Source organism: Biomphalaria glabrata, chromosome 7, assembly GCF_947242115.1.
Source record: "Biomphalaria glabrata chromosome 7, xgBioGlab47.1, whole genome shotgun sequence".
Classification (NCBI taxonomy): domain Eukaryota; kingdom Metazoa; phylum Mollusca; class Gastropoda; family Planorbidae; genus Biomphalaria; species Biomphalaria glabrata.
The window spans coordinates 26,100,304-26,172,392 of record NC_074717.1 but is presented as its reverse complement, the minus strand read 5'-3'; the positions used below and the strand labels follow the sequence as shown (position 1 = coordinate 26,172,392).

The 72,089-nt window shown below is 36.9% G+C and overlaps 1 protein-coding gene and 1 non-coding gene across 4 annotated transcripts; both read right to left on the bottom strand.

The window, feature by feature from the left end:
• Positions 1 to 15,285: 15,285 nt before the first annotated feature.
• LOC106068693 (iroquois-class homeodomain protein irx-2-like) lies at positions 15,286 to 67,609 on the bottom strand. Of its 3 annotated transcripts, none has more exons than XM_056036213.1 (7): positions 67,317 to 67,609; positions 28,395 to 28,893; positions 24,553 to 24,834; positions 23,071 to 23,183; positions 21,932 to 22,091; positions 21,207 to 21,357; positions 15,287 to 19,701 (listed from the first exon to the last, which is right to left on the bottom strand). In XM_056036213.1, the coding sequence occupies exons 2-7, from the start codon at positions 28,467 to 28,469 to the stop codon at positions 18,614 to 18,616; spliced, it is 1,869 nt and encodes a 622-aa protein (XP_055892188.1). In that variant the 5' UTR covers positions 28,470 to 28,893; positions 67,317 to 67,609; the 3' UTR covers positions 15,287 to 18,613. The 3 variants fall into 3 exon arrangements, with proteins under 3 accessions (XP_055892190.1, XP_055892188.1, XP_055892189.1); XM_056036214.1 differs by lacking the exon at positions 67,317 to 67,609 and adding an exon at positions 29,319 to 29,364; XM_056036215.1 differs by lacking the exon at positions 28,395 to 28,893 and having other exon boundaries at positions 15,286 to 19,701.
• Positions 67,610 to 72,004: 4,395 nt separating this feature from the next.
• Trnaa-ugc (transfer RNA alanine (anticodon UGC)) lies at positions 72,005 to 72,076 on the bottom strand. Its single transcript has one exon. It is a non-coding gene; the product is annotated as a tRNA-Ala (tRNA).
• Positions 72,077 to 72,089: the final 13 nt, after the last annotated feature.

The window sequence follows — 72,089 nt, the reverse complement described above, 5'->3', positions numbered from 1 at the left end:
ACTGTTCGAGGTCTGTACCTGGAATTTCGCTGGACATCTAGGATTAGAAAGTACTACTATTTGTATATAAATATTTTTTTTTCTGACCTACTTTAACATTTGACTGAACAAAGTTCAGGCGAGCTTGACAATCTTCCTTTATACTTTACAATAAATTTACTTACTCATAAAATTGAATTCTTCAGTGTAACGAGAAATGATTTGTTTCAAGCCATCTACAAAAAAAACGAGTTACTCCAACCATTTATTGTTCATCTCCATCTCTCTCTCTCTCTCTCTCTCTCTGAGGTGACAAGGTGCAGAGACAAGCCACTGATTAACTATAGGACCTTTTTTTTTCGAACGACTAAAGCTTCCCCTTGTCTTGTCAAACTGTGTGCCCCTAATCTTAGCATTAATCAACGTCTGTGTCTTTACGCCAGGTTATCTTATTGTCATCAGCACTAATAATTCAAACGCACACAACTCACACACACACACACATATATACCCATACACACAAGCAGAGGTTGTCAATCCATTTATCTCATAATCTCTCAATCACATATTTAAAATCACTCACTCTTCCTCTCTCTCTCTCTTTCTCTCTCTCCTCTCTCTTCTCTCTTCCCCCCCCCCTTTTAAAATAGATCTTGCTGAAGTATTAATCTAATGAAGCTGATCTTATTTTCCGGTTAGATATTGCTCTCCCCTCCCACTTTACCCCTGCCCACTAGTCTCCACCTCATCTGCCTGGTAGCACAGTACTCCATTGGTCATTGGCGACTATTTCCTTTGATTGTTAATGGATTCGATGGACTGTGATAGTACATACAATTGTATCGGTGACATTTTGATCCCAGGAATAACAGAAAAAGAACATAATACCAATAACAATCTTCATCCTCGTCTTTTGGTTTCACATTTTATGTTCAACGAATTGAGTTGTCTCTCAACGAGTTTTTCTCTCTTGATAGATCTGTCACATGGTGTACGGGGCTAGTTCTGCAGTCGTAAATTACACTATGATAATTCTGAATGGACTGATCCAGCGATAAACATATGGACTAAGTTTAGAACATATTGTTACGTATTTCTGCATCTTCTGGCTAGATGTATTAGTTGGCACTCAAATAAAAACACATCAAAGAACTTGACGACTAAACTTTCAGTTTCATATAACTTTAATGACTATTAACTCTAATAATTCGTCACTGTAACATGTAGCGTAGAAGACTGTACAATATCTGTCAGTTTACAGTTAGCTATACTTCGTTGCAATTCATCTCTTCACTTCGTTGCAATTCATCTCTTCTCAACTTGCATCGAGCCGTATTCCACAGAACTCACCAACGACACACTTCCCAGTGTCGCTCCAGGTCACCTAAAGCTGAACCAAGTCGCACTCAAGTCTACCGAATCAGAGCCGCACACGTCTTACATCGACTGTATCGACTGTAACGGCTCAAGTCCAATGTAGTTCGCTGTATAGACTTTAACGACAGTAGTCCACTCCAGTTAACTCTACCCTAGTTAACTTGCATCGAGTCGTACATATTTCTCTTCCACAGAGCCGCACACGTCTTACATCGTCTGTATCGACTGTAACGGCTCACTCACGACTCCATACGACTCCTTTAACATTAACTCTCTGGCTTATATAGAGTCCCTAATCGCTTGTCCAAAGTTGCACAAACACGGCTAGTATCCTCTGAAATAACACGTGAGGAAACGTCACATCCTGTCTTTGTTTATACATGTAGATTCCAGAAAACATCGGCTGCAGTGTCATCAAGTTGGGGTCACACGTAGTGACCTCTATCTGTCACTGTTCATTAGTAACTGTCCCCCTACTTAGATCTGTTCGTCCCCAGGAACAACACGTGTGGACACGTCACATCCTGTCTTTGTTTGTACATGTAGATTCCAGGGAACACTAGCTGCTGTGTCATCTCGCCGGGGTCATACGTTGACCTCTACCTATCACTGTTCATTTGTAACACTGCCCCCTTCTTAGATCTGTTCGTCCCGAACAGATTCTACTTCATCACGATACTGATGAAATCGATCGACGATCAAGTAGGAAGCTTTGGTGGTTGCCCCCTTCTCAGAGATGTTCTTTCAATCTGGCAGTTGTCCATCTTCTTTCCATAGAAGAATGGGAGCCAAATCCTCATTTTTCAGCAGTTCCTCACAAATGTTTTCATCAATCTTGATATGGAAACATCGACCTTCAGATGACTACATTGGGCACTCTTGTCGAGAAAATTCATCAGCATTCTAACGAGTTCGTGCTTCACTGGCTGAGTTTTACATTCTCCAGCATCTTTTTACAGAGCTTCTTCAGAGATACACAGGTTCATAACAGTACAGCAATATTCACATGTTCTTCTTACAACAGCAACTGACTTTGGGTTTGTACAATGCCTGTTGGATTGATCTTCTCGTACAGTTTTATTAGTACAGTTCTATCTCAGATGATTACTCACTTCACAGTTCTGGCATCTTACACTAGTTCTGTCCTTCTTGCTTCTGACTTGATTATCGTTCTTCTAAAACCTCTGTTATACTTCATCAAACCTATTCTGATGAGGAATGTTCTTAGATTATTCATTAGTGGCTTCACACTTTCAACTGATTCGTAAGGCTTTCTTCTTTGGTCTGTGGTCCCGGACAGAATCTTTCTAAAAACATGGGCTGTGGAGTTTCATTAGTGCAGGTGGGGGTTTATCAGTGGGAGAAGTGGTGGGCTTGTTTTCTAACAACATGGGCTATGGAGTTTCATAAATGCAGGTGGGGGTCTATCAGTGGGAGAAGGGGTGGGTTTGTATCTTGATCTTGTTGGAGCCATCCACGTTGCACTCTGCATGTGTCGCTTTCTCCGCCTCCTCAATTTGATATTTCTTTGGTTGCGTTGATGTCGTTGTCGTTGTCTTGCTTTCTTGTCGATCAATGCTGATGGCAGCGACTTAGCACATAGGAAGGTATGGCATTTCATAGCTGTAGTCATCAAGACTGTTGATCTAACAAGTTGCTTCAGCATTATTCTTCGATGGGTGCTTTGCGAATGAGCTGCAAGTCCACTTGAAGGCAAGGTGTCAAACACGTCATCACCTTCATCCGAGTCTGGAGGACTCGACTGTGGGGCAGGTTGATAACATTCAACGTGCAAAGGTCCATCAACTTCAGCATCAGATTCTATTGTGTTTCCTTGACTTTGACCAGGGCTTCTCGCGCTGATCTTGACAGCTGGACAAGCTTCTGTTAAGTCCAGACCTTGCTGGTGTATTTCTTGGCATTCACAGTCTTCTTCTAAAGCTACGTACGTACAGTTCTTGTCAAACACATAGTTGCAGTAATCAAGCTTCGAGTTCCTCTCGTAGACACTGGCAGATAGAAGACAGAAGTCTTTAAGGCCCACAGCAACAGGCTTGGACGCAGACCCAACGTTGTCTTGATCTGTTTGGCTGGTTGAGGTACTCATATCAGGTTTATCTGTAGCTAAAGCTTCGGTCAAACTATAGGTCTCTTCTATTGTTTCTTCAGCGGTCTCATTCTGCTTTTCGTTGAAACAGAAACAGCTACCGTCTCTTTTCATTTCTTGTTGGCCACATTCGTTTGGTTTGCTATCACAGTCACAGACAGCACAACCATCACCAGCATCTTTATCGTAATTGTCTGTATCGCCACATTCTTGGTTGGACAATTGTTCGCTGTTCATCAATGGTGTAGCTCTTTCATCTGTCGACTCAATCTGATTATGTTGGGTGTTCAGCAGCTCGTTAATCATGATTCTAGTTTGATCTTTTATCGTATTTGTTTGTTCTTCTGTCTTGTTGGGCGTGGTAGCTATTTGTTCATTCTCATTCATGGCTTTGATCAACTGGTTAAATGAAGAAAATCTAGTGTTGATTTCTGATTCTATCTTCTTAATGCTTTCTTTCACCGAGTTCATTTTGTATTGCAAAGTTCTCAGGAGCTCCGTCATATTAGGTTTGATTTCAAATTGACAAGTGTCCGGATTCTCATCTTCCTCCAAGAGGGCTTGTCTGAGACGTGCTGTTAGCGTTTCCTTATTTCCGTTAAGCTGTAGACCTCTTTCTCGAAGCTCTTGTCTAAGTTCTTTCATGTCAAGTTTAATAAGAAGTTTGATGGAACACATTCTAGCCAGAAATATCCCACTTCTGACACCAATTGTTACGTATTTCTGCATCTTCTGGCTAGATGTATTAGTTGGCACTCAAATAAAAACACATCAAAGAACTTGACGACTAAACTTTCAGTTTCATATAACTTTAATGACTATTAACTCTAATAATTCGTCACTGTAACATGTAGCGTAGAAGACTGTACAATATCTGTCAGTTTACAGTTAGTTATACTTCGTTGCAATTCATCTCTTCACTTCGTTGCAATTCATCTCTTCTCAACTTGCATCGAGCCGTATTCCACAGAACAGACCAACGACACACTTCCCAGTGTCGCTCCAGGTCACCTAAAGCTGAACCAAGTCGCACTCAAGTTTACCGAATCAGAGCCGCACACGTCTTACATCGACTGTATCGACTGTAACGGCTCAAGTCCAATGTAGTTCGCTGTATAGACTTTAACGACAGTAGTCCACTCCAGTTAACTCTACCCTAGTTAACTTGCATCGAGTCGTACATATTTCTCTTCCACAGAGCCGCACACGTCTTACATCGTCTGTATCGACTGTAACGGCTCACTCACGACTCCATACGACTCCTTTAACATTAACTCTCTGGCTTATATAGAGTCCCTAATCGCTTGTCCAAAGTTGCACAAACACGGCTAGTATCCTCTGAAATAACACGTGAGGAAACGTCACATCCTGTCTTTGTTTATACATGTAGATTCCAGAAAACATCGGCTGCAGTGTCATCAAGTTGGGGTCACACGTAGTGACCTCTATCTGTCACTGTTCATTAGTAACTGTCCCCCTACTTAGATCTGTTCGTCCCCTGGAACAACACGTGTGGACACGTCACATCCTGTCTTTGTTTGTACATGTAGATTCCAGGGAACACTAGCTGCTGTGTCATCTCGCCGGGGTCATACGTTGACCTCTACCTATCACTGTTCATTTGTAACACTATCTAGAGGCAATGTAGACGTGCAGGTGGGTAGCGACATCTAGATCTATCATCAATGTTCTTTTGAAAATCTGGGAGATCTGATTTTGTGTATAATTCTTTTGAGGGCTAATTGATTTTAAAAAAGTAACGAAAAACGTTTTTTGAGATAATTATGGCCCCTTACAGTCGTAAAGCGACTATTGATCATGTCAAGGAAATGAGATGAATGCCTGGGCATTAGCTGTAGTCGGAATAATGTCGCCCGCATATCAGTCCCCCCCCCCTCTCCTCACCGCTGATGTATCCAAAGGAACGGCAAGTGCCAATACAGTTTGGGGTCATCTGCGTTGCAGGTTCTGCCAGGATGTAGCACTTAGTGCTGCAAACAGCCTAAGGGTCGCAGGCTAATGATTTTTTTTAGAGTTGACTCCCAAAGCCATGATTGGGTATAGCTGCAAGGCAGCAGAAGTTTGAATTCTAAGTTTTCCTTCACTTTTTGGTAGCCAGCAATGGTTAACGAGCCTCTCCTGCCCGAAGCTTACTGGTTTAGGCGCCAGTTACTCGCCTTTGCCCCTTCTCTTGTTAGTGAAAACAGTTCCGCCGGATTCAATATCTGAGCCAGACGAGAAGGCCAGAAGTTGGACGGGTTGTCAGAGGCTATTTAAGACCATGCCATTCTGAAGCATTTTATATATTGGAGTGCCTATAGCCATTACTACTTCGGGATTGACAACCTTGAATTCACATAGACAGACGTGAACTAGCAAGAGGGATTAGTATTATTAATTTTGAATTTCGTTTTGTTTTGCTCTATTCCTATTTACAAACTCGATGGTCCCGAGTTTGAAGCCTGTCCGCTATCATCCCCTGCCGTTTGGAGATGTGGGCAAGGTCCTGATACACTTCAGTTCTGAAGGAAGGTCTATGACTTGCAAGTGGTATCCAGGAAATATGGATGAGCTCCTTGACACAGACAAAACAAAGTCTACGTGGTCTGCTCACATGTACACAGTCTGATAGATCCAGAACAAATCCAGGAAGTACTTTGTAGGCTGAAATTAACATTCAGACCAGGCTAATTAAATCGACTGTCTAGGGCAGTCTAGGCATTACAAATCTAAATCGATTTAGTCAAAAATGTATCGACACCCAACTGTGTTTGAAAGTAAAGTGAAATGAGTGGCTAGGTAGAGAAACAGAATGGGGGAGAGTGCGGTGGTAAATATGTGTGAGAGAGAGAGAGAGAAAGAGAGAGAGAGAGAGAGAGAGAGGGAAAAAACAGAGATAAGTAGAGAGAAGGAGAAAGAGAAAAAAAAAAAGGGAAAAAAAAGATATAGAGAGAGAAATAAGAGAGAGAGAGAGAGAAAGAGAGAATAAGGCTGATAGTTAGAAGGAAGTTTTTTTTAGAATAAGATTTAAAAATGTAAAAAAAAAAAAAAACAAAAAAAAAAAAAAACACGTTTAGCCCTAGGGAGACATCAATGACAATCATGTTTAAGTTCTCTTCTCACGGTGTCAACTTTGTTAATAAATGTCGTTTTGTTATAGTCTAGATATTTATCAAGACAAGAACAGAAAAGGAAGAACAAATTAAAACATTAACCTCACTATTTATGTAAAGGGTGTCTGTTCTAATGCATTTATTTTGTGTTTGTTCAATAGTGAACATATCAACTTTGGTGAGGTATAACAGGAATGGCACTAATGTATAAATATGATGATAATTTTAGATCAGTTGTCCATACAGTTTATTTATTTATTTTAATTAATTTATTTCAATTTGTTTCGTCTACTCGTGTTGTGTTTTCAAATGTCGTCGTTGTTTGCTGTTGAGGTCACAAAGAAACTAGTACATGGCCGGGGGGGGGGGGTCTTGGGGTTACAATAATGATCCGTTCCTCCGTGGCGTGGTAAACTATTTCTGGTTCAGTCCGAACTTACTCAACTTACGTACATACTGTACATAAATACTGTAAGCACTTATCCTATCCTAACACTTATCGTAACACTTATCCTAAAAACTATCCTAACAACTATCCTAAAACAGTATATGTATATATGTATATGGTTGACGTAACCTGAATGCCTGTATTCAGGTTTTCTTCCACCTGAAAATTATCATGTTTTCAACTAGATAAAATTTCATGTATGAAATTATATGAACGCCCGTACGTTATACAATCTTGAAACCTGTAGGCTAATCAATAAATAGTAGAGCAAGTGTTTTGGAGTATCCGGTGTACAGGGTGTTTTATGTTTTTTAGTGGCCTCTGAAAGGAGAAAAGTCGCTATTATGTCTGTCTGTCCGCCCGGCCGGCCGTTCAGTTTAAATCGCAAAAAAACTAGAAAAGATATTGAAAATTCAATCTGTGTATATAATTCTCTACATCACCCAACCATGCCGGACACCACGCACGCACGCCGACTCTCTAACACTATGATTGGACAGGCTACGTGAGGCTCTATATAGAGGATATTAAATATACTAACATACAATAATTAATAAGCTTCTTGAGCCTTTGAATTCACTCTCATAATAGTATATCTACATCTATTGTAATAGTATTTAGACTCTAGATCTAGATCTAAATAAATGTAGACCTACAAGCCAATGTTTTTATTAAAAAAATAAACTTAGGTCGTTTAGCTATTTTGATAGTTCCATTCAAACTATTTTTACATTCACACATTCACTTTCTTATAGCATGATTATTTCGCTTACTTGTTTCCAAAACACACTCAGTGACTATATCGAAAGTGATACGCAAATTAAGACCCGCGGGTCGTGGGTAATATATGGCTAGTATCATAATATTTTAGATTCTGCAAAGTTCTGATGCAACTGCTTCTTTTTGTTTTCTGAAAGCCAACCATTTAAGTTTTTAAAATTAAATATGCAATATTTACCCTTAACAAAGCCATCAATAAGATAATTATTCAATAACATCAATAAGACATGCCCACACTTCTTAACAATCATTCTTATCTTATCTTATATAATACAGACGTTACTTCAAAAAAGAAGATGATTACGTCCTACGCGTCATGCATTTAGTCATGCATATTAACCAATGACTTAAATTCTGCCAAGTCACTGGTTTTCCTGGCTGGCTCAGGCAACCCATTCCATGCTCTAATAGCACTAGGGAGGAAGGAGTATTTGTACAAATTTGTCCTAGCATATGGGACGAGGAATGTGCCTTTATCTTTGTGTCTTTCAGAGTATTTTATTAAATTTTGTTTTTGTATTTGAAGATTATGTTCAGTGTTTTATATATAATTGCTACTTTACTTTTGAGCCTTCTGTCCTGAAGGCTTTCTAAATTTAGTGATTTTACTAAAGGTGTTACTCTAGTCAAATGTGAATATTCGTTTGTTATGAATCGCACTGCTCTATTTTGTGTCCTAGTTTCTTAATGTTTTCTTGAGTTGAGGGGTCCTAAACGGAGGATGAATATTCTATTATTGGCCTAACCAAGGTTAAATAACATTTTAGTTTTATGTTCTTATTTGATTTATAGAAATTTCTTTTAATAAATCCTAATGCTTTGTTTGATTTTTTTGTAGTTTCATCAATATGTGGATTCCATGACAGTTTTTCATTTATTATAACACCTAGGTATTTTGCGTTTTTAGTCTGTGTTACTGGTTTGCCATGAATAAGATAAGTGGAATTAATTTGTTTTAGTTTTTTTGTTACTCTTAACAACTGACATTTTTCTGGGTGGAAAGACATGCTCCAATTTGATTCCCATTTCTGTAATTCATCTAATTCTCTTTGTAAAATATCTGTGTCTTGTGTTGTTTTTATTGTTCTATATATTATGCAATCGTCTGCAAATAATCTGACTTTTGTTCCTGAAGTAATGCAATTTGGTAAATCATTTATGTAAATTAAAAATAGTAGTGGACTCAAGACTGTTCCTTGAGGTACACCTGAGTTTATTGTTATCGGTGTTGCTTTAGAGCCATTTGTTATTACAGTTTGTTCCCTCCCTATCAGAAAATCTTTAATCCACTGATGCAGTGGACCATTAATGCCGAAATATTTTAATTTTTTAAGCAAACTATGGTGGTGAACTTTGTCAAAAGCCTTAGAAAAATCTAGTAAGATAGCATCTATTTGTTCACTATTATCTAAACCTTTTGAAAAATCATCAATTAGTCCTATTAGTTGTGTTTCACATGATCTATATTTCCTAAAGCCATGTTGGTATGGTGTGAGGACATTATGTTTGTCTAAGTGGTTTATGATGTTGCTACATATTATGTGTTCTAGGATTTTACATGTGATGCTGGTAAGTGATACTGGTCTGTAGTTTCCTGGGTCAGATTTTTTTTTTTTTAAATAGGGGGGTGACATTAGTTTCTTTCCAGTCCTTTGGTACTCTGCCCTGGTTAAGTGAAGCCTGAAAGAGTATTTTGAACACTGGGGCTAGCTCATTGCTTAGTTCTTTGAGTAATCTAGCTGGAATACCATCAGGTCCAGAAGCTTTATTTGGTTTGGTGTTGGCTAATAGTTTTTGAATTTCATTTTCTTGTACTACTATATCTTCTATGTTGTCTACTTGGTTCAAAATTCAGTAATATGTCTTTGTCTCCTGGGGCTGAGAATGCTGATGCAAAGTATTTATTTAGGATGTTTGCTTTAGTTTCATTATCATTATGTATTATGTTATGTTCATCTTTTAATGGCGCTATGCCTGTTGTTTCCATTTTCTTAGACTTAATGTATGACCATAGGTTTTTGTTGTTATCTTTAGATATTACATTGTTTATGTATTCACTCTGCAGCTGTCTGCTTACTTTTTGGGTTAAGTGTTTAATTTTTATATACTTTTTGTAAGCTCTTTCATTTCAGTGAATACATATGAATATTAACAATGTGATAATTGTCACGGATCAATAGAGTAGTGACCTTATTCTAGATATATTTGGTCAACGGAAAATCACACTCTAATCACGTCTTAATTAATAGTGAGTCAATCAGATATTGAGATCAAGCCGAAGGTCGCTGACGTCAACTCTAGAAATCGGTAGAGAAAGAGACGGGTCTGGAAAAAAAAAACGGATGGAAAAAGTAACAATAGAGGAAGGTTGGCTTAGTCGAGAAAATTGGAGATTCGAAGTACTAGTAAAATGTGAAGTTTACATTGATAAAGTGAGTTCAGTGGCGTACAGGGTGGGCGGAGGGGGGGGGGTCGAAATTCGAAAGTCCCATCGGGCCCCCATTTGAGTGGTCACCCAAATGTGTGTCCGAAATTTTTTCTTACTATCTTTACTATCTTAACTGTGAATAGACCTTGTTTTTAATGACTTAACTATATAAAATTTAGCTCTTGTGGTATGAATGGAGAGTAACCCTTGAGGGATTACGGGCACGATATGGCCTAAAGTACATTATCTCATGCCATGACGTCACAATAATAATAACATTAATATATCTCCGTCCCCTGTGGTATCAGGTCAGCAGTCGGCCTAAGAATACAATAATATCGGCAACACATTTGATTCGTTCACGTCTCTTCTTTTTGTATGGACGGAGACAGGGTTGTGGTAGTGGTCAGTTCTTAATTCACAGCTACTGATATTCTTGCTGAAAATATTGAAACCTGCCTTTTTACCTGCCCGAGTAGATCACTTTGGGGGCCTATTCTGAGTTTGTGTTTCCACACAAACTATCTTTTAACCTTGTTTTTTTTTAAGTTAAATAATAATTCTTGTACGATTTCTAGAACTGTAGATTTTTTTTAAGGTCTTTCCATTGTAGCTTTTATTTAGTTGGTGACACTTGAGCTCAATTTAGCGTCCTTGACATTTAGTTTAGTTAATAGTCAATTAAGTATTTTTATTCTAAAACGTTAATCACAGGAATCTGCTCCCGTTATCGTAAAGTAATTAAGTACAGTAAGAGCAACAAGAAGAGAAAGAGATTTGAAGAAATGTGGTGGCGAGAGAGAGAGAGCATAAGAAAAAAGTTTAAGAAAATAAATAGAGGAACATTGGCAGAGATTTTAAAACAGAGAAACACAATAAACAAAACTGCATATCAAAAGATCACTGTTACCAATAAAATAATACACATTTATTTGTGCTCGAAGCTAAAAGCTTAGAAATATTGGATTCTATAATGCTGAAAAAAATGTATTACAAGTTTACATTCGTTTTTTTATTTCTCGTTTCTCTCTATTATATAATAGGATTTATGTAAATACTTCGCTAATCAAAACTTGCATATTCCGTACACCAAGTACACCGAAATGGTTGCTATTTTCGGATTTGCCTTCATGCATGAAAATCTCTAATGTATTTGATCTATTTTTACTGTGCTCATCTTTTAGATATATCGATATACGCAATCACTTTACGCACTGTAAATCAAAAGGCATAGAATGCCTACTGTTACAACATAGAACAATTAAAAGATGGTTACTGACGATAATTGGTCAAGTCGTCTGCTGAGTTTTAGACACAGACCTATAAATATTATATCTAGACTGGACATGGAGATCTTTGAACACTACAAAAAATGTCGTGAAAAACTTTTTAAAAAGATAAAACAAGGCGTTGTTTTGTAAAGTAAGTACTTTTTTTATTTTTCAACCCTAACCTATGTAACATATAATTTAATGTTTAGGTCTTGATCTAGTAATTAAACATCGAAAATAAGAACATTCTCGTCTCATACTAATTATTTTGCTATTTTTAGATGCATAAAAACAAAATCAATCTATTTACATGTACACAAGATGACTAAAATCAATATATATCTACGTGAACTATTTCGATCTAGAATTTTTAAACATTATCTTAATGGAAACTAACAGGAAATGGCTTTATTTCATGAATATGAGTTAATATATAGTTCTATGATTAATACAAAACCATCTATATATATATATATATAGGTCTGTGAGTTGATCAGTAGCGGATAAGAATTTTTCCCGTTTTTCAGTCTAGAAATAATATAGATCTATATAGGTCTGTGGTTTTAGGGTTATGTCGTCAGAGGTTTGTATTTTTATCAGTCCCACATGATACACTTTAGCGACGCACTAAAAACATAGGGCCTACATTTATCTTATCTTATATAATACAGACGTTACTTCAAAAAAAAAAAGAAGATGATTACAAACTCCGTCATGCATTTAGTCATGCATATCAACCAATGACCCAAACTCTTCCAAGTCACTGATTTTCCTGACTAGCCCAGGCAACCCATTCCATGCTCTAATAGCACTAGGGAAGTCTAACAAAGGTAGCCTTGTGTGAAATTTGATATAAAAATATCGGTCAAGTTCTCTTTTCGTGACCTGATGGTCACTTAGATAAAGTAATCCATTCATTATTTTTTTTTTATGTTAAATACAGACATTGACGATTTTTTTTAAAAGCCATTACTAAAGTATTTAGTTTGAAATCCAATTAATATAGGCAAGTGACTCAATTGATAAAGATTAAAAACTTGAATCAGGAAACATGAAGAAGCATGGTAATGCTTTCCCATAGCTGTCCTATTTTGAAGGGGAGGGGAGGAAGAGGTAGAAGAAGGAAGTTGGGCAGCAAATGGGAAATAATAATGAGGAGATCGTCTGATGGAGTGTCGTCTGTAAATGTGTGCGCACATTTTTGTACATGTTTTTTTTTTTAAATATTAAAATAGAAAATTTAAGATAATGTATTGAGAGAAACATTTTGTATGTATTTTAGATGGTTTTGTTTTTGTCGTTGCTTTCGCTTGGTGTTTGTTATTAGACGGTCAATCTGAAGAAGTCATTAGACGGTCAATCTGAAGAGGTCATTAGACAGTCAATCTGAAGAGGTCATTAGACAGTCAATCTGAAGAGGTCATTAGACAGTCAATCTGAAGAGGTCATTAGACAGTCAATCTGAAGAGGTCATTAGACAGTCAATCTGAAGAGGTCATTAGACGGTCAATCTGAAGAGGTCATTAGACGGTCAATCTGAAGAGGTCATTAGATAGTCAATCTGAAGAAGTCATTAGACGGTCAATCTGAAGAGGTCATTAGACAGTCAATCTGAAGAGGTCATTAGACAGTCAATCTGAAGAGGTCATTAGACAGTCAATCTGAAGAGGTCATTAGACAGTCAATCTGAAGAGGTCATTAGACAGTCAATCTGAAGAGGTCATTAGACAGTCAATCTGAAGAGGTCATTAGACGGCCAATCTGATGAGGTCATTATTAAGGGTAAAAACTCTTGTCTTCAAGATTGCTACTATGCATGGCATTGTATTCTTATTTATTTAAAAAACCTTCCTACACTCTATACTTGCTGCGGTAAAACCCAACCAACATCTATACAATAGATATACCATATCTATACCATACTTGACAATACCTCATATATACAGATATTTGATGGTTACAGTAGGTGCCTATTATTTTTTACACAGCCCACTGTCTTATCACTGTTTGAAAAGGGTAGGTAACTGTGAGGAACACAGACCTAGTTGTAATTACATAGATTGAACTACCCTGTAAAAAACAATCTTTTATCAAAATAAGTTCCACCTTGAAGATACATTTCCAGAGGTTGCAATAGAATCAACTATTTTTTAAAGCTAATATCGAATAAAGAACTGAAAAAAAAAAGAAGAAAGAATCGTGTTGTATTTACACTTCAATGACCACTTTTTCTACCAACAATTTTAATGTATAGAAAAAAAAATTACATGGAGGATGCAGCGCATCTGTAGCCAACAATAGCCCTCAAAAGTTTTATTTTTAAATTGATTTTATATATACATAACGAAGATATTTTCTTTAAATATGATATATATATATATATATATATATATATATATATATACAGGGCCTTTGTGACGTTACATACCTTTTTGAAAAAATTATTACTTTTCTTGTATTTTAGCGTATATTATTAATTTTTAACTACCGAGTACCGGCACCTAATCACTGAGTACCGGTACACATTTTTTTTTCTTTGACAAAAAAAGCACTATATATATTTTTTATTATTATTATTATTATTATTATTATATATATATATATATATATATATATATATATATATATATATATATATATATATATATATATACACACATATATATACGGTTATGGTTATAGCTTTTAATCTCTCCTGTACTTCTTGTTTATAGCTTCAAGGTCAATTAAGTGTGATTTTTGCTCTAAAACAAACAAACAAAAGGAACGAAACAATACGACCCACCATAGTCCTCTACTTGCACACAACACTGGGCCTTATTCCCAGACAACCAAAATGGCCATTCAACAATAGCGGGGGCCGCATGTGTTCCATTTACACCTTATAGAGTTTCAAGTGCCTTTACATTTCGTTGATAAGCGGTGCTTGCCAGAGGCATAACCCTCTGAAGGGAGGCGCTGAGAGAGGGGTGGGTGTCCTGACCCACCAGCACCCGAGAAAGTGATCTTCGTCAAATGGCCTACGTGTAGAGGATAGTGCAAAACATAAAGTATTGTAAGCATAGCTAAATGTTCCCACTTATAAATAGTTGGTTTCGCCCCTGATTGTAGTTTTGTAGCTCTTTGTTTTTTAGTTGTTTTTAATAACCTGTGATAGCTAATGCATAGTTGGCTTGAACGTGGTGGCGTGCATTCACAGCATTGCTCTCCCCTGCTTTAAATGAAAGAGAAAGAATGAGTTATGTGCCTTGCTCTGCTGAAATATCCGCTAGTCTCAAAGAAAGGCAGAGGCGTAGCTAGGGTGGGGGGGGGGGGGGGGAGGGAGGGGAAGAATTTGAAAATCCCTCGGGTCCCCACTTGAGAGGGGACCCCAAATGAGTGTTTGTTTTACATTAAATACAAAATATTACGCAAAATGCAGGGGGGGGGAGCCCAAAGAGGCCCCCACATGATGGCAAATTCCTAGATACGCCACAAGAGCTATGTGCCTACAAGTAATGAATGCTTGCTATGCCAAAATATCCGTTATTCTCAAAGAGAAAGACTGAGCTAGATGACAAGTTATGACTACTTTATGAGTCCGCAGGATTTGTCAGACACGTAAGATTCAATTCAAATGCTGTATTTCTTAAATTTCTTTAAGTAATAGAACGGCATGGTCAAGCAGCTGAGCATTTGCTAGCCGACCCAAGTATGAATAGAAATTCAGGTCCTCTCTGACTCCCTGTTCAATGCTTTGTTCGAGATACTTTCTAGCACCGGTAGTACTCAGTATTTTGAACCTGATCTAGATCTGGACGTTTCATTACAACGCCATGCTGCTATTTCTGTGAAACAACGCAAAGTAAAAGACAAAGATAAGAAAAATAGAAATGATTGCTAATGATAACATTGTAGATATTGAAGGGATGAGTCGACCTAGGTTTTTAGGGTGATGAGTTGTTTTAGGTTTTTTAGGGTGATGAGTTGTTTTAGGTTTTTAGATTGATGAGTCGATCTAGGTTTTTAGGGTGATGAGTTGTTTTAGGTTTTTAGATTGATGAGTTGATCTAGGTTTTTAGGGTGATAAGTTGATCTAGGTTTTTTAGGGTGATGAGTTGTTTTAGGTTTTTAGATTGATGAGTCGATCTAGGTTTTTAGGGTGATGAGTTGTTTTAGGTTTTTAGATTGATGAGTTGATCTAGGTTTTTAGGGTGATGAGTTGATCTAAGTTTTTAGGGTGATGAGTTGATCTAAGTTTTTAGGGTGATCAGTTGATCTAAGTTTTTATGGTGATCAAGTTCATCTATGTATTAAAGGCGATGAGTGAGTTAATTTAAGGCCATAAGTTGTTATTTATATTAAGGGCAATATGTTGATCTAGCATTATGAGCAATAAATTGACCTAGGCAACAAGGGCGATGAGTTGATGAAAACATTAAATGCATTGATTTCATTTAGGCATTAAAGGCAATGTGTTGTTGATCAAGGCATAAAAGGAGATGATTTCAGCAAAGTATTTAAGGCAATAAGTTGGACTAGGAATTAAAGACAAGGAGTTGATCTAGCTCTTAAGGGAGATGAGCTGATGTAGCTTTTAAGATAGAGTTGAGTTAATCTAAGCACTGATTAATGGTTTACTGAAAAAAAAAAAACAACTTTTCATTAGATTAGAAACAATTGTACAAATCTGCTAAGGTAAACAAGAAAACAAAACTTCTTGGTTAAGTCTTCATGAAACATTTAATTGTCCCACTTGACAAATATGTGGCTTGTTCTTGACATCACTGAAGTTCACCCTCTTCCTGACATCAGTACATTTACTAGTCTCGTGCTGCATGTGAGACACACTAGTACATACAACAAGCCGCGTTATTTACATACGTATGTCTATCTTCACAATAACATGTCATTACAATGACACACACACACACACACACAATCACTCATACAGAATGTAGCAATGTTTAGACACACACACAAGTACTCATACAGAATGTAGTAATGTTTAGACACACACACACAAGTACTCATACAGAATGTAGCAATGTTTAGACACACATTTTATTATCCCATTTTACAAACCAAAATTGACCCTGAAGGGGAGAGTGATATTGAGAGTATAAAATGATTAGGGTTAATGGTACATTACATTATAGGCTTATAAAACAATAGAGGGCTGGGGGGGGGGGGGGCAGAAAATGCTACAGAAGTACAATGATGCAAAAAATTGTTTCTTTTTTATGCGTTTCCTAAAAATTGTTTTTTTTTTCCTCAAAAAGCTAACTGACATTCCTGATTCTTTGAGATTAGAAAGTAAAACTTATTTTAAATTTGTATTGGCCACACTATCACTTATGTAACAGGCTGAATGAGCTGCCCCAGTAAATTTACACAATCACAGATTTGGGGTTTTAAAAAATTGTTTCAATCAATTCAAAACATATTAACAAAGCTTCTGATTGGATCTTTTATTTTAGGTATTACGTAGGTCTCTTCAAGAAAGAAAGAAGCTGATTGGGCCTATTATTATACGTATTACGTAGGTCTCTTCAAGAAAGAAGCTGATTGGACCTATTATTATACGTATTACGTAGGTCTCTTCAAGAAAGAAGCTGATTGGACCTATTATTATACGTATTACGTAGGTCTCTTTAAGAAAGAAGCTGATTGGACCTATTATTATATGTGTTACGTAGGTCTCTTCAAGAAAGAAGCTGATTGGATCTGTTATTTTAGGTATTACAGACGTAACCTACAGAAAGAAGCTGACGATGTCCAGTGTATACATTTCGGAGTTGCAAACTTTCAATTTAACAGTCAATACTTTTACTTGCTGATTCAAGCAACCCGCTTCTTTTTTAAATGGCACTTTTTTTTTTTAATTCTTATACATGAAAAATATAGAACTAAAAATGTTGGCCTTAATCTTTTGTTCCATTAAAAAAAAATGCGCCCCCAAGAAATATCATACAATAGAGCTGCTTATCACTGAGATTCTAAACCATTACTTTTTTTAATGATCACAAAACAGACAATACTAAGATGGTGCATTAAGTAGTACCAGACTTATTTTATTTTTAAATTTTTAAACATCGTTTAATCGAATTGATAAATTAAATACTACTTGACAATGGATTGGATAACTAGTAGTCATTTTCATTTGATTTTTTTTTAAGCTCCCAAAACAGTTTATAAATAATACAATCAAGTTACTGTTCAAAACTTGAACCAAATCTCAATGTTCTAGCCTTCAGCTTTTTTCTACGATTCAAAACAAAAGCTAAACCTAAAATCATAGAACAACACAGACGTTCCTCCTTCGTGGTTGGATTTAACAAGAACAGATGTGTAGAGAGAAAAACTAAGTGATAACAGAATGTATATTTTGTCTTAGGTAGGACCATCAAGGTAGACCATCAAGGTAGACCATCAAGTGATGGGAGACCATCAAGGTAGACCATCAAGGTAGACCATCAAGGTAGACCATCAAGTGATGGGAGACCATCAAGGTAGACCATCAAGGTAGACCATCAAGGTAGACCATCAAGGTAGACCATCAAGTGATGGGAGACCATCAAGGTAGACCATTAAGGTAGACCATCAAGGTAGACCATCAAGGTAGACCATCAAGGTAGACGAAGGAACTTAAAAAAATAATGTTATATCTTTTGTGTCTTGCATTCAGAATGGACCACCAAATGAATGGACGTTCAGCAAATGAGCCTTTTTGTTCAATTTTTAAATATATTTTCAGTGACTTTGTCTAATTACTTATCGCATCCCTAAACTCATTCTCAACAGTAATGGACCAAAGTGAACCGCATAACTTTGGGTAGAATAGCTCAGAGTTCAAAGTTCATCCTCGCTGTGTTTACTACCTTTTAATGCAAGACAGAAAGCAACTGTTTGGAAACAGACTTCGTCTCTTGTCACACAATCCTATGGCATCATTTTGTTCGACTGTCGATGCCCATATATTTTGTAGTTCACTGACCTAGATCGAAAGATCTGCATTGAGCTTCAACGTTTGTCGCTTTCTTGTGGACGTAACTTCGAGATTCTGAATTGTCCAATCACACCTTTTCAGTCTGGGCGGGTAGTAGAGTGAGAGTTTTAAACTAGGTTAGGCTAGTTGTCTAAAGCTTTATGGAGATTTAATGCTAGGTCTCCGTGACCCGGTCTTTCAGAATAAAGAGCTGTCTCTTTTTGAGCAGACGTGACTATCCTATTTGCGACACTAGTGACGTCTTTCCTGTCTGTGGTCACGTGAAGGGAAGTCCTAGTAGAGTTCAGATTGGATGTGTGCGGCGGAGAGTGGTGTGCAATCATTTTGTTTCGAGTTGAATGGCAATGTGGAGAAAGTCTTTCAGAGTTACCAGCTCTTGATAAGTAATTTCCCGCCAAATCTTTACTCTTAGCGTTGTCTTCAAGCTTCACTTCTGACGCCTCGTGAGATTCCGAGTTATCACCCTTGACTGTTTTGGAATGTTCATGCCCGCGAGTTGTGTCTGAAGTATCTTTATCGGGGCTTGGGGTCATGCTGTTGTTTGCAGGCGATCGCGAGCCTGCTGGTGATATGTTGTTGTAGTGACGATGATGTTTGTAATGTTCTGCCGCAGAAGAGGAGGAGGAAGATGGAGCCGATGAGAGCGGATCGTGCATCGGGAGGAACAAACCGGGCATTGTGGTTAGCTGATGATGAAAGCTGTGCGATGACGTCAGTGACGACGAGAACGATGACATCATTGAGCTTGGGTTCATGTGCAAGGAAGACAAGTGCGAAGGGAGAAACGGGTTTGGGATGATTAGCTGCGGCATGAGTCTGCTGCCATGCACCGGGCCCGGAGCACTCGCCGGAGTCTCTGAGGCCGTGCCGATAATCTCGGAAATGGACCAGATTTTGGGTTTCGGCGCCGAACCGGTCTTCGATTGACTTGGGGACTCGGTTTGGGGCGTTGAACCACTGTCACTACTTCCGTTTCTCATCACCGAGTTGGAAGCAACGTCTCTTGAGATGGAGGTTTCATCCAAAGGCGACACATCTGATCCAGATGATGACCAGGAATGACCTGGACCCTGAGGGTAAAGAAAACTGGCACCGAAGCCACGAACTGAGTTTTTGTCGAGGAGGAGATCAGCGTCGTCTCCAGTGTCATCAGAGTCGTCGACATTGATATCCTCATTATCACTGTTTGCTCCGTTCATCTTGTCAGAGTCTGAGGAATATAAAGTTTAGAGATACATAGAGTCTAAGTAGATTCTCATCAGTACCTTGTCCATCTCTTAACGTATACTTTGAAATCAGTCTCAACCCATGGGTTCTAGCATGATGTAAGATAAGTAAAGTGTCCGTACATGGGTTCTAGCATGATGTAAGATAAGTAAAGTATCAGTACATGGGTTCTAGCATGATGTAAGATAAGTAAAGTGTCAGTACATGGGTTCTAGCATGATGTAAGATACGTAAAGTATCAGTACATGGGTTCTAGCATGATGTAAGATAAGTAAAGTATCAGTACATGGGTTCTAGCATGATGTAAGATAAGTAAAGTGTCAGTACATGGGTTCTAGCATGATGTAAGATAAGTAAAGTATCAGTACATGGGTTCTAGCATGATGTAAGATAAGTAAAGTATCAGTACATGGGTTCTAGCATGATTTAAGATAAGTAAAGTGTCAGTACATGGGTTCTAGCATGATGTAAGATAAGTAAAGTGTCAGTACATAGGACATGCATACGTAAAAAATTAAACAAACAAATAAAAAAATATACTTTAAAAAAAAAAACATGAAATCTTACATTAAGTGTAGTTGTATCAATTAGTTTGCATCAGTCATGTAATTAAATTTGTAATAGATCTAGACTGGACCAGTTGGAAAGAGGTGGGGGGAGAAAGAAAGGGGTATCTGGATGGTCGCTTTTTAAATGTATTTAGAAACAAAATGTAAACGGGACTAAATCAAATTATACCACCTTATCAGGTAAATTTCTTTCCCAGGTTCGAGATACCAAAAAAAAAAAAATTAATTACCAATAGTTAAAACTAATTGCTTCTTTTTTATTATTGATTCTAGTGTTGGCAGGTAAAAGAAATAATTGTGCGAAATTGCAGCTTGATCCGAGATTGGGTGTTGGAGAAATAACGTGTACAAACATTTTACCAGACAGACAGAAAGACAGTGAGTTGCTATAAGCTTTGTAAACAATTTTCCAATACCGTAAACGTTATTATTATTATTAACAGTACAGGGACAAAGTCATGACTCGAGCTAATGTTCATCCTTAAAAACTTGATCGCCTTAAAAGAAAGTACATCTAATGTCTCTTTGTCCCCTGTGCAATCCGCATCCTTCGCACTCCCCTAGCAACGCCAGCTGAATCTTCAGACGTCTTATAAAAGTATTTTTTTTTTTAGTACTGCAATGGCTGTCGAACTGAAAGCACTACATTTGAATCTAGGTTTTGTTCACTGGATTGTTATTTCGCATGCAAGGGTGTAGCTGTATATGCCTTAAAAATAACAACAAAAGGATTTAAAATCTCCTAAGCTAACATAAGCTGCTAACCCAAAGGCGCAAGGACATTGCTATTAGTGTCATAGATTGCCAAGTTAAATAAAATACATAAAAATTCTCACAAATGACAAGTTATTTTTTTAAACAATTGCAGACATGTGACAGCTTCTGTGGTCAACGTATTCACTCCTAGCTGGGACTCTACCTGATCTATGCGGCCCACTTCCATCCTTCTGACTGTCCATGTCGTCATCATCGTCGTCGTAATCATCCTCTGCTCGGCTCTCTCTGTCTCCTGGATACAGTTTGTTCTCTTTCTTCAAACGTCTGCGGGCGTTGGCGAACCAAGTGCTGACCTATGTCGTGAAAGAGAACAGAAGTGAGTAGCTGGAAGACGACATTCGTTTCATTGAGAGATAACTTCTTGACAGCGTCTAGTGTTGTTCATCTGATTTGGTCTCATATGAACTAACGTTTTCCAGGGATTTTAAACACGAAAAGTTCAACACAGTAATCTGCTCTTTGTTTGCACTTTGTTTTTTAAAATCACTATCGCATTTTTGAGCAATAAAATTATGTAAATGAAAAAAAAAAAGAAGAAAAAGCAATACGAAGAAATGTGGTGGCCATATAATTTAACCTAAAAAAACGTTAACAAATGTAAAAAAAAAAATGGGAGAAATTTGGACTTGAACAAACAATACTACATGGCTATAGATTGCTTTCAAAAAATACAACTAATTGCCCATTAAGTTGTGAAACTTTGTAGAGCGTATCTGGTATACACCTCCGCAATAACTAAAGGGGGTTCCTTATAGAGAAATAATTCTACACTAGTTCATAGTCTCTGTTACTTAAGCTGTTAAACTCCCTTTACATCGACTTTATACATTCTTTTAAAAAATATGTTAATGCGGGTAGTCTACTGACCTGCGTTAGGGTCATCCTTGTTATGATGGCCAACATAATTTTCTCCGCTTTTGTCGGGTATGGGTTTTTCTTGTGTTCGTTCAACCAAGCTTTAAGGGGTCCTGTTGTCTCCCTTGTGGCTGCTTTTCTCATTGGTCCGTTCATGTCCATTCCTGGATATCTGTTTCAAAAAACAATTCAGGGGGGATAACACAAATTTTAAAACCCAAATGGTGTATTCATCATGAGCATTCTTCTTATTAATAATTACTCTTGAAATACTCTAGTTAACTTGTAATATCTTTATACTATCTGATACTCAGAAGACACGCACATAAATTATACATATTTGTTTTATAAGATTATTTGAACAATGAAGTAGCAATATGTAGAATTGTTTCATATAAAAATACAATTGATTATTTCCCTTTCTCAATATAACTTTCACTAATGATGCGCATTGAAGTGGTTTACTTCATTATTTTTAAAATGAAAATAGTACACCTTCAGAAGACAATAAGTTTCCGTTCCATTTAATTTTATTTTTCTTTACCTTTTCTAGTTTTCGAAATCTTAACATGACAGATGGAGGGACATACAGACTACACAAAACTGAAAGCGGCTTTTCTCCTTGCGTAATGGGAATGGGGGGGGGGGGGGGGTTTGCTAAAAACATTTTCATGAGGTGTCATATATAAAACGTTAACAAGAAATGTAAGATGTCTAACATGTCCACTTCCGTTTCCACTTTTACGTACTGCAAATAAATTCTTTCTTGCAAACTTTTGAATTCTGATCTAGTTCAGTGATTGAGTTTTAACTTATATGACATTGGTACTCACATATCGGGAAGTAGGATAAAAAACACAGAGTCTAATATTGGAAGAGAAAAACAAAGTTCTTGTCCCCAAGAATAAAATGAACTAATAATCCTCTCTTCCTCAGTTACTCTCAAGAGTGTGTAAGATTAAATAGCTAAATGAAAAAAGGATGGAAGAAACAAATCTTAAAGTTCAACTCTTTGCATATCTCTTTTGACAGGAAAGCTTAACCTTTCTTCATGACACAAATATGTTGTTTGTTATTTTTGTTTTTTGTTCAGTTGCTTTAAATCTGAAACCGATTATTTCCAATTAATTTCAGATAATCTAAACACTTACAATAGTCCATACGGATGTGCAGCCAGTGCCGGGTCAAAAGCCATGGAATGACCAGGGAGGCCAGCGGTCAAATATGGTGGGATTCTCTCAGGCCTCATTGGCAGTCCACGTAGCTGCAAGGGGAAAGAAAAATGATGTATATTTATACTTTTGGATGAAGTTTTGACAAAAGTTGGATATACATATTGAACATATTTTTATCAGATGTTTAACAGATGTTTGAATGATATTTAACGCATGTATAAAAGATCTTTAAAAGATGCTATAAAACCATGTTGTGTAGCGTAATATATCTTGCCGGTATAGGCCAGACATTACACACATTACTTCTGTTGGACAAGGTTTGTTCTAAACAAACATATACAGGGAGTACTTATAAAAAAAAGACATTACCTCCCTTTATACATCTTATAGAGCGATTATTTTGCTCTTAATAACTAATGAATGTTAGATTTTTATAAAAAGATAAATTTGTTATCCCACCAGTGCGAAAATAATGTAGCTTAAGACACTTGAAGCTGTCTCAGTTTGGCATTATGCTATGTGATGAAATGACATTGTCTCAGATGTAGAGAATTAAAATATAAGCCTGAACAATGTGATAACCTCTTAATAGAGACATTGACGTCATATTTCTCTGAAGTCGAGAATTGTCAGAATTCAGAGGAATTTCTTTAAACTTTCGTGGATTCACTCATCAAGTTTTCTTATGAGGTAATGGAATAATAAGAAGAATATTTTTGTTTGAACTATTTTATACAATTATTCTGTTTTTGTCAAATGTGTGCCACATGTTGGCTATATAGAACTATCTTTTAGCATGTGCAGGCTGTCTTTTTATATAAAAGCAAAGTGCTCCTTTAGTATCTAAAGGGTAGCTGATGGTAAGGTCTTTGGCCAACTGTTACCGAGCAGGTAACAATCGACCGACCAGCTTTACTTTCCTAAAATCAGGTACTCATTAGACTTGGGTGTACTCAGGGGCGCCCTAAAAATCCCGAAATTCAAAATCCTAGTCTTCACCGTGATTCGAACCCTGGTCCCCAGGTTCGGAAGCCAATCGCTTAACGACTCAGCCAGCACGCCCATTCTTGGTTATATATATATATATATATATATATATATATATATATATATATATATAAATATATAGGATATAAAAATGTCAATAAGAATATGTGTTATAACAAACATTTCTTCTTCATAATGGTGTACAATGTTATGTTGGAGTGTTCAGTTAACTAGACCAATATATGAGATGATTAAATTATATATAATTTGCTCTATTTTTTTTACACATGGTAGTTTTTTAAAATTATTTTTTTTAACTAAAAAGCTATCTATAAAAAATATTTGTGACACAAGAGTTTCTAATTTTAAAAATATGTATATAGTCCTTATTACTGTTAGTTTATTTACTGATTGTAGCCCTTTTTATGTCAAACAAGTCACAGACATTAACAGTAACATGCAAGAACTTACTACTGGGGAGCAAAAGGCTGAAGTGTCGAATCCCATACAATGGGGGCCACCAGAAGCAGATAGAGCCCCCTGCTTGCGTGCTTCATGGCTCATGTTGACATGTGGGAAGTGGGCGTCGGCTCCGGCCCCCAAACTGCACATGCAGATCTGTCTTCCCGTCACTGGGTCTGTGACGTACGCTCGGCCGTCTTCACAGAGATGGGATCCCACGCTCAGGGGCGAACCAACGCTCAGAGGTGTTCCAACGTTTAATGGTGCTCCCACGGTCAGTGGAGAAGACTTCTGGAAAAACATAGAGATAAGATAGCGTATTTGAATCTTACTTTTCCCGAGAATTGGAAATGATAAACATATATCCCACTTAAACAGAGTTTTTATTTTGACCAGAATTCAGGAAGATTTTTTAAAATAGCATTCGCTTTAAAGGTAAGTAAAAAATATAAATGTCACAAAAATCATAGTCTTATGGCACACTACACAAGGCTGATGTGGTAGAGAGAAGAAATATGCAGGAATTTCCCCGGTGTGTTTGGCCTTCGACCTCGCCTCTAACAAAGAAACAAATCCATATGCGCGTGATACTAGGATATGCTTGGATCCCGGTGGGCAAATAAAATCATTATTTTATTATTTAATTTATAATTATTTATCTCCTTTCTAGTCCTTACAGTCATAATCTAAAATGTTTTAAGATCTTTAAACATTTTTCTGATTTTATAATCTTTGTATAGTTTTTTTTTTAAATTATTAGCCTACTATAAGATGTTTTATTAATATTAAATGTAGGTATAATATTACTTTTTAATGTAATCTAGCTGCATTTAGCCAAAATGTCCGGAAAAAAAGAGAGTTAAAAATCAGAGCTAAGTTTTGAATACTTCAGTAATTTAATGTTATTATATTTTTTATATTTAATATTGAGTCAATTTAGTATTTACATAGTATTTATCAACTATCTCCGTATGTCTGTCTGTTTGTACACGTAATTTCTCACATTGCCCATTCTCGGATTAAGCTGAAAGCATTGTCATTAACAAAACACGAATCAATAAAAAAAATTAACCAGTCAATTAATTAATTAATGGTAATTAATTATTTTGTTTGATACAGAAAAACGGAAATACATCTGACACTACTGGCTGTAAAAAAAGCAGTTCTTTCGGTATATAATCGTTTTTAAATAGTATTTTTTACAAAGCTTATATCAACCCTCTGTCTGGTAAAAAAAAGACCAGGGTAGGCGCCAACTTGCCTTAGCTGACATAGAAGAGAGCACTTGGTTGCATGCGGCCTCAGAACGAGACAGCTGGAGCTCACTCACAAAGGCCGCTGGATACACATTTGATATCAAAAGAAATCCGCTGCCGAAGACAGACGCAGACGGCGAAAACAAAATCTTACTTGACCACCGGCGGTCAATGGTTATTCTGACCTGTATGTGGCAAAATATGTAGGTCACAGCTGGGGCTTCTTAGCCACGGCCAATACTGCACTCCTCATTAATCTTCGGACTCGAAGACAAGCTGCATTATTTATTGTCACTATTATATCTGACTTGTGTACATTTCATTTTAGCCTCTGTACAGAGCACAACAGAATGGGCATATGCGTGTTACGGAGTTTGAGAACTGAAACTAGTGCAACATGTCATTATGAAATGACTGACCACTTTCTGCAAAGTTCTTTATTTTATTGAGAGACTAGAACCAGAACTCAGTTACAGAAGACAAACAAATCTTTCATTATGTAGTACTAAAAACCACTGTACAGTTACATACAAATGTTTCTCGTAACAATGCTTTTTAAAAAAAGAGTAGGATAGCATTACAATAAAAGATAAAATTAACTTAAAAAATCATGTAGGTTATTCTAAAGGCTCGTGTTTGATATTTGGTTTAATCTAGTAAAAAGTCTTAGACAGTGTTTAATTTTCTAATTCGTGTATGCAAATTATTGTGATTTCATCTGTCAGTAACATCAATGAAAGAGAAAGCAACTGAACGACTTGATTCGCCAATGAGGCCAATGTAACACTGGTGACTAGCTTGTAACACTGGTGACTAGCTTGTAACACTGGTGACTGGCTTGTAACACTGGTGACTAGCTTGTAACACTGGTGACTGGCTTGTAACACTGGTGACTGGCTTGTAACACTGGTGACTAGCTATTAAAATGTTTTTTTTTATTTATTTTTTTAAAAGATCATCGAAGCATTTGACAAGCATCACAATTAGAGAGACTTAGAGATCTGCTCACAATATATATATATATATATATATATATATATATATATATATATATATATATAGAGAGAGAGAGAGAGAGAGATAGATAGATAGATAGATAGATAGATAGATAGATAGATAGATAGATAGATAGATAGATAGATAGATAGATAGATAGATAGATAGATAGATAGATAGATAGATAGATAGAGACTATATTCAGACGTTTTGTTTCAACACTTACATATATATGAGAAATGTTTGTTTTACCTCTCAATGATTGGGTCCTCCTCTACAAGAGTACAATCACTGACACTATCAAACAGATTTGTTCTTACTTGTTGCATCTACTTTGTACATAGACTAACAGAAAGCCACGCCCACTGGTTGAGCTCAAACTCATTGAACAACTTACAAGTTTTGAAAACAGGGTTTGAAAAGAAGGAAAGGGAGGGGGGGTCTGAGGGCAGGGGTATTGTGGGAAGACTGTGTGTGTGTGTGATGTGTGAGAGAACTTTCCATTCAATAAAGTTTAGAAGAACTCCAAATATTAAAGCAAGCGAACGGGATGGAGAAAGGGGTTGTGTGTGTGTGACGGGGGGGGGGAGGCTGTACCAGATCGACCCTTCTAATCAAACCGTTCGCAAAGACCTGGGAGTAGGTTAGACGTTCCTTGTCTAGATGTGAAGATAATTTATTGACATCTTCTCTTGTCATTTTATTGAATGCTGAGAACAGATCTTTACAGGTAACGACCCCCCCCTTTTTTTTTTCCATTTACACACACACACAAACCTATATGAACACATACTTATTAGTACTATTTTCTTTTTCGTACACATTGTTGAAATTATGCTAATTTTTATTATAATGACCCCTCCCCCTCTTGAGCTATAATCAGCCCATCGTGTTCGGGTTTCCCCCGTATCTCTGAGATCAGGATTAGTCACATTGGAGTTGTCTATTGTTTCTGCGCTCTCTTTGAGTCGTCTTTACATATGTCATACATCCTGCCACAGACCATTTCCCCTCTCCCATTTCTTGGTTATCTTTACATTATAAATGGGTTTAATGAAGACATTGAAGGGCAAGTATTAATGGTATGATTAATGGTGTATTGCAGCCACCGGGGTGATAGATGTGTTGGTTACTGACTAGGGAGTTTGGGGAAAAAATCTAGGGCTCTGGGTTCGAATTACGTTCTCTCTCTTCTCTCTCTCTCTCTCTTCTCTCTCTCTCTTCTCTCTCTCTCTCTCTCTTCTCTCTCTCGTTCTCTCTCTCTCTCTCTTCTCTATCTCTCTCTCTCTTCTCTCTCTCTTCTCTCTCTCTCTCTTCTCTCTCTCTTCTCTCTCTCTCTTCTCTCTCTCTCTCTCTCTCTCTCTCTCTCTCTCTCTCTCTCTCTCTCTCTTCTCTCTCTCTCTTCTCTCTCTCTCTCTCTCTCTCTCTCGTATTTTGAAACGTCAACTCAACACTGGGACGTCAATCGCAAAGGGATTTTGTTTTCTGCATTAAAAATTCGAAAGCTAATTCTACTTGCATGACTTGACTTAGAGCTGAGCTGTTTAAGCTCTACTTGCATGACTTGACTTAGAGCTGAGCTGTTTAAGTTCTACTTACATGACTGGTCTTGGAGTTGAGCTGTACATCCATCCTACTGACCATTGACAATGACTGACCAGAGGAGTACATCATAACCACCCGCTGTGGTCATCTTGGGTCAACATTGTGAGCTCTACGAACCACTGGACAGGACTTGTGATTAGGATGTAGAGGTAGTCTTTGATGTACTCTCCAATAGAACTGGACAGTAAACAAAAAGTCTCCTTTGTGACGTTATTCAAACCAGTCGAGTTCCAATCCAACACTTCTTCCAATGTCCATCTATTTGCGTATGCTGTCTAGACAAGTTATTGAAGAATGAGTTCGAGGTGATTGTCTCTCAGCTATTGTTTCCCCTTGAAGTTTTTAAATACTCTATCATGACGTCACGAAAGCGATCACTTATGACGTCATTGTGGTATATGAAACAATGATTTTGACTATAAAGAATGACGTTTTCTGAGGACGGTTGTCTAACTTGTTTGGGCAAGGGCTGTGGCTCATCGCTCCAGTTCACCTGGAAAATAAATTCATTGGTAACTATGTGATTATAGAATCAAGCGGTTTTTATTTTGTTTTAATGTCTAACCAAACTAGGCCTCATAGGATGGACTTTATGACACCAATTCATCTTTTGGACTTAATGACTCCTTTAAGTTAATGTCAGTATCGACCTAATGATTCCAAAACATTGTATGGACCTAATGACTCCATCGCCAAGAAAATGTTTTGTTCTGTTTTCAATTACCAGAGAAATGTGAATTTGCAACAGTGTTGAGCTATTTCGAATTCGATTATTTCCCTTGCTTGATGTTTAATGAAGTGTTTGGTGCTGTTCCCTTTAGACATAACAACAACAACACAATCAGTATAAACAAACAAACAAACAAAAATGTTCTTTTTTTCCAGAATTCTCCAGTAATCTTACGGCCAACTGGTTACCTTTATTTTTTGGTGAATTTCATTATCCAAGAGTCCAAGAAGTCCAGCATTGACGGAAACAAGAACTACAGCTACAATTTCATTTGATCTTCTTTTTGATACAAAATAAAACAAGCAAAAAAACTAAAAAATACTTTTTAAAAAAAGCTTCTATTAATGCGTATCAATTAGTTAGGATCAGTCATGTCATTAAATGTGTAATAGATCTAGACTAACAATAATAAATCTGTTTCATTAGAAATGTTATTTTTTTACTAATTGATTTTGTTTAGCGCAGTTTCATGCTCTTCGTGTTTCCAGTGCGCTATGATCCTATCACTTGTCTAGACCAGTTGGAAAGGGGAAAAAAACGGGTATTTGAAGGATTGCTTTTTAAATGTATTTTTAAAAAAAAACGGGGAACGATCTGAATTTGACCTTGTGAGCTAAAGATTTCTCAGGCTTCTCAAGCCAACACGGTAACAACTCTGCTAGCGAAGAATCTAAGAACATGGACGATTTCAGAGTTATCTCTTGTTTCTATTCCATGTTTGTGTTAACTAAGCCTGAGTCGGAAGCCTAACATAAAGGGGACTAATTCAGCTTGTTTCACCACTTCAGTCAAGTACTATTTCTTTCCCTTGTTTGAGATATCAAACAAAGTAATTTATTCGCAATAGTTAATTAACTGATTGATTTTTTTAAATTGATTCTTGTGCTATCATGTAAAAGAAATAATTGTTCTAAATTTCAGCTTGATTCTAGATTGGACGTGGGAGAAATAATGTGTACAAACTTTTGGCCAGACAGACACACAGACAGACAGACAAACAGATAGAAGCTTTGTAAAAATGTGTATGTATTACCAAAATTGGGTCGGGTATACGAAAATTGGGGCATTACTTATATTTGAATTCTACAGTATGCATTAACCTAATATATTATTCCCCTGTCATATTTTTTTAATAAAACATGATCATTTCCTATTTTATGTAAAAATAAATTTTAACCTTAATGACAAAGGATAAAATAGTATACCCAATTATATTTATATATGTCATGTGATATCCTCTAGTGTCCACTCTAGCACACATGGGGATTGATCAACGAAACGCTGTTTCAAAAAAAAAAAAACAAAGTGTACAGACCATGAGAGGTTTCTTCTTTTCTGATATATTACAGACGTAACTTCAAAAAGAAAGTTGTAAGTACTACGCATGTCATGTGTAAATCTAGTCATGCATGTTAATCAATGACTTAAAGTTTTCCTGGCTGATTCAGGCTACCCATACCATTAGGCAACCCATTCCATTGAGGCTGCGACTCAAACGTTTCACCTGAGCAGCAAAGAAACGTGTCAAAAAAGTGTCTGTTTTGTTCTGCATTAGATATGAAGTTCTAGTATTGGTAAAACAGCTGAGGATGTTCACGTCAACACCGCCTTCCTTTAAGTAGTGTATTCATAACAATACATCATTGACAAGTGAGTTTATGTATTTAAATCAGAAGCTAAACAGTAAATTCGATTCTAATGATCTGCCATTACAGTAATTAACAGAATAAAAGCAGGACATTTTCACACTTTAGGGCCAATGCCTGCAGGACGTAGGACACGACCTCAAAAAAAGGACATATCCTCTTTTCACCGGACATCAATGTTATACATCTATGCTGTACAAATCTTATTATGTTATTTACATTATCACTATAATAATAGAGGTTGCATGCGGCTTCCGAACGAGACAGCTGGAGGTCATCTACAAAGGCCGCGGGGTACACAGTTGAGACCAAAAGAAAATCCGCTGCCGAGGACAAACGTAGACGGCGAAAAGAAAATCTTAATCGACCCCCGGTGGACAATGATTGTGCTTGCCCTGGATGTGGCAAAATATGTAGATCACAGCTGGGGCTGCGTATCCACGGGAAATACTCATTAATCTTCGGACTCGAAGACAAGCCTTATTATAACAGAGGTATAAAACTATTGAATGTGTTGACGAAAGATCAGTCTACTAATCCTATACCACTGTGTTCTACATCTTGGCAAGTCTATCTCACGGTGTGCTCACGCTGCGTCACTGGAGCGGCTTATTGAACAGTATTGAGATGGGCGGTCTGTTCTCGCTGATTGATTGGCTGACATGCGAAGTTCGATCAGTCAAATTGTTGGATGTGTTATCTAGTACTAAAGATGATCAGATCAAAACCACCTCCCAGGTGTGATCTACTAATAAACGTTCAAGGGAGTTCACTTCAGCCAATGGGGAAGTCACTCATGGGTTGTCTTGATGGAAAGTTGTAAAAAAAAAATAGTTAAAACTCGATGATTTATTCTTGGGGGGGGGGGGGGAAATAGACGTGAGTGTGTGTGTGTGTGTGTGGTGTGTGTGAGTGTTGGTATGAGTGTAGGGGAGACCAGTTTTTCGCCTGAATTGGTTCTGTACCATAGCTGAGCTCGTCTTTCAAAGCTTATATCAACTCACTCTGTCTGATGCAATCGTTTGATTCGTATAACTCAGTGGTGCCCAACCTTATACGGCCTGCGGGCCATTTTAATTTCCGACAATCATTAACGAAAGATAAAAAAAAAGAAATAGAATCTTAAACATTTTAAATAGTTTTATCACAATCCCATGTATGCTGTAGATCTACTTACACCCATAAGTCAATATGTAACAATAGTTTCAGGCGTCTTGTAACTGAAAGTATTTCCACTAAATTAAGTTCTTGTAAACATTGTGACCATACCCAGAAATTGTTTTCGGAAATGTGCAAGGTTTATGAGGACAACAAGGCGTAGAAATCTATTGTGTGTATTGCTCGAAATTTCTCAAGCAGGGAAGTCTGGCTTTGTAAGTCCTTCAGTTCCAGTGGGTGTCACTCCTCAGCGGCAATAGAAGTGATTTCGAAATCTGCTGCTCTTTCATTTAGTTTTGAATTTGAATTTTCACTAACATCTTTCACTCGTTTTGCAATTTTCTTGGCAGAAAAGTTGAAAGCTACAACTTGTTTTTTTTTTGGACGATTGTATTCCATCTCTGCCAGCAATCAACTTTTTATGTTTCATTTCTCTTCTTAAAATGTGAGCAACTCTGTAGCCTCTATTACAGCCGACTCATTTCTTGACTTCTTGGTAAATATTTTCGCCAATCGCAAAACTCTACTCAAATTTTGATGTAACTTTCCGATCTTTTCTTAGCTGCTCAAGACAACAATGCCTCAATATTTTTTGTAATGGTTTGTTTTAGAATGCATTTTTTGTTATTTTACTTAAAAACATTACTGTACAGATCAAACATGTTTGCTTATTATGTTCCACAAAAAAAAAAGATCTGAACACTTGTCCTGAAAGTTTCAACTTCTAATTTTCGTTTCTTCGACCATCCCATTTCAATAACGAACCAATGTTACATGGAACGGCACCAATCATGTTGGTGTCAGAAGAACATGAATCAAAATGATGCAGAAAAGATGCGCTGTGTTATACACATGAGATGTCAAGGAAACGGCTAGCTCAAGACAGCCGCGGAACTATCCAAGATTCTAAAACAACTGTTAATTCTTGTCGCCGAAAAAACAACAACTTGTGTTCTAATAGATAAAAATAATTAACGTGACTACTACAAGACGAAAAATTAGAATGAAATCCATCAAAGAAAAAGTGAGTCCTAACATAGAAAATAAATTTGTCAACCTTTTTAATTTTTTTTCTATTTCCTATATTTTGTACCGATGTTTTGGCGGGCCGATTTGAACCACGTCGCGAGCCGGATCTGGCCCGCAGGCCGTAGTTTGGGCATCACTGGTATAAGTAAATGAGAAAGTACACTTTTGTACAGTATGGTTTGTCTTCTAAAAAGTATTATATTAACAGTTTATATTCTGGATCAATAAACATACAACATAGTATGCAACATCATAACTCTAAAACACTCTTGGTATTCTTCTCTTGCATATAATAAGAATATTTGTTACAGTCTTTTTATAATAAATTATAATAATAATCAAATATATCTCTATTATCGTTGAAGTATATTGTTTCGATTACTGTCGATAAACATTAACATGTCCATGTTAACTCATACTAAAACACAGCCAACGCTTTAATTTTTCACTACGAAGATTTTTGGGCTCAATGTGTAGTGAGACATAACTAGAAATGATTTTCTATTTGCACTTTTAATATAAGTTTAGATTTAACATTTATTGTTTTCACCTTTCTTGTCATAAGCTTTTACACTCAGAAAAGAATGAGTTAATGTTTTTTATAAAATTCTGTACTGACCTATCTCCCCTTAGCTTAGTACATTTTTTTTATATAAAACAATATTAATTCACTAAGATTAATTGATTAGTTAACTGTTTGATTTTTTTAAAAATCGAATCCTATGTTGTCATTGAGCATGAGCTTGTATGTAAAGTTTGATGGTGATTGGATGTGTGGAAGTGGTCGAAAACTGGATTGCGAGACTCCCACCATAGAAACACAAGATGCTGAGTGAGTTCATGCAAGCAGTGTAACAGTTTCTGCTCTACCAGAAGTATATATTTTAGGTCTACATTGTATCTGATGTTGAAGTATTGAAACATTTAACATGTCATTTTACTCGAGTGCATGTGATACACGAACACAGGTTTAAACATATTTCCTTCCTTATACATTAATTTTATTATTTTGTCATTGCAACTGATTGCTATGATTATGATTCGTGGGGTAATATAATCCATTGCTATAGCTCTGCAAGAATGGGAGCTCACTAAAAGGTAAAACATTGTAGAGTTCCTTTAACCAGCATCCACTGAAATTGGGTGGGTTTTTTTTTTGTTTGTTTTTTTGGTTTAGAGTATGAAGAGTGTGCTGAGAGTAGGATTAAAAGATGCTAAATATAAAACAAAATCCTTTTAAAAACACAAAACAACAAAGCTTATATAAGGGAAAGAACGATTTACAAATATATCTCTATAATGTAGAATTTATGTCTTTTATTCGGCAACAAACAAAATAATAAAGTACCAATACCTAGTTTGTCATCTATCACTTTTTAAAATTGATACATGTTTTGTTATGAACAATACATAATTGTTGAAAGTTATGGGTGTGGGAAAATAACATGTTCAATTATCTAAGGGGACAAAACCCTACATAATTAGCTGTATCTGTAACTGTATCTGTAACAACTGGAGGATTAATTTCCCTTGTTGGTATCACACAAAAATATTAATGACCAGTAATTAATTGACTAATGGTCATTTTTTTATTGATTCATGTTGTGTCTACGCCAATAAATAATTGAGCGTTTATAATAAGTTTCAGCTTGATCCGAGACTGGGTGTGGGAGAAATAACGTGTACACACTTTTTACCAAACAGACAGACAAAGCGAGTTGATATAAGCTTTGTAAAAAAAAAAGGAACAGATCATACACCTTCAGTTATACAATACCTGTAATACTATATACACAAATCTGTTTAATAAGTTACACGGCTATATTTATAATTCGGTAACTGTGCAAAGTCAAATTATGATTGCCCACGTCAAGTTGCATGCAGGGAAGTAGCCAAGGCATCATGGGATTGATGAGGACAGTTTGGTGTTCCTCTTTTAACACGCCTATTACGCAATGGGGGGGGGGGGGTATTAAAACTATATGGAGAGAAGGGGCAGGAAAGAGAATGGAAGATGTGTTTGAGCAGAACAAGGGAGGTGGAAATGTGAGATGGTTACTGGGGGTGTGAGGGAGGCAGACGCGAAGACATCACCAGGCCTGGGGGGAACACATTAATGTCAGCCATGAAAGGCGTGATCAGTGAAGAATTTATTTCTATGGAAATGATACGCCTTTGATTCTATCCGAGGAGGAGTTCGTATTTAGCGTACACTGGTGACACCTATGTCTTGTTTGATGTCCTCTTCAAGTAGGCAAGCTAGATATGTGTGAAGACTGTTATGTCTCTATCTATCTATTTATCTATCTATCTATCTATCTATCTATCTATCTATCTATTTATCTATCTATCTATCTATCTATCTATCTATTTATCTATCTATCTATCTATCTATCTATCTATCTATCTATCTATCTATCTATCTATCTATCTATCTATCTATCTATCTATCTATCTATCATAATTGTTTCATGTTTTTTAGCTACACTGAATAATTGTGTCAAGTTTCCACTTGATCCCAGAAAGGCTCTGGAAGACAGAACGTGTATACATATGACCCGAAGGTACAGAACCCACAGAGTTAGCCATATCTCTTTTAATACTGAAGGATTAATTTCCTTTCTGCTATACGACAAAATAATTAATTACCAGTAATTAATTGATTAATTGTTTAATTATTATTATTAGTAGAAGTATTAGTGGTGTTATTATCGTTATTATTAATATTTTAAAGTTTAAAAAGAAAAGTCAAGGTAACTCTGTCAGGCCTTGCTATGTAAGGGGGCACATAAGATCATGTCAATCTCATCTGTTTCTAGGACCGACGGTTGTCAACTGGCCAACACAACAAGGTACTTTACTTTCCTTCCGTGTACTAGGGACCCATTAGTCTTGGATGGCCGGCCCTAGGCGGCACCTTCACGGGGGTCACGCCCCAGGTATCCTAAAAAACGCGGAATTAAAAAATCCAGGTCTTCACCAGAATTCTTTTTTATAATACAGCTAAATATAAAAATGTTTGTTACTAAACATCACCAAATTACGTATGTTAATTAAAAATTAATGGAAAGTAGACAATAAGGTCATCATATATTTTAAGACTTTAAATCCCCCCATTTCGTAGACCCTCGGAGACTTATATTTTTTATATTTTTTTGATTTATAAGAATTGTCGTTTGACCAACTGAAGAAAACCCCCAGGTTAAAAAAAAAATAGATTGTTGCATTTGATTTAGATCTGGAACAATATTTCTATCTTAATGAACTAACCTGTCTAGAGTAGTCTAGACCAATGTGTCCAGATGGAATACTAACGTTTCGCGGCTTGTAATCCACTCCAAAGGTCGGAATACATTATGTAAATTACTGGGTTGAAAAAGAAAACCTTCTCGTGATGAATTTTCGAGGAGAGTCTATATTTAGACAAGAAATCACTAAAGGTAGGAGACTCTGTCAATTAACTTTGTTGTTAATATTTCAATACTATGGGGAATACTTTGTTTTAATTATATTATACGGAATTCTTGGTCTTAATATAATTAGGATTTCTTTGTTTTAATATTATAAAGAATTGTTTGTTTTAATATTATAAGGAATACTTTGTTTTAATACTATGAAGAATACTTTGTTTTAATATTATAAGGAATACTTTGTTTTAATACTATGAGGAATACTTTGTTGAATACAATGGTTAATATCATGTACTTCAACACTATCATTTATACTTTGTTCTTTAATATCACAGATATTACTTTGCTTTGAATATTCTGAGTAATACATTGGACTTGAATACTATGAAGTATTTACTTTCTTCAATGTTAGGACTAAATTAAAAGAAAATAAACGTGACCCTGACAGATCCAGCCATCTATTGGACAAATGATGTCATCTGTTTCTATGGCAAATAATGTTTAGAACAAAACAAAATACAAAAATACTTTGACGAAAAAATAATAAAAGCTTTTCTAATCGGAATAACTCGACAATTACATAAGCCACAGTACTTTAAGATCTTTTCCTTTTTTTTTTTTTTGATATTTAACAAAATTAATTAACTACCACTATTTTTTTTTCTTATATCGAGTCAAGTTTTTTAAGACTAAGACAAAGATTGTTTTATTGATCCTTACGGAAATTTGTTGTGATTACAAGGACTCCCATATTATATAAAGACAACACAACAGAAGCATACACATAAGTATAACAGACACAACATAAAGAGTTCATTTAAGCGACTTTGTGAACATTGAGTGATTATTCAACATATTACAACACATGGAAAGTGGATGAAATAAAGTGTCCAAAATGTAAAACAGACAGACAACTCAAAAAAAAAAAAAAGAGTTGATAAAGTTTTATAAAGAAAAAACTTTCTTACGCTTTCTAATCATGTCTGCCCTTTGTTTTATTTTCTTGGACCTCCATGACCTAATCAGTTGACTTGAGATCTAACAGAGAGACATTGAAGTTAATGTCCAATGATAACAAGATGTAATGATGATACACCTGCCGCTGCAACGCCTCTCCCATTGCAATCAAGAGTGTGTCCAGTAAAAAACATCTGGCTGGTGTCATTTCACAAAAGAATCATCTGCTTCGATTACTTCCGGTATTCTGGTGGCAATGAAGGCAGCCTTTTTGTTTCAATGGTTTATTTTAAAAGTAGAACTAAAGAAATAGAAAACTTTCAAATCATTTTTAAACAATTTATCAGAGTGTCATTTTAGCCGTTCAAAATGTATGTTTAAGCTTCTTCTTCTTCTTTGTTTTATATAAGCAAGATAATTAATTCCTTTTCTCTTCTTCTCAATACTCAATAGGTCAGATTATAACCCAGTAACAATACAATAAGCCTCCTTCTCCGCCCCCACCGCTCTTATGCCCGATCTGTAACTGTTTCAGGATAAGATGGTATAAATGATATTTTAAAAAGTTTGGATGCTTGAGGGGATAAATATATGCAAGCATATTTTATTATTATTAATAATTATAACTTAAAGTCGCAAGGATTGTGATTCGTTAAAGGGAAACCAAAATCATTGCAGTCAACTGACTACATTTCTGATTGTGTCGCAGGTCTGACAGCTAGCAAGAGACTTCTTACAAATGCAGAAGGCCTGAAAGATGTGTGTATGAGGTCATCACCACAGCTTCACTATTGGGTATGCATATAGTTATAGTCAACTTCCGTAGTTTGCTTTAATCTCCAAGCATAGGTTTATATCATTGTTCTGTTTTAAATGTAGAATTTAAAATTCCAAGTCTCTATCGGAATTCTACTTGCCTCCCCCCACCCCCTAAATCAGGGAGCCACGCTCCTCACTATAAGAGGTAGACATAAGATGGACATTCTCACACATCAGGGATGTACATCAACAGAAATAGCAAACAAAATTTCTTTCACAGCCCAGAATTAGAAGTTGGCCTCTACCTCCCTCCTTCGTTCAGTGTAAAAAAAAACAAGTTTAATATAAAACAGTCCGCCACGGTTCATTGACTCGATAAAACAATTGACAATTCCCGTGGGAACTGATTCTATTACAGACAGAAGATCAGGCCGTCGATCACGTAGCTGTCCAGTGACGTAGGCTGGTAGATGGGAAGAGACGGGAATGATGGAAGGAACAACAAGAAAGGGCGTCGGGAATATTTCATCAACCACAGCAAGGATGTCGAGATGTTTGATCCTAGAACTACATTAACAAGCGGGAAATGTATCACTTTTTACAATTAAAACAGTTTCGACGGTCAGTGACAAGTGAAGCAGTTCTTAGCAATGTGGTCTTCATTTACATGTATCTCAGCAATGTGGTCTTCATTTACATGTATCAGTGGTTCTCAGCAATGTGGTCTTCATTTACATGTGTCAGTGGTTCTCAGCAATGTGGTCTTCATTTACATGTATCTCAGCAATGTGTTCTTCATTTACATGTGTCAGTGGTTTTTTAAATGTTAAGATTCACAAATGTTTAGACTTCCAGAATTCAGAATGCCTAGCAAACTTCGCCGCTCCAACCTTTTCATCGCGACCCACATCTAAAGATTACAATCATTGTTAGGCTTTTTTTAAATGAAAAAATCTATTAGTTCTAAAGTATTAGTTCTATAGAATATGGACAAAGTAAAGTATTAGTTCTATAGATCATGGACAAAGTAAAGTTTTAGTTCTATAGAATATGGACAAAGTAAAGTATTAGTTCTATAGAGCATGGACAAAGTAAAGTATTAGTTCTATAGAATATGGACAAAGTAAAGTATTAGTTCTATAGAATATGGACAAAGTAAAGTATTAGTTCTATAGATCATGGACAAAGTAAAGTATTAGTTCTATAGAACATGGACAAAGTAAAGTATTAGTTCTAGAGAGAATGGACAAAGTAAAAGTATTAGTTCTATACACCATGGACAAAGTAAAAGTATTAGTTCTATAGAACATGGACAAAGTAAAGTATTAGTTCTAGAGAGCATGGACAAAGTAAAGTATTAGTTCTAGAGAGAATGGACAAAGTAAAAGTATTAGTTCTATACACCATGGACAAAGTAAAAGTATTAGTTCTATAGAACATGGACAAAGTAAAGTATTAGTTCTATAGAATATGGACAAAGTAAAGTATTAGTTCTATAGAATATGGACAAAGTAAAGTATTAGTTCTAGAGAGCATGGACAAAGTAAAGTATTAGTTCTATAGAATATGGACAAAGTAAAGTATTAGTTCTAGAGAGCATGGACAAAGTAAAGTATTAGTTCTATACACCATGGACAAAGTAAAGTATTAGTTCTAGAGAGCATGGACAAAGTAAAAGTATTAGTTCTATAGAACATGGACAAAGTAAAGTATTAGTTCTAGAGAGCATGGACAAAGTAAAGTATTAGTTCTATACACCATGGACAAAGTAAAAGTATTAGTTCTATAGAGCATGGACAAAGTAAAAGTATTAGTTCTATACACCATGGACAATGTAAAAGTATTAGTTCTATAGAACATGGACAAAGTAAAGTATTAGTTCTAGAGAGCATGGACAAAGTAAAGTATTAGTTCTATAGAACATGGACAAAGTAAAGTATTAGTTCTAGAGAGCATGGACAAAGTAAAAGTATTAGTTCTAGAGAGCATGGACAAAGTAAAAGTATTAGTTCTATAGAACATGGACAAAGTAAAGTATTAGTTCTAGAGAGCATGGACAAAGTAAAAGTATTAGTTCTATACACCATGGACAAAGTAAAGTATTAGTTCTATAGAACATGGACAAAGTAAAGTATTAGTTCTATAGAACATGGACAAAGTAAAAGTATTAGTTCTATACACCATGGACAATGTAAAAGTATTAGTTCTATACACCATGGACAATGTAAAAGTATTAGTTCTATACACCATGGACAATGTAAAAGTATTAGTTCTATACACCATGGACAATATAAAAGTCATAGCCTCAATTCTGGAAGAAAAGCGAGCAAACGCCACCTTGACCTACATGTGGACTGGAGTGTTTCTCCAAAATAGCGCTCTGCACACGAAAAAGTGTGTCTGGAATGTACTGCAGTCAAACTTACGTCTGCTGGAGGTCAACAGATCTATATAGCAACAAATTAGGCAAATGAATAACTTTGTTTAGTTGATTTAGTTTTCATTTTTGCATTGTCCGTATCCATTTTAAATTACAAGACACAAAATTGTATGGTTCCCTGATAATGCAACTATTGCTAAGTCACATATTATTGAGAGATTGTTCATTACTTTCCCTTTGAATATAATTTTTATGACCCCTAAGATTATTATTTTCTTTTTTTTTTCAATTCGGTAATATTAACTATATAAACAATGTTATACATGACAAAGTCTTCCAATGTATCTGCAGCGGGCGATTTTCATCGATCGTGGAGCTGTCCATCACCATTCTACCAAACAGAAAGACACAAAGATAAAGGCACATTTCTTATGCTAGGATAAATTCGTACAAGTGCTTTTTCTTTCCTAAGTCCATTAGAATGGGTTGCCTGAGTGAACAACTTAGAAGAGTCACTGATTAGCATAAATGGATAGATCGACAGCGTGGATACGCGTATCTTCTCTTTTGAATTATATATATATATATATATATCTTAAACTGTCTTACTGACGTTGTCAAAATGTAGGCAAGCTATGGAACGTTACACGAACTCCACCAACAACAATAAACATATATGGAGATATCTTTACATCAGGGGTGGGAAAATTACGACCCGCGGGCCACGTGCGGCCCGCCGGAGTGTTTTATGCGGCCCGCCGACACCTACAGAAGTCAGGTGTGCCCACTGTATATACTTATAAAAATGCAAATATATAAAAATAATATAAATATAAATTATTAAGACTGTCATTATAAAAAGTTTCAAGCAAACGAAGACTATGCTTATTGTCTATACATCAATACACTCAATTCAAGACACAATCTCTGATCAGTATTTATTCAATGCTATGAAGAACTATGTTGAATGCTGGGTATGCTTGGAACAAGATGGCAAAGGGTGACAACTGGTGGAGCTCAATCTTTGACTGAGTAAAATGGTGGGGGTTTTTTAATACCCCAACCAAAATCTTTAAACAGGAAAGTTTGCACATAGTTTCATAAAATTTCAACTTTGTGATACAGTAGTTTAAAATTACTATCAAACTTATCAGGGCGAAAGCATACTAATCACAAGTAGTTCTGATTATGAACAAACTAATTCAACATGTCCACTACCTGAGCATGGGTAAGGTAAACGAGAACAATGCAATATCTCCAGGAATAAATTGTTCTGTTACTTGAAAGACACTGACTGTGACTTAGTTACCAATATTTCTAATGAAGAGTGGAAGAAAGATTTCAGGTTTCATAATTAACAATGCAATGAGCTTTTTGCATATGAAATGTAAATGCATGTTAATTCTTTTCAAACAAGGCTTTCCCTTTTCTACAAGCAAGCAAAAAGAAAACAAGTTTTGTCATTTTCCTTTGCTGAAAGGTGAAATTACTTCTAGTGAAATGATTAAAAGTACAACACTTATTAAGATTCCTTAATTGTGCAATTTGTAAAAGCAAGTTTTAAGACGTCAAGAACCGGTTTTCAATACCATTAGCTCACCATTTAGCGCAGAAGCTGATTTAGCTCCAGAGGACATAACTCCGAGCAAAGAGAAGCTCCAGTCAGTACTTCCACAGGAGTCTTATGGGTGCCCGAAGTTGTATGTCAACACTTTAAAAAATGTGCTGCTGTTCACACTATTTGTGTACACATACATCTGTTCTTCTTCTTCTTTGTTCTCATTTCACATGTTGGAGGGTTCAGATCAGTAATACTATATCTAAGATGAACCGCGCAATGTTTTCCAGATCAGGCAGTTCTCCGAATAGTTTTGGTTGTATAGGAAGGCTTTGGGGCAAGAGTCCTGTTCGGGTCTCTGATTTTAGAATTGAAGGACATGGTCAGCATTTTCTGGTGATGCTCCAAAAGGGCAAGTTTCGCTCATCCCGACATTTAACTTCCGGAACATATATTGTCTGAACAAGCAATATATTTTGTGTGTTTGGGGGGGGGGGGGGGGACTAAACAAGTATAATTACTGGTCGATTTCGACTGACTGTAATTTGACAGCAGTCACAAGGGTAACAACTAGTAAGCTAGTTCCACAGTTCCGGAACATTATGCACGAGTGTAAAAGTAAAATACTGCACATTAAGTACAACAGTATATTAGTGGGGTTAATATAAAAAGACAACAGCAATTTTTTAAAAATTATTAATTGACTTCAGAAATTGCTACCTCTTCTTGTAATTCCTTAACGTGGAGTGTGGAAAAAAAGAAACGTGAATATAATACAGTGTAACTATGAATTAAAAGTTAGCTAGAGTATCTTTCTAAGTTGTATATACATATGCGGCCCACCATTCCCAAATTTGAAGAAATGCGGCCCTCGATCCAAAGAGGTTGCCCACCCATGCTTTACATGAATGATAATACTAATTAGGCATCTCAAGATTGAAAGAATTACAATGTACGATTACATAATAAGTGTGAAGGGACGGATTATATTAAGGAATAATATAAGTATTTAAAAAGGTATGTAGTTTTATCGCCTATACATTGATCGTAAAGTTGTAATATTGCGACAGACGGTGGTAAATGTGTAATATAAAAGGATGATACCAGTAAGTTAGAAAGTACTTTTAAGAAGTACTTATTAAGAAGTTACTCTATAAACCTAATAGAATAGAAACGGATTAGCTAGGAAGTGGCATATCACTTCTTGGTCAACAAAATAGACATTTCTCTCCCTTTGTGAATAAATGTCCAGTGAATGACTATAGAACTCACAGTTATAAGAGATCACTATATTAAGTTTCAATTATTCAGAATGGATTAGCTGACTGAAGTCAGGCAAAATAATACATCATGTATTATCGTTATCAGGCAAGAAAGGAGTCGTGTGTGATGTATGTTTTGCATTGAAACAATATTTCACAGATGTTTTCGCTAATTTGTCATGTTTATGTGATTCGTGATTTTTAAATAAGATGCATTAACAAGTAGAGTTTCTTTAGAATAGAATTAGTCCATGTACTATCCCATTTCACATATAACAGTACTAGATTGTACACACCCAGATGACTACATATACCAACCCTAGTAGACTGGAGTTAATACAATTAGGCTTGTCCTCGAGTCCAAGATTAATAATGAGTGCAGTATTATACGTGGCTACGTACCCCTAGATTCGAGTTACATATTTTGCCACTTCCTGCGCAGACATAACCGTGGTACGCCGATTGTTCTCTTTTCGCCGTCTACGTCTGTCCTGGGCAGTGGATTTTCTTTTGGTCTTGAATGTATATCCCGCGGCCTTTGTAAGACGTCTCCAGCTTTCTTCGGAAGCCACCTCAAGCCAGGTGCTCTCTTCTATGTCAGTTAAAGCGAGGCCATTCGTAAACTTAGGCCTGAATACTGACCTGCAACGTCACAACCTGTAGGCAGTTTAGACCAATAGCTCGTTGCCACGTCACAGGTCTGTACGACGAGGCAACAAGCTATTCGTCTAAATTGCCCACAGGTAGTGACGTTGCAGGTCAGTATTAAGGCCTTCTGGAATGACGGGTCTCGGTTAAAGTAAGTTAGCGTCTAAGCTGTTCTTTAAAGCGCTCCCGGGGGGACTGGACACCTCTGTTACATCGACCACCTTTAAGCTCACCAAAATAGATTGCCTTTGGCAAACCGTCGTCCCCATGCGGAAGATGTGCCCTGCCCAGCGTAGCTCTCGAACTATAAGAATTCTCTCAATACTGTCAATACGGACATTGACAAGGACATCGCTGTTTATAATGCGGTCTTGCCACCGTCTGTCCACGATGGAACGCAGCCAACTTTGGTGAAAGCTGTCAAAAAGTCATTAGTTGCTTTCTGTATTGCAGATTTTCACGATAAAGTAAACATTGTCAAGGGTGATGAATCGAACTTTGAAATGACCAACCATATTAGAGATACAAAAAGAAGCGCTAAAAAAAAAATTATCCTACGGTGTAACCTTTCCCACCAGAAGGCATTTGCATTATTCTGTACACCGGATATACCAAAAGGCTTGCTATTTATAGAGTTTCTGCCATGTATGTAACTCTCCAATAGTACCCAAGTCTCCGAATAAAATGAAAATAGTTTGTTTTATTTTTTTAGCTCTCGTCATTTGATATAACTTACGTTCTGTGTTGGAGGATCCAGTCCTTGCTTTCACGTGTAAAATATTGAGCGAGAATGCCTTTCCAAATTTAGGCTTTAGAGCCAAAGAAAAAAATTTGCTCCAAGATGTGTTTCCTGTAGTTTGCATATCACCAACCAAGTCCTTTGTCATTATTTCAATAATCATCTCCCTTTTTCATTTCAAGTTTAAATGTTTTTAAAATATTTATAATTATCACTATATTAACAATATGGAGGCGCTGTGGCTGAGAGGTAAAGCGCTTGGCTTCTGAACAGTTGTCTCGGTGTCCCGGGTTCGAATCCAGATGAAGACTGGGACCATTATTCTTTGGATCTTTGGGTACCTCTGAGTCCACCCAGCTTTAAAGGGTACCTAACATTAGTTGGTAAAGGCGGTTGGTCGTTGTGCTTGCCACATGACACCCTCGTTAACCGTAGGCTACAGAAACAGATGACCTTTACATCATCTGCCCTATAGATCGCAACGTCTCAAAGGGGAACTTTTTTTTTAACTTTATATTAACAAGATGACAGACTCACTAAAAACCCGCCAACAACAATTAGACATACATGCAAGTGACTCGTTCAATTGTTTCCCTTCCGGTACTATCCATCAACTGGGAATATACTAGCAGACCACATACCAATGTGAATGGATAGGAGTTAGGACCCCTCAACTCAAGAAAACATTAAAGAAACTGGAACAAAAAAGAGAAGTGAGATTTATAACTAACGAATATTCACATTGGACTAGAGTAACACCTTTAGTAAAATCACTAAACTTAGAAAGACTTCAGGACAGAAGACTCAAAAGTAGAGTAGCAATTATACATAAAACACTGAACCATAATCTTCAAATACAAAATCAAAATCTAAAAAAATACTCAGAAAGACACAAAGATAACGGCACATTCCTTGTTCCATATGCTAGGACAAATTGTACAAATGCTCCTTCCTTCCTAGCGCTATTAGAGCATGAGCCTGCTAGGAAAACCAATGACTTGGCAGAATTTAAGTCATAGTAGGACGTAATCGTCTTCTTTTTTGAAGTAACGTCTGTATTAGGCTAGATAAGATAAGATAAGACATATAATAAAAACTCCATTGTTGGAGCATGCGAAATGAATGAAACGATCAGATAGTGGAGTAATTAGCGTCACGTGGTTTCACATAGGTTTATAGGTGGACAAAACAAAAAGAAGAGTTGTCAATGTGTATTTTATAAACGCGAAGCCAGTGGAGGCTTGGTCAGAATACAATTAATAAATATGTAATTATTAATAAACTATGCCATACAGCCTTCGTGCTACAGCGACCTGTAGCCTGTCTTTTAGAGACGTTGAGTTGCAGACAGCCAAGTAAATATTATTTAGAACGTCTTATGATCTTTTATACAAGGCAATGTGTCTCATTGAAAATCATATATACGTAGATCTATATGGCACTTATATAAGCACTTCTATATGTAGACCTATAAGCAGGCCTATATGTAGACCTAGAGGTAGGCCTATATGTAGACCTAGAAGTAGGCCTATATGTAGACCTAGAAGTAGGCCTATATGTAGACCTAGAAGTAGGCATATATGTAGACCTAGAAGTAGGCCTATATGTAGACCTAAAAGCACTTCAAAATGTAGACCTAGAAGTAGGACTATATGTAGACCTAGAAGTAGGCCTATATGTAGACATAAAAGCAGGCCTATACGTAGACCTAGAAGCACTTCTATATGTAGACCTAGAAGTAGGCCTATATGTAGACATAGAAGCAGGCGTATATGTAGACCTAGAAGCACTTCTATATGTAGACCTAGAAGCACCTCTATATGTAGACCTAGAAGTAGGCCTTTAGGTAGACCTAGAAGTAGGTCTATATGTAGACCTAGAAGCACCTCTATATGTAGACCTAGAAGTAGGCCTATATGTAGACCTAGAAGTAGGCCTATATGTAGACATAGAAGTAGGCCTATATGTAGACCTAGAAGCACCTCTATATATAGACCTAGAAGTAGGCCTATATGTAGACCTAGAAGTAGGCCTATATGTAGACCTAGAAGTATGCCTATATGTAGACCTAGAAGCACCTCTATATGTAGACCTAGAAGTAAGCCTATATGTAGACCTAGAAGCACCTCTATATGTAGACCTAGAAGTAGGCCTATATGTAGACCTAGAAGCACCTCTATATGTAGACCTAGAAGTAGGCCTATATGTAGACCTAGAAGTAGGCCTATATGTAGACATAGAAGTAGGCCTATATGTAGACCTAGAAGCACCTCTATATGTAGACCTAGAAGTAGGCCTATATGTAGACCTAGAAGTAGGCCTATATGTAGACCTAGAAGTAAGCCTATATGTAGACCTAGAAGCACCTCTATATGTAGACCTAGAAGTAGGCCTATATGTAGACCTAGAAGCACCTCTATATGTAGACCTAGAAGTAGGCCTATATGTAGACCTTGAAGTAGGCCTATATGTAGACCTAGAAGTAGGCCTATATGTAGACCTAGAAGTAGGCCTATATGTAGACCTAGAAGTAGGCCTATATGTAGACCTAGAAGTAGGCCTATATGTAGACCTAGAAGTAGGCCTATATGTAGACCTAGAAGTAGGTCTATATGTAGACCTAGAAGTAGGTCTATATGTAGACCTAGAAGTAGGCCTATATGTAGACCTAGAAGTAGGCCTATATGTAGACCTAGAAGTAGGCCTATATGTAGACCTAAAAGTAGGCCTATATGTAGACCTAGAAGTAGGCCTATATGTAGACCTAGAAACAGGCCTGTATGTAGACCTGTAAGCAGGCCTATATGCCTATATCTAGAACTATAAGCAGGCCTTTATGAAGGCCTATAAGCTGGTCTATATGTAGACCTATAGGCTAAGGAGGCCTATGTCTAGACCTTTAAGCAGGCCTATACGTAGACCTGTAATTAGATCTATATGTACCTCCAAAATGTGTTTAATGTATTCACATTATTCCATTGTTAGAATGTTGTTTAACCTCAAAAATGTGTGTTAACTCTAATAGTGCGAATGTTATTTGAATATTGGTCAGTGTGTTATGTTTTTATCATCATATATTTCTGATGATATTTTTTTTTCTATAATTAAACATTTCAATCTCTGGAATAACTCGATTTAGACTTAGGGTGAAAATTATTTTGACAAGAATTAGAAGTTAGAAGAATTAAAACCAGGGACCTAGAGACGACAATCCAGAGCAATATCCACAGGCAGCCATCTTGAGAATGTTCATAATAAAAGTATACAAAGCATTGTTCTTCAGATTTAGAAAATTGTGGTTTGGAGGATTGGGAAAAGGGGGGGGGGGTGGAGATTGCTCTAGTTGCAAGTCAATATTAATTTCAGCCTTAGAATTAATCTTTTAGGAATTATCTCTATTATTTATTATTTAGAATAAATCGTTTCGGATGTGTCGCTTCATGCTCACGTTCCAAAGATGAACATTCTTTCTAAACGGTAAATTTATTTTAAACAGAGTTTACTCCCTTACTCAACATTACCACAAATCCGATTATCCCCCTCGAGGCACTATCAATGGGAAATGTCTAGATATGGTGAACAGATGTTTGAATAGTGTAGAACAAAAACAAACAAAAAAATATTTAAGATAGAAACTAATTTTTTTTTAATTGTGTGATTGAAGTCAAAAGAATTCTAATATATTTCTATTAAATACAATTCGGATATAACATATTTTACATGAAAAGTAAAATTTGTAAAATCATTTCTTCTACATTCAAATAAAATTTGTTACAAAATGTAGTGCATGGAAAAGTTCGCGTAAATAGTAAAATGCTAATATTACTGACCCATAGGGGCCGCTTACAAGTTATGTGTAACACAAACACTCTTTAGATGATGAAATAATTATGTAAAATGTATTTGTTTTAGGTACAGCACTCTGTTCAATAGTACCAATGAATATTATTGAGCATACATAATTTTAATATGAGCAACAATCTATCTCACCGTATTTGTGTCTTTTTTCATAAGTACAGCACGCTAGTTCACTATGTATATATACAGCACGCTAGTTCACTATGTATATATACAGCACGCTAGTTCACTATATGTATATACAGCACGCTAGTTCACTATGTGTATATACAGCACGCTAGTTCACTATGTATATATACAGCACGCTAGTTCACTATATGTATATACAGCACGCTAGTTCACTATGTATATATACAGCACGCTAGTTCACTATGTATATATACAGCACGATAGTTCACTATATGTATATACAGCACGCTAGTTCACTATGTGTATATACAGCACGCTAGTTCACTATGTATATATACAGCACGCTAGTTCACTATATGTATATACAACACGCTAGTTCACTATGTGTATATACAGCACGCTAGTTCGCTTTGTATATATACAGCACGCTAGTTCACTTTGTATATATACAGCACGCTAGTTCACTTTGTATATATACAGCACGCTAGTTCACTATGTGTATATACAGCACGCTAGTTCATTTTGTATATATACAGCATGCTAGTTCACTATGTGTATATACAGCACGCTAGTTCACTATGTGTATATACAGCACGCTAGTTCACTATGTATATATATATACAGCACGCTAGTTCACTATGTGTATATACAGCACGCTAGTTCAATATGTATATATACAGCACGCTAGTTCACTATGTGTATATACAGCACGCTAATTCACTATGTGTATATACAACACGCTAGTTCACTATGTGTATATACAACACGCTAGTTCACTCTGTGTAAACATAAAAAGATTAAGATGTTCCAGTGTGGAACAAAACACTATTTCATTGCAGGTCTCAATAATATGTAGTCCTCTAACTTTGATATTAAGTTGCTAGCTGTAATGTAATTAGATATTTATTACGGTAAAGTTCTCTTCTCCTGGAAGTACTGCTGTTTAACTAGGAAACATGTGAATGGCGGTTGTAAATTGGACTTCGATTTAATGTCTATTTACGTAGTCTTCCTATATTTCTATTTCTAGTTTGGATTCATTATTTGGTAATAAAAAATGATTATTTAATACGTGAGGGTTATAGTCTGGCTGTTTCTGTTTTAGTTATTGTGTAGCTGATATTAAAACAAGGTTTTATAAAATAAAAATTAAAATATTGTTTTCCTAATTTTATTTCGCAATAAAATGTACAGAAAACCAATAAAATTCCTCATCCCATATGCTAGAACAAATTTGTACAAATACTCCTTCTTCCCTAGAGCTATTGGAGCATAGAATGGGTTGCCTGAGCTAGCAAGGAAAACCATTGACTTGGCAGAATTTAGGTTATTCGTTAATATGCATGACCGAATGCATGACGCGTAGGACGTAATCATCTTCTTTTTTTTAAAGTAACGTAGGTATTATATAGGATAAGAAAAGATAAAATAAAAGATGTATATTTTATTACAATTTTTCAGAAGGAGAAAAAATAATTTTAATTTAAGGCGAAAGGAAACATTAACATTGTGTGATATTGCGATTAAAATAATTGGAACTATATCTAGTGTTGTTAACAAACATACTGAACACTTACAGCGCTATGATCTAAAGACATAATCATGAGAGTTAAAATAACAAACTAATCTAAAAACGTTAGGAACGGGTGGGTTGTGATGTTCTTCTTGCATATCATGAAGCATGTTGTTTTTCTCAATGAGAAACAAGTTCCATACAATGAAAAACCCGCAAACCGTTAATTTTGATGGAGAAACGTGGCACAACTAGAAGCATTGATCGCAGGGATATCGGAGTGTCATATAGAGTGATCAATTCACTAAGATACAATAGCGTTTCTTTGCTGTGTCGGTACAGATAACAAAATGTGGCTACCTTGTAGTCGATTCTTAAATTCACAGCAATCCAATGGAGTGTATGTTGCAGGTAAGATAGTAGTGGCAGAATCACTTGTTCTTTGTAGGACCATTAGTACAATGTGGTTCTGAATTTTACTACAGCTAATCGACACACGTAGATGTCCAGAACAATCTAGTGCAATGTCTAGCTTAGGGACACACGTAGATGTCCAAAACAATTTAGTGCAATGTCTAGCTTAGGGACAGACGTAGATGTCCAAAACAATCTAGCGCAATGTCTAGCTTAGGGACACACGTAGATGTCCAAAACAATCTAATGCAATGTCTAGCTTAGTGACACACGTAGATGTCCAAAACAATCTAGTGCAATGTCTAGCTTAGTGACACACGTAGATGTCCAAAACAATCTAGTGCAATGTCTAGCCAAGCGACACACGTAGATGTCCAAAACAATCTAGTGCAAAGTCTAGCCTAGGGACACACGTAGATGTCCAAAACAATCTAGTGCAATGTCTAGCTTAGGGACACACGTAGATGTCCAAAACAATCTAGTGCAATGTCTAGCTTAGCGACACACATAGATGTCCAAAACAATCTAGTGCAATGTCTAGCTTAGCGACACACGTAGATGTCCAAAACAATCTAGTGCAATGTCTAGCCAAGCGACACACGTAGATGTCCAAAACAATCTAGTGCAAAGTCTAGCCTAGGGACACACGTAGATGTCCAAAACAATCTAGTGCAAAGTCTAGCCTAGCGACACACGTAGATGTCCAAAACAATCTAGTGCAATGTCTAGCTTAGGGACACACGTAGATGTCCAAAACAATCTAGTGCAATGTCTAGCTTAGCGACACACGTAGATGTCCAAAACAATCTAGTGCAATGTCTAGCTTAGGGACACACGTAGATGTCCAAAACAATCTAGTGCAATGTCTAGCTTAGGGACACACGTAGATGTCCAAAACAATCTAGAGCAATGTCTAGCTTAGGGACACACGTAGATGTCCAAAACAATCTAGTGCAATGTCTAGCTTAGCGACACACGTAGATGTCCAAAACAATCTAGTGCAATGTCTAGCTTAGGGACACACGTAGATGTCCAGAGACAAGCGCAGAAGACGAAAACTGTAGTTGAAAACAAAAACCAACAACTATGTTTGCGACAATGAAGTTTTCTTTCTTAATTGTTCGTAAGAGTATGACTGCTAGAAAGTGAGCTAAGATTAGATTTGTTCCTATAAGTCAGTGGTGGCCAAACGTATTCGGTCTGGTCATTTAAATGTCCGAATCTCGTGTCATGGGCCCTCGTCACCTCGAGATATCGCGAGAGTTCAATGAAACTGATCTTCATTATACAGTCTAGGCAGAAGATTCCAGGCACCTAAAAACATATCACGGGCTGGGAAGTAGTTTGGTTATCATTGCTTAAAGTTATTGTCTTTATCAGGACCATAATTAGACTTGATAGGGCCCTAATCTATTAGATAGAAGGGGGCCGCTTGTAATCAATAGAAGAAATTGTTTCCGTTTCTCTTTCTTCAAAATAATCTAAAATTATTAGTTTTTATTTCGTTCCATTTGAAAATAACACAATCCTCTTTTTATTTCTCTATTTTGTATTTGATCTTGTTGGCAGTTAAAACCTACATTAATGAAATAATAATGCAAATGAAAAAACTGGAGTTCAGTAGTTGTATTGAAGAGTTTAATTCAACTTTATGGACAATTTATTTGAATACCTCTATACAACAGCTAGAGTTAGAAGACACTTGTACAACTAGGTACCTAAATTTACAGCTAGCTACATCTATACAACTAGGTACCTAAATATACAGCTAGTCACAGCTATACAACTACGTACCTAAATATACAGCTAGCTACATCTATACAACTACGTACCTAAACATACATCTAGTCACAGCTATACAACTACGTACCTAAATATACAGCTAGCTACATCTATACAACTAGGTACCTAAATATACAGCTAGTCACAGCTATACAACTACGTACCTAAATATACAGCTAGTCACAGCTATACAACTACGTACCTAAATATACATCTAGCTACATCTATACAACTAGGTACCTAAATATACAGCTAGTCACAGCTATACAACTACGTACCTAAATATACAGCTAGTCACAGCTATACAACTAGGTACCTAAATATACAGCTAGTCACAGCTATAAACCTCCGTGCATAAGCTTGGAAAGGGGATGGGGGAGGCGGAAGATAATCTACTGAGGTTGGAAGTCTAAAAAGCTCTCACCAAGAACTCTAGAAAAATCCATATGTTCAAGAGAGAAAAAGAAAACTACACACACATTCACGCACACATGCACGCAAGGACATACACACACAGACAATGTTGTTCTTGATGTTGTGCTATGAACTACACTGAGGTCCAGGATGTGCTATGAACTACACTGTGGTCCAGGATGTGCTGTGAACTACACTGAGGTCCCCAAGATGTGCTATGAACTACACTGAGGTACAAGATGTGTTATGAACTACACTGTGGTCCAGGATGTGCTATGAACTACAGTACAAGATGTGTTATGAACTACACTGAGGTCCCCAAGATGTGCTATGAACTACACTGAGGTACACGATGTGTTATGAACTACACTGAGGTCCCCAAGATGTGCTATGAACTACACTGAGGTACAAGATAATCTACTGAGGTTGGAAGTCTAAAAAGCTCTCACCAAGAACTCTAGAAAAATCCATATGTTCAAGAGAGAAAAAGAAAACTACACACACATTCACGCACACATGCACGCAAGGACATACACACACAGACAATGTTGTTCTTGATGTTGTGCTATGAACTACACTGTGGTCCAGGATGTGCTGTGAACTACACTGAGGTCCCCAAGATGTGCTATGAACTACACTGAGGTACAAGATGTGTTATGAACTACACTGAGGTCCAGGATGTGCTATGAACTACAGTACAAGATGTGTTATGAACTACACTGAGGTCCCCAAGATGTGCTATGAACTACACTGAGGTACACGATGTGTTATGAACTACACTGAGGTCCCCAAGATGTGCTATGAACTACACTGAGGTCCCCAAGATGTGCTATGAACTACACTGAGGTACAAGATGTGTTATGAACTACACTGAGGTCCAGGATGTGCTATGAACTACAGTACAAGATGTGTTATGAACTACACTGAGGTCCCCAAGATGTGCTATGAACTACACTGAGGTCCCCAAGATGTGCTATGAACTACACTGAGGTACAAGATGTGCTATGAACTACACTGAGGTCCCCAAGATGTGCTATGAACTACACTGAGGTACAAGATGTGTTATGAACTACACTGAGGTACAAGATGTGCTATGAACTACACTGAGGTCCCCAAGATGTGCTATGAACTACACTGAGGTACAAGATGTGTTATGAACTACACTGAGGTACAAGATGTGCTATGAACTACACTGAGGTACAAGATGTGCTATGAACTACACTGAGGTACAAGATGTGCTATGAACTCTTTAGAGTAAATATTGTATTTTTTTTTTAATTATTTTTTTAAATTCAATTTCTTCAAGTTCCCAGTCCACCTGCATAGCCATTATGCAGACAAAAACGAGTATGCCTGGACTTGTGTAATGGACGGTATGCTAGTATAATGACCAATGACTTTTTCTTTTTGCGTATCTCCCTACGTGCCCCAGTTGTTTTGTTCAGATCAAAGCTGCATACATCAATACAACTCTGTTTTTCTTTTAAAAATCACACTTTGCAGTATCCGAATCGAATCTCATCAAGAATGGACCACGTGATCTTCGTAAATGCAGCTAAACGCTCTTCGCCTCGACCACCAGGACATAGATGTCTTGACTAGATCCATTAAAAATTACGCTGCATCTATTCAGTTTAATCTATGCTAAACAAAAATCTAAAATATAATTAACTTAAAATGCTTTACCGTAAAACTTAATCTCGCGAGGCTACAGCGATGCGTTAAATTTCAGAAGTAATTTTATATCCCACAATTATTTGTCCATTTTACCGCAGTGGGTCGCTCACGTCTTGCTGCAGATCATATGCTTGAATGAGCTCCCAGAGCTAGTGATGTTCTTTATCCAGACAAACATAGGATCGCGGCAGATTGTATTTCTGTGGTGTTATAGCTCTGGGAGTGTTGATCATGGCCGTTCTATTGTTGGAGTGGATATCATGGTAATGCTAGATCTTTGCTATTCCTGATCTGGTGGTATACACACAAGGTGCATATTTTGTTATCGACAACACTTCTCATATTGGCGGCCTTACAAAACACCCAGGTCATTGTTTATCATGTCTTAGAGGGAGGGGAGGAGTTAAGCTCAGATAACACCGAAGACTTGTCAGTTCTCTGCAGAAGGTGTTTGGGACAAGAAGAATGTCGTAAGGTTCTTACTGTTGCAATTATTGCATGCTGGCTAGGAAGAAATCTATAACATATGTCAAAGTATCAACTTTAAAGGAACTCAGTCATACTTTAGTATGTTTAAAAGAGTTGAAGGTCAGGTCTAAGGGTATCAGTCAAATTAACATAGGAGTATGGTATTGAAACTTCAAACTTCCGATAACTTAAACTCAATGCCTCAGGTAAAAAAGTAAACTATACACACACACAAAATTAGAAAAATGATTAAACTTTATATAAGGGAAAGAACTACACATTCACAGTCATATCTCTCGATATATCAAACAAAATAAATTAATTATCTCTAATTAATTAATTGCTTAAATATTTGATTGATTTCTGTCTTGTTAGAGCCTACGAAGTTCTAACTTGAACCGAGCATGGGAACTGGGAGAAAAAAAGGTGTTCCAAATGTGATCTATTCAGACAAAGTGAGTAAATATAAGATTTATAAACACCCACCTACAAGGTCAAAGCATTGTTTTTCCTTCTGTCCTGTCTGTCCTTCTAACTGTCCTGTCTATCCTTCCTTCTGTCCTGCCTATCCTTCCTTCTGTCCTGTCTATCCTTCCTTCTGTCCTGTCTATCCTTCCTTCTGTCCTGTCTGTCCTTCCTTCTGTCCTGTCTATCCTTCCTTCTGTCCTGTCTGTCCTTCCTTCTGTCCTGCCTATCCTTCCTTCTGTCCTGTCTGTCCTTCCTTCTGTCCTGTCTGCCATTCTTTCTGTCCTGTCTATCCTTCCTTCTGTCCTGTCTGTCCTTCCTTCGGTCCTGTCTATCCTTCCTTCTGTCCTGTCTGTCCTTCCTTCTGTCCTGTCTATCCTTCCTTCTGTCCTGTCTATCCTTCCTTCTTTCCTGTCTATCCTTCCTTCTGTCCTGTCTGTCCTTCCTTCTGTCCTGTCTGTCCTTCCTTCTTTCCTGTCTGTCCTTCCTTCTGTCCTGTCTGTCCTTCCTTCTGTCCTGTCTGTCCTTCCTTCTTTCCTGTCTGTCCTTCCTTCTGTCCTGTCTGTCCTTCCTTCTGTCCTGTCTGTCCTTCCTTCTGTCCTGTCTGTCCTTCCTTCTTTCCTGTCTGTCCTTCCTTCTGTCCTTTCTGTCCTTCCTTCTCTGTTTGTCCAGTCTTGTTTGGCTTATTTTTCAAATGTGTACAATTTCATCGGAACAGCTAGATTGGAGTGAACACCTATAGAGAGACTGGTATTTGTACACCCGGGCAAAGATTGGAGTGAACGCCTAAAGAGAGACTGGTATTTGTACACCCGGGCACAAGTTTCTCAGCCTAAGGTGGAAACGTTGGAGAAGTCGAATAGAACAGATCTGAGTGCATTGCACTTGCGGGACTGAAGAGAGCCCAAACAGCCTTATCATAATCCACACATCGTTTCTCAAGAGCCTTTACAATGGCGGACTTACTCCCGTGCGATGAGATACAGGGAAGGAAAATAAGAGGGTCTCCCTGGGGTGCTTGGCCTTCGGTTTCGTATCTAGTCCTATGTCTTGGAATAAGGACCCCCCACAGAAAAAAATCGATGTAAAAAAATAGCATTTTCTTGTAACATTTTAATAAAGAAAGATTTGCTTTCCCTGAGCCAGTGGTAGGGAGTTCCCAGTGGCCTTGAAGTACATCGAAACGCCTATGATAATCACAGACTCAACGCATGTACCGGCACCACATTGCAATAAATTATGAAATTTAATAAAGTATCTTTACTATTAATAAGTTAAATTGTTATTTAAAGTCGACGCGAATTAGTCTTAGTCGAAACAAAACAAACCAACTAATTTAAGCTTATTTTCCATCTTCATATTTTTATTAAATTACGGAACGATCGAATTGTGTCTTACAGTAGACTTCTTGATCTACTGAGAATCTACTCTGTTGGTGCTCTCTATGTGGGCAGCACGAGTCTACTAGTAAGGCCTAGCCCAGAGTGTGATTATGTGTTGCTGTGTACGATGGTCTGCTGTATGCTATGTGCTGCCAAACTATTGTTATAAAACGTTAAATTCTTTTTATCCGGCCTAGACTAAACTGGATTGGAATAGAATATTGGTCAACATGAAAAACACACTTTTATAGGAATGCGTTTAAAAACAAAAACGGTGGAGAACATTGTATCCAATAAAGACTAGTGTGGAGGAGCAATGAACTGCTGTTCTTCATGGTCAAATAAGAAGGCAGTGCTCTACTACACTTCAGTGTATACTATTTATTCTTCATTATGTAAATACACTCAAATAAAAGTTTATATATATATATATTATTTAATGTTTGTTGCTTAGTTGACAGTTCTTGCTTTGTATTGAGTATTGAATATAGCAGACAAAACTTATACCAACTCACTCTGTATGTCTGGTAAAAAGTGTGTACACATTATTTCTACCACACCTATTTTCGGATCAAGTTGAAACTTCGCACAATTATTCATTGGCATAGACAAGACATGAATCAATTTAAAAAAAAGTAACCAATTAGTCATTTGATTACTGGTAATTAATTATTTTGTTTGATACCAACAAGGGAAACTGATCCCTCAGTATTTCCTCATATATGGATAAATGTATTGGGTTTAGTCCCCTTAAATGGATTTTAAGGCTATTTCTCCCTCACGCATTCTCCGATCAAGTTGATTAAACAATTATTTATTGTACCTAACAAAACATGAATCAATAAACAAAAATACCCAATCAGACAATGAATTATTGGTAATTATTTTGTTTGATATCGAATAATAAGGGAAATAACTTGTACATTGTTGATAGCATGGGCGTAGCCAGGGGGGGTGTTCTTGGGGTTCAAACCCCCCCCCCCCCGAAATGAAATTCCTCCCTTGGGGGGGGGAGTCGGAATTTAGTGACTGATTTTTTGCTTTGATTTTGTTTATTTTAGGTGAGATTTTAATACTTAACCATCACTTGCCCTAGCACAACCAAAAGGGTTTTGAGTTTAAAACCCCCTACCAGGGGGGTTAGAGTTTAAAAACCCCTACCAGGGGGGTTTGAGTTTAAAAACCCCTACCAGAGTGGTTCGAGTTTAAAAACCCCTACTAGGGGTTTTGAGTTTAAAACCCCCTACCAGGGGTTTTGAGTTTTAAACCCCCTACCTGTGGTTTTTGCAGTTAACTCCCCCTCTTCTATAAAACAAAACAAAAAAAAATGCAAACGAAAATCCCCTAATTCCAAGAACACAGTTAAGGAAGATTTTGATTTTAAAACCCCGTCTAAAATTTACGATAAACCCCCTCTTTAATATAAAAAAAAGCTAATTACGCACTCAAAATGTTATGAGCGTAGCTAAATGGGTTTTGACTCAGTTTTGAGTTTAAACCCCACTTGTAAAAAATACCTCTTTTTAATAATAAAAAAAAAAGCAAATTATACACTAAAAATGTTATGAGTGTAGTCTAAGGGGTTTTGAGTTTAAACTCCTTCCAGTGGAGTTTGAAGCTAAAAAGTACCTCTTCAATATAAATAAAAGAAAATTACTCACTCTAAAATCTATGAGCGTAGTCAAAGGGGTTTTGAGTTTAAGCCCCCCGTCATTTTCAGTGTAAGAAAAAAAGCAAATTACGCACTCAAAATGCTATGAGCGTTGCCGAAAGGGGTTTTGAGTTTAAACCCCCCTTGTAAAAAATACCTCTTTTTAATAATAAAAAAAAAGCAAATTATACACTAAAAATGTTATGAGTGTAGTCTAAGGGGTTTTGAGTTTAAACTCCTTCCAGTGGAGTTTGAAGCTAAAAAGTACCTCTTCAATATAAATAAAAGAAAATTACTCACTCTAAAATCTATGAGCGTAGTCAAAGGGGTTTTGAGTTTAAGCCCCCCGTCATCTTCAGTGTAAGAAAAAAAGCAAATTACGCACTCAAAATGCTATGAGCGTTGCCGAAAGGGGTTTTGAGTTTAAACCCCCATTCAGAGGGGTTTGGTGCTAAAAATACATCTTCAATATAAAAAAAAAGCAAATTACACACTAAAATTATTTGAGCGTAGACAAGCCAATCGGGGGTTTTGAGTTTCTTCTACAGATGGCTTTTTTTTTTAAAGTTTAAAACCCCTCCAGATGGTTTTGAGTCTAAGATTCCCCTACAGAGTATTTTGAGGTGGATAACCCCCAACAGAAGATTTTGACGATAAAACTTCTCTTTTCGATATAAAATCTAAATGCAAACTACAGTCACTTAATTCCAAGAGCGTATTCAAGAGAGGTTACACATTTTTACCAGTGGCAGGGCTCCCTTAATAAACTGCAGTGAATAGTCATCTACCGAAATCGAAAAACACTAAATATAGCTCAACAAAGATGGCTAAGACAGATTTCAGGAGTCAGTTATAGAGATCGGATCTAAATCAAGGAAATCCTATGCCGAACTGGGAGTCGACCCCTTAGTAAGATTGTGAGAGAACGACGCATGAAGTTTGCGGGACATGTTCTCCGACAAAATGAATTACGCATAAGAAGAGTTGCAATGATATCCTAGTACAACTTGACGCCACTCATTCATGGAGGTCCTCATGGTAGGTGGGAAGAGGCTTCAGACATTACCAGTGACAGATTTTTATGGAAACTGCTTGACGTCAAATGCTCCGAACGGCGAGGAAGGGTCTGAGTCTGTAAGAATAGCACATTAGGTTTTTGAAATAAAACTTTTTAATAGCAGGAAAATGCACCGTAGATACCTCAGAATATGCATTTTGTTGGTTTTCAATATCAGAAATAGTGCTTGGCGGAGGGGTTTCGCCCAGCGCTGGGGAGCTCCTGGCGCTCCCCCAGACCCCTTGCTAGTAATGGCGGGGAGACCACAATTTTATGGAAACAGCTTGATGGCAAATGCGCCGAACGACGAGGGAGGGTCTAAGTCAGTAAGAATAGCACATTAGGTTTTTTAAATAGAACTTTTTAATAGCAGGAAAATGCACTGTAGATACCTCAGAATACATTTTGTTGGTTTTCAATATCAGAAATAGTGCTTGGCGGCGGGGCTTCGCCCCGCGCTGGGGGAGCTCCTAGCGCTCCCCCAGACCCCTTTGCTAGTAATGTCGGGGAATCTACAATTTTTTCACTAACTCATGGAAGAACCTATTCTAGGGCACAATAAACGTCTTCCGAAAGAATGAAGGGTCAGAATGTAATAAAGATTATGTACACACACACACACACATAAATACATATAATTTTTTTTTCGCGGGGGGGGGGGGTCGGGGGGGGGGAGAAAAAAATTCACCCCCCCCGAAAAAAAATCCTGGCTACGCCCATGGTTGATAGATATAGTTTTAAGGGCGGAATACTTTGCTTTTGTTTTTGTTTTTTTTTAAAAGATTTTTTTTGTTTATTTTGCTTGTTTTTTCTTTTGCGCTCAGTGAACTACGATATGGAAAAAGAAAAGTTGATTTAATTTTGTTTTGTTAAATAGAAATCTATTCATTTCTACTTAACCTTAAGTTATTTTCTTTTTACAGACGATAAATTATATTTTTGTGGGTACTCTTTCTAGGTTGCAGATATACATACATGTGATTACCATTTTTGCAACACAATTTATTAAACCAAAGGCGCAAATAAACTGTAACTTCTTTCCTCACATCCAGACTAGACATGCAAAACAAAAAGTAAAGGACAAATTACAGTTGCAAGAAATGAACCCTCCATACAACAAAAGTTTCAAAAGAACGCAAGGAGTTGATATTAATAAGGTCCTCTAGAATTAACACTGACCCTGGGCTATATAATTGGCAAAAAACAAACCCCATTTGGGCAGCTGTTTGAGACAAACATCAATAAAAAAGCTAACAAGATCCTAGAAATAAAGAATCACCCTTTATGTCAGGATTTTGTGATTTTACCATACAAGACACCGATAGCAAAGACAAACAGACACAAACACTCTTTTGTTCCCTTAGCAATCAAATCATTAAATAAGAACAATCTGATATAAACTTTGTCACATGTAAATTATGAGTGAGTCTGGTAAATTTTGGTTTCTTATAGTTATAATGTTTTTTGTTTGGTGTAATGCATAAATTGTAAGACAAATTTCTATACGGACAAAAGAGATTATTATTATTATTATTATTATTATTATTATTATTATTATTATTATTATTATTATACAAACTACTTTAAGCAATGATGGGCCCACTTTTCAGGAGCGGGCCAAAGTTTTAGGAAACATTTTGGCGAACCATAATTTAAAAACAAATAACATCAGATTTAATGCTATAACTATTAGAAGTAATGTGTTTGAAGCTGCAAGTGTTTAGATACTCGTTCGTCCTAATTTAGTATTCTATTCATCCGTCAATCTAAAGCTGGCACAAGCGGACAGCCTCATTTCTCACAAATATATGAAGTTGATAAAAAAAATGCACAAATTCTCTGAGCTTGGGAAACTAAAATGTGAAAACTGAATTGTGGATGTAGAGCTCTTGGACGTTACAAATAATTGTTTGAATGGATTATTTCATTGGGATTCACGGAAGTCTGATTTCACCACATTTAAAGACCTACCGAAAATATCTAGAAGTACAAAACATTTGGCTGCCCGGAACTAACAACCAAATTGGCCTGAATTGGTCCACGTGCCATAGTTAGCCTATCACAGACCTAAAGAGTCACAGGCTGTTGAATAGTTCTCAGGGGGCGACTCCCATGTTAGGCAACAGAAGCCAGGATTTAGAGTTTTTTAGTTCGTTATTGGGTGGTCAAAGCTGAGAAATGCCTCCCTCACCTAGGACAATGGGAACTTGTCGAGTATGTGTCCCCTACATTCCGTTTCCGAGTTCTAGACTTGTATTTAACGAGGAATCGAGTTCAGTGCCCACTGTTCACAATGTAATAGCACTACAACTAGAGACCACATTTACAATTGATTTGAAACCATTACATTTTTAAGAATAAACTTGACCTCAGCAACTAGTCACATACACACATACACAGCCTACCATGCTGTAGACTTACACAGACACATAGCCAACGCTCTTTTACAAGGAAAGCTTGAGTGTTTTTGTGCTATATAAGTTTACATTGTATTTAAAGTGCCATCTGTTTTAGTTTTAGAGACGAAAGTTGAATTTCCGATGACATGTTTACCGGCTTCCGAATGGCATTGCCAATATTGCTCTAGTGCTGTCCGTCCGTCTGTCACGTTTTGATCTTCAAAACTAAAAGCGCTGTTAAACCTCTGATTTTAGCATGGCCTGTATTGTGCTTGAAATAAACGTTAAGGCAACTTTTGGTCTTCTAGGAGCGAATTCTTTCCTTTTTTCTTAAATTAAGCAAGCTAACTGCTTCACTTACAGATTCACCTTTTGTACAAGATTTGAAAGTCTTATATGAAAACACTAGTGTATAATGTTTTATAGAATAGATACATATAGATCTACTATGTAGAGGGGATTGTCGCGTGTTCGTAAGATGCATCAGCTACTTAAGGTCTTCCAAAATTGTACAATTAAACAAAATTTGGACATTGCACGTACACTGTACAGACATGTATAAACTTTAGAAAAAAAAAACAGGATTCAAAGGGGAGTTTGTGTAGGCACGTGACTTTCTAGGTAGTATGTGAGAGTATAACAGACCGACCCGCAGGGACTGTCTACGAGTTAAAGCAAACTCCTTAATGTATCTTGTCTTTCCACTAAAATATCTGCTCGGTACAAAATCAAAGACGATAAGTATTAGGGAGGCAAACTCGAGTGCAATGATCAAGCTAAAAGACTCGCAAAAACTTTCTTGTAAAAAAAATAATACCAAAAAAAAAGTCAGCATTATAAAAAAGAAAAACAAACAAAAAAAAATGCCTGTTGAATGAGACTTAATATGGATGAAAAAAGTTTGGAATTGATTGACAATAATAGTGAGAAGTTAGTTGTTGGGCCCTAGCAGTAATAGATCGGTGTTAATAACAGGCTTCAGAACAAAGAGATTAAAGAAAACAATTTATTACGAGTAACTAATTTAGTGCATAAAAAATTGGAGGAGGGGTGCAAGAAAAGCGGATACTATGAGCGAGGGGGCGGAGAGAGAGAGGAACTATACAATGTAAGGACAACACACATATATATGTATGTCCCACTAATGATGATGGAGGCCCGGTGTCTGAGCTGTAGAGCGCTTTGCTTCCGAACCGGGGTCGGGGATCGAATCCTTGTGAAAACTGGGATTTTTATTTCGGGATCTTCGGGCGCCTCTGAATTCACTCAGCTATAATGGGTACCTGTCATTAGTTGGGGAAAAGTAAAAGAGGTTAGTCGTTGTGCTGGCCACATAATACCCTCATTAACCGTTGGCAACAGAAAAGATGACCTTTACATCATCAGCCCTATAGACCAGAAGGAAGACACCCGGTGGGGTCTATATCAATGATACACATTCACAAGGTTTATTAGTAAAAGAAAATGAAATTAAATTTGGGTAACTACAAAGATGAATATATTGTATTGTTAATGGTATAGTCACCAGTATAGTTTTATGAGCCCAAGTCATGTCTTTCAAAAGACGCCTGGGATTTTTTTTTCAGGGGAGATTTTAAGAAGTCCCCAAGTCCACCTGTCTGTAATGAGAGTCCGGACATTTTATTTAGGGGAAAGGAAAGGTACGGCGGATGGTCGTAGTGCTGACCTCGTCATATTCCGGGAGGGGGCGGGGGCGTAGGAGTTAACAGTAGGTATAAAGTGATACAAAACAATAACTCGTATAAATTTACTTCATTTATTTGACTGAAAGAATAAAAAGAAAGAATTGAAAGTATATACTTGCTCAATGAAGCATAGTTTGACGACAAGGAAATATTTACGGGACATTGTTTGTGTAATACATGCAGTATATATATATATATATACCCTTGCAGAGTGCATCAAGAACCTGAGTGTGCAGGAAGTAGAAAGAGTTGTTGTTTCCCAAACATTCTGTGTGGTGCGTTTCTAGTTGATTGGGAGGTAAGTAAAACAAAAATACAAAGGGGGATGGGGGGAATAACCAATTAGTGTATTATTTCTTTAAATTTTTCTTCCAGTTTTGTGAAAAGGAGGGGGACAAAATCTAGACTACAGTTGAGCCTGACACGATTGTCAGTTGGCTGCTTCATGAGGTTGACGACATCACCTTTGTCAACATGAGCTCTCGTCAATAATCAATGCAGCGATGAATGGGAAAACAAGGAAGACAAAAATAATGAATCCAATCCACCTTTATTGAAGCTGATGTCGGTCCATAAGTTCGCATTCTATTTATTTCATGTACGGCTTCAGTACTGCAAGAAATCTTTCCAGTGAGTTTTATACAATCATGGTCTTCTATGACAGTCCAGATAATAAGGCGGTGAACAGAGTATACATGGACGTCAACTTCACAGACCTATATTTCATGTAACTTGAAAACATGTATATCTATTGTTGTCGGATTTCCGAATTCAGAAAATGTGCATGATCTTCAGTCTTCAGTCTAAAGTACACAAAATTGCAAGTCACAAATTTTCGTTTCATAAAACTCTTTTATCGGCCAGTCTCTATTTATTTATGTCTATGTAATTACGTAACTCTTTTTCAAGCTGAAAGGGAATTCGACTTATGATTCTTGGAAATCGCTTTTTTGTCTAAAAAAAAGTAATGACCTTTAGTTTTCAAAGTTAAGAAAATATAATACTATTTCACGGATTTTAAATAGAATAGGTTATTAATCACAAAACTATATAGTCAGGCAAATCTATGATATAAAGCTTATTTCCTTTTATGTTTCCATAGAGATTCCAAAGCATTAAGTTCTGCCGTTTCAGCAATCTTAGATCCAAAATTTTCAAGCCTGTTGATTCTAATCATCATATGTTTTTAGATTGTTCTCTGTAATTGATTTTAATAGATCCTTCCTATCTACAAAATTGTTTGACGGTAGTTATAGTCTTATATAATTTATATCATGCATATTATATGTTATATAGGTAGGTCACGTTCAAAAGAAAACTTTACTTCTTGTAACAACTTTACACAATAACAGCCGGTTTCAGAATATTTTTGTATAGTGTGTAGAGAAAAACTAGATATAATATTAATATATATATATGTCTCCGGTCTCTTTATTTAGTCACCTCTTTACTGAATAAAATTTTTAAAAATAAAATAAAGTTCCCCTTTCAGCCCTTGAGATCTATAGGGCAGAAAATGTTAAGGTCATTTGTTCCTTTGGCCAACGGTTAACGAGCAGGGTGTCATTAGCCCCGGACATGACCAACCGCCTTTACTTTCCCCAACTAAAGTCAGGTACCCATTAGAGTAGGGTGAACTCAGGGGCGAACTTGAAAAATCCCGAAATTCAAAATCACAATGTTCACCGACATTCAAACCCATGATCCCAGGTACGGAAGCCAAGCGCTTAACCACTCAGCCACTACACCCTACTGTACTGAATACAAAGAAACATCTGGAGTCGATAGTGGGAATAACCGCTGAAAGCCAAAATTTGCCTAATTTCATTATACGTTTATTATATTTTGAAAAGTTATAGCGATCAAACCAGAGTTTTCAGAGTGCTGCCAAAAAGTTATAGCGATCAAACCAGAGTTTTCAGAGTGCTGCCAAACATTTAGTAATGTTTCCCCCTTATACATAAACTGACACATTTCTAGGAATATCGTTAGAGCCGTTTTCGAAATACTCGTCCAGTCACAGTCCAGTGTCCAGGCTCCACCCAGTGGAGGACCAACTTTTAGAACCCATGAAGACTGTGCAAGGTGCTGCAAGGAAGTTGAAAGAACTGAACTGATAGAAAGTATACAACCCATGAAATGATGGTTTAGAAGTAGGAGACAGAGAAGACATGCTTTCAGCAGTCAATAATTGTTTTTGTTCTTCTGTGGTCTGTGCGACACATACATTAGAACATACATTAGAACATACAATAGAACATAAAAGAAAAGAGTTCTGGCAGTTTATTGATTCTACTGTTGTTGTTGTATTTTACTTGGTGATTTTACATTACAAATACAGACATCACCAATCAATAGATCGATTTCTTCTGATAGTGTTGATGTCTAGACACAGTTGACTAACGCATTAGTAGTTACTGTATGGTTGTGTTTTGTGAATGTTTCTCATAGCTACTGAAGGACCTTGTCGAGATTGAGTCTTGATCTAGTTTTACTATTTCACCAGATCTACTGGCATGAAGTCTAGAGGAAAAATAACTGGAAGAAATCGGGAGCAATCTACCACAGAGATAAACAATGTCTAGATAGAATGCAATTATTATTATTATTATTATTATTACTATTATTATTATTATTATTATTATTATTATGTTAGAAAAGAACGAGTATTCATTCTCTGGCGAAGCCAGGGTCGAAATTAAAGGGAAGAAAAATTCATCGTAGTCCCTTTATCAGTTTCCACCGAGGAATTTATTATTATTATTATTATTAATATTATTATTATTATTATTATCATTAATTTCACTAATCATAATGTAGTTGGGTACGTAGGGCGGAGTGTACATTTAATTTGTAAGACAGAGATCTTAAAGTTATATAGTAGGCCTATTTGTAAAAAGAACTCCTGATGAATAAAAGTAGATCTAGAGTTAGTCACAGTGTTCAGAGTTAGTCACAGTGTTCAGAGTTAGTCACAGTGTTCAGAGTTAGTCACAGTGTTCAGAGTTAGTCAGTGTTCAGAGTTAGTCACAGTGTTCAGAGTTTGGCAAGCATTCGTAGGCACTCAAGACGAAATGTCTTTGTTTACATTAAGATAAACTAGTAAAATCTGTGGCTACGCCGCTGGATGTCACAGGAAATTAGGAATGAAAGTAAGATGAAGGAACTATATATCAGAATGTTGTACATTGTGTCTGCCTACATAGTGGGGGTGGGGGGTGCTCATAGATGTAGTTAGGGTTTCAATTTGTATTTTTTTGCATTTGTATGACACATTTTGTCGTGGTTTTAATGTTATTTTGTTATCTAATGATGTGTTCATAACACATTTAGATCTAGAGTTTAGGCTTGTTTTTATATAATGGTATTTCTTTTAGCAACTTTGAAAGTTCAATAGTATTATACAGTCATATTTGTGTTTAGCAACGTACAAAGTTGGATATTATAATATAGATACTAAGATATTCAACATTTTTTGTATTTGCTACACTATTTAGAATATCATATCATTAGAAAGTCATTTGGAACCTATTAGTTATTGAGAGGGAGGGAAAGAGAGAGAGAGAGAGAGAGAGAGAGAGAGAGAGAGAGGGAGAGAGAGATTCTAAAAGAGTCAGAAAGTAAAAAGAAATAAAGTTAGTACGAATGTTGTCTGGTGTTTGTTTTCTTGTAGGCATTAAGACTTGACTTAAGAAGATAGATCTAACATTGTGAGTATAACTTACCCAGATCAGAACAAGTCCATAGATCCTTTCCAGCTAATCTCTATCCCAATCAGACTGTTCTGTAGCCACGTCCTTATAGGAATTAATGTTGTTAAACTTTTGTCTTAATTTCTGCTGTCCTCAAGTTTCTGTCTTGGTCCAACGTATCCACAAGCGGACCCTGTTAGTGACTGGCGACCGAACTGACGTCAAACGGTCAAACTGTGGGTGTCAACACACAAAAAAAAAAAAACTGCCCGGTCTATACCAATGATAAAATGAAGAACTTAGAGGGGGGTGTCTTGTTGGGCTGGACATTAAGATCTAGCCGCTGTTTCCACCTTGCTATACAACTATCTACAAATTACAGTAGCTGTAGAAGGGAAGGGGTGGCAAGTGGGAGGCGTGTAGAAAGACGCAGAGCTAAAAAAAACAACACCACAACACAACAAAATAGCAATAAAAAAATGAAAACGCGATATCTTGTTTTTGATTGGGCGAATCGATTTAAAGTTGACGATTAGGCCAAGACGTTGACGGTGCGATATTAGTCGGCTGTCAGATTGGTAGCCAAAGAAAAGCGACGCGCTGAGGAAGCCACGCCCCCTTCCACTTCACTCCCACTTTCCCACAAGCTCCGCCCCCATTATTTTTCATAATCTTTTTTTTCCCTTGGGGAAGGGTTGTGCAAGATGTCAGTGGCGTATCGAAACTGGAGATCTTTGGACAAGTTAAGAGAAACAAACTCGCGAGCAATTTTTGATTAGTAATACAGCTCACAGAGGCGTATCTGTGTCTTCTGTGGTTATGGCCTATCTGTATGGTTTAGAGTCGGTGATAAGAACGCTGCTTGCCAACTTCATTTTTATTGATTTCTTCAAAACTACAAATTGCTTTTCAAATACACTTAAAACTAGTAATTGTTTACTATTTTTAACCTACCCCCCCCCCACACACACACACATGACTAATATCCACTTATGTTACTACAGTCATGACAGTGTTAGCCTACTACGAAAAAATCCAAGGACTATTATAACTACCACTATACTGATTATATCTTTTGTTACTGTGCTAGTGATTGAGTTACCTAAAGTAAAAAAAAAAAAGGAGTGATGTACCCTCCAGATCTTGCGATCTATAAGGCAGATGACCTGCTATCTATTTCTGTGACCAACGGTTAATGAGCAGGGAGTCATGTGGCCAGCACAACTACAAACCACTTTTACTTTCCCCAACTAAAGTCAGGTTTAGAGCTGGTTGGACTTAGAGGCGTCCGTACAAATCCAGAAATGAAACATCCCAGTCCCACCGAGATTCCAACCCTGGACCTCTCAGTTCGGAAAGCCAAGATCTTTACACTCGGCCATCAGGCACTTTTCCCTAGAAAAGAGAGCCCTAGAGTTGTTATTTGTTATATTCAACTCAGGTAAATCATTAAACTCTGAGTTGACTAATATTATAAAGCAGTGTTGCCAAAACTATGACCCGCGGTCCGATTCCGGCTCGTGAAGCGGTGCGTTCGGGCGGTCAAAACATCTGCTTCACATTGAATATAGCCGTAGAATAGTAGAATAGTAGAATAGTAGTACCACTGGACACGTTTTTTTTTTACATTATTTTCCCGATGATGACTCCCCGGAAATATAATTGTGTCCCACGTGCCGAAAAAAAAACAAATTGCTTGGCATTACTGTCATATGACCGAGACAGACTGGTGTCAAAGGCATGTCAAGGCTTGTCCCGTTAATATGGACGTAACGCCAGCTGATTGAAATGAAGTCTGGACCAGGAACGGAAAACCAAAAGTTCATCTAAGACAAGCACAGTGTGGTGAGAAGCAAGATTCAAACGGGGACCATCCATTCTGCTTTACATGTCACAAGCATCCAGCCACCAGTGTTTCTCGAGTGAAATAGCATCAATTTATTTTGAATAGATCTAGACTGACAATTACAAAAAACGAAAGTCAGGCGCCCCAAAGTCAGATAAAGAATACGATAGATTGAGGTAAATGTACAACAGCTAAGTGTTCGGGCAGACGACAAGCACAGAAGGGAAGGTTTCCGTGCTGCCTTTTCAAAAGCGTTTTTTTTTTAAAGTGGTTCGAGTCTAATTTGGAACTTGGGGTCTCAAGCCTCCAACACAATGTTTAGCCGACGTCATTAGTCACACTATCAATAGACGTTTCCATAATCTATTTGGTCAAACAAACTCATTTTCTACACTAGGACTATCTCCCCTTTGCCTAGTGCATTTTCTATACATGACAAAATTAATTACAACTAATTGATTAACTAATTGACAATTATTATATTTGATCAGATGTTGTCAATGAATAATTATTAAAGAAAAAAATTATTCTCTGGCACTAGCAGGATCGTGACGTGTTATAGGAAAACAAAATTCATTGACAGTGTCCCATGAGATGTGACGTGTTAGGATGTCAGCTCTGCAGTAGCACATGTAGCAGGGAGGATCTTCTTGGGAATGTTCAGGGCGTCAGGAATGTCTGTTACTCCTTCGGCAGATATCACAATGGCAGCTTTTGTCCACTTCTATTGTAGTTCATAGTCCAGGCTTAAATATCCTTTTTTTTTTTTCATTGTTTTTTTTTGTTGTTATTTAGTGTCATGAGACTGTAGTACAGTAATGTCATGAGACTGTAGTACAGTAATGTCATGAGACTGAAGTACAGTAATGTCATGAGACTGTAGTACAGTAATGTCATGAGACTGTAGTACAGTAATGTCATGAGACTGAAGTACAGTAATGTCATGAGACTGTAGTACAGTAATGTCATGAGACTGTAGTACAGTAATGTCATGAGACTGTAGTACAGTAATGTCATGAGACTGTAGTACAGTAACGCCACTCCTTCGTCTTATTTATCGTTGTCATTGACATGTTGGAGAGTTCCTCTGCGATGGTTTCTAGTACTGGCAGCCCTCCATATAGTTTTTGTACTGCGGGGGGCTGTAGAGGGGCTAGCATCTTCTTCGGGCCTCTCGATAGACTATGCAGCTTTGAAGGACAGGGTGGGCATTCCGTGACGTTGATTCACAAGGACATATTTCTTTAGGCCTGTCACTGATAATCTCTATTGTTTCTTGTTGATCATTTAAGTGCATAGCTGATCGATTGAGATCCACTGTTCTGTCTGATAATATAGGCCTATCCTAATAGTAGGCTGATGGTTAATATTTGTCTCATTTGTTTCTATGCCCAGCTTTGTAAATCAAGTTATATTTTGACGATTTGCAGTACAATATGGGTATGTTTCCTGTGTTTGATTAGAACTCTAACAGATTTTGAATGAGATATTGTTTTCTTATCTAGTGAAGTGCAGTATCATCCCAGTATGTTCACAGTCAGACTAGTAACGTGAGTAGATCAATCAATTTTTAAAAGATGTGAATCCATTCACCAGCTTCACTTTCTTTCAACCCGTTCTCAACAATGAATCCACTATTTAGGAATTGAATTATACAACAAATACGGATTATATCAGCAAAAAAGGGGCAGCAAAGATTACTTATAAAAATGTCCTCATTAAACGTTAGCGAAAAGGACTTGGTGATGTTTTATCATGCTCACATCTGCAGTTTGAATATCACTGCCTGGTATGGCAATCTGAACACTAAAAATACAAATAAATTTCATAGTATCTAAATGCTGCTGGTAAAGTCAATAGCAAAACAACAAACCCCATTTGGACAACTGTTTAATAACAACATTCATAAAAAAGCTAAAAAGATTCAAGAAATAAAAAAATCACTCTTTGGGTCAGGATTTTGTGATTTTACCATCAAAAACGAGACACAAGACATCGATAACAAAACACAAACAGACACAAACACTCTTTTTGTCCCTCTGGCAATTAGATCACTAAATAAAATTTAACGATCTGATATCAACTTTTCACATGCAAATTATAAGTGAGTCTGGTGTGAATGTATATTTTGGTTTTCTATAGTTATCATACACAGATTGTAAGTTGCTCCTCCTGCTCTGGGTGGTACACTAAGGAAAGGGTGGGGGGCAAGGAGGCGGGAGGGAAACGCACGCGCGCGCGCTAATGTCTAAACGCGATATCTTCGTGACGCCACATAGCAGACGACATATTACCAATGTAACGCCTACACTGACTTCTGCTTGAGGGGTGGCAACAAAAAAAAAAAAAAAGTCTGGTCACGGAGCTCCATTACTAATGTGACACCGGGAAGAAAATCACACGTTTTGTTGCAGTAGCGTGTCCGGTGTGTACTGTCAAGAGCATCCCCGGTAAAAAAATAAACTACTTGTTCTTTACAAGTATTGTTGTGGCTTGACGTGGGCGAGCCATGTCTCAGTGCTATCCACGCTCTGACCTCACTTTTATTTATCCTACCTGGTGGGCTGCAAAACAAATAGATCTACTTGTATTTAATCACGTAATGGCATTAATTAAAACCAAAACAAAAAAACTATCTGTTATTCGTTCATTTGAGTCTGAAGTGTTGAGAGTGCGTATTCATTTTATGTTTACCTTTTTTTTACAAGCTTGGCCTCTCGTTGATAACGCTTGCGTAGACATTGAACAACTGATTATTCATATCAGAATTGATTTCAAGTTTAATTAACCCAAATCTATAAGTAGGTTGATGAAAAATACATTTGTGAAGTTAAAAAGAAATTATAAATAAATAAAAATAGAACTTCAAAATAAATGGAGATGCCGGGGATCGAATCCGGGGCCTTTCACATGCAAAGCGGACGCTCTACCACTGAGCTACATCCCCAGTTGTTAAATTA

Coding starts and splice junctions, on each gene's coding strand:
- LOC106068693 (XM_056036213.1), bottom strand. CDS start 28,469: ATGATGTACTCCTCTGGTCAGTCATTGTCAATGGTCAGTAGGATGGAT. Junction 23,184..24,552: donor CAGCCTTTTGCTCCCCAGTA/GTAAGTTCTTGC, acceptor TTCCCCTTGCAG/CTACGTGGACTGCCAATGAG. Junction 21,358..21,931: donor CAAGGATGACCCTAACGCAG/GTCAGTAGACTA, acceptor TTCACGACATAG/GTCAGCACTTGGTTCGCCAA.